The sequence below is a fragment of the Mobula hypostoma genome, chromosome 10 (assembly GCF_963921235.1).
Source record: "Mobula hypostoma chromosome 10, sMobHyp1.1, whole genome shotgun sequence".
NCBI lineage: Eukaryota > Metazoa > Chordata > Chondrichthyes > Myliobatiformes > Myliobatidae > Mobula > Mobula hypostoma.
The window spans coordinates 97,066,570-97,138,658 of NC_086106.1; the positions used below are offsets into that span (position 1 = coordinate 97,066,570).

Here is a 72,089-nt window from a genome sequence, read left to right on the forward strand (position 1 = left end):
ATGTTTTTCCTAGGGTGGAAGTGTCTAGAGAGCATAACTTTAAGATAAAAGGGGAAAGTTTGAAGGAAAAAAAAAGTTTGAAAGTTTAAAGGCTCAGGAGCTTGAAGACTCGTACGGCCAGATTTGGGAACAGCTTCTTTCCAACTGTGATAAGACTGCTGAACGGATCCTGACCCGGATCTGGGCCGTACCCTCCAAATATCCGGACCTGCTTCTCAGTTTTTTTGCACTACCTTACTTTCCATTTTCTATTTTCTATTTATGATTTATAATTTAAATTTTTAATATTTACTATCGATTTGTACTCAAGGGAGCGGGAAGCGCAGAATCAAATATCGCTGTGATGATTGAACGCTCTAGTATCAATTGTTTGGCGACAATAAAGTATAAAGTATAAATGAGCAAGGCAAGCCTGGTCAGACACAGAGTGTGGTAGGTGCCTGGAACATGCTGCCAAGGTGGTTGAGGGGTGGGGGGGAGGTGGAAGCAAATGTTTAAGAGGCATTTCAACAGGCACATGAAAATGCAGACAATGGAAGGAATTATAGAGTGCACAGAGAGGTGGGATTGGTTTAAATTGGCATCATGGATGACACAGACACTTTGGGCCAAAGGATAAATTTCAGTGCTGTACTGTTCCATCTTCTACTTACTAACGTTTGAATAGAAATTGGCCTTCATACTTATTGAGCACGCTCATCCATTTTGTGATGTATCCCCTCTTGTTTCTTTTATTTCCATTTTCAGCCTTTCCTCCACAATATGTTATAACCCAAATGAAAATACACTTCAATCAGACCTCCCAATGCCTGGTAGGTTACTTTTTATTCAAGCAAGTACTAATTTTAAGATTGTGTCAACCAAAGGTAAGGTTGATTTCCTGAGAACTCTGTCAATGTCTTTTAAAGTTCTTGATCAATTCACCCCTTACCCTTCTCAGAAATGGAACAAAGTCTGTTGTAGTTCAGGATGGGGTGTACCAGGACATACTCTGAAAGAAATTCCATGGGTCTGCTGTTAAATGATGGCTATGCTTGCAATGCATTTCTCGTTTCCTTTGAGAGGGTGGGGTGTGTGTACAATGCAGAACCACTATGGTTCATTTGCACAGACGTTCACTAAATATGGCACACCAAGATTTTGGCGCAACACCATTTCCATTTTGGTTGAGGGAATGCTCCACTATTGGAGATGCCAAACAAAGCAAACCAAAGATCTCTCCACTCTCTAAGAGGACAACTAAGTCATAACATTAATGTGAAGAACAGAGGAGCTGTTGTCAGTCCTGACCAATACTTATAACCCACACAAAATCACTGGATCAATTTATCTGGCCTTAAATAACTTGCTGTTTGTGGGATCCTGCATATAATACAATTGCTGGATTTCTAACCATCAGAAGTGACTAGACATATTATGTTCTCCGTCAGTTTTAAGATTCTTTGAAAGAGACTCCTGTTTGTGAGATGCTGCAAAAATGTTAGATCCACACAGAAAATCTAATAAAGAAAACTCAATAGTCAAGAAATTTATGTAGTATTACCTGATAAAGATTTTCAGGAAAACAAATTATCCAATGTAATTGAAGGCTTATTCCAGGATCCACAAAAGTAGAAATCCCAACACCTCTGGTACATCACTGGTCACAGACTTCCAATCACAAAAACAACACTTCTAATGTACTTTGTTATACCAAGCCAATGTTGTATCTAATTTTCCAACTTGTCTTGGATCCCATTGCTTCCAACCTCTTAGAGTAGTTTCACATGTGGATCCTTGTCAAAGACCTTACTGAAGACCAAGCAGATGACATCAACCGTATTTCTTTCATTGCTACATTTTATTACCTCTTCAACAAATTAAATCAAATCGACCAACGCTGACTTACTCCTAACAAAATTATGCTGACTATATTTGAGTAACTTCCCTGTCACTATCATTAAACTCACAGCTGTTTAATTACCTGCCTAATCCTGCTGCCCTTTTTGAATAAAGATACCATATGTGCTGTTCTCCAGTCATTTGGTATCTCACTTGTGGCCTGTAAAGATTTTAAAGTCTCGGTAAATGTTTCTGCAACCTCCACCTTGCTTCCTAATACACCCTAGATACAAAGTTCTGGGAATGTATCCAATTTTAAACCCACTAAGCCATCTAGTGCCTTCTCATTTTTAATAATGACCCGTCCTAGAATTTGCTAGCAAGTAATTGCTGCTAAAATGGATCTTACATAAAGCCACAGTTACATTATCATTGTGTATAACAGCCATACCAGAAAAGAGAAAAATGTGAATTTCCCTTGTTTGAGCAGAGTGGAGATCTATATTCTTTTGCAAGTATTTTTGAATTGGTCATCTTTTGACTCAGCATCTGACAGGAATGCCATTCCAATTAGCAGAGATACATGGCACTTGGAAGGGGGGAATACAGTACTGGAACAGGATGGAAATAAAATTTCACAATGGACTATGTTTATCCAATCAACAGGAATTCTGCAGATGCTGGAAATTCAAGCAACACACATAAAAGTTGCTGGTGAACACAGCAGGCCAGGCAGCACCTCTAGGAAGAGGTGCAGTCGACGTTTCAGGCCGAGATCCTTCGTCAGGACTAACTGAAGGAAGAGTGAGTAAGGGATTTGAAAGTTGGGGGGGGAGGGGGAGATCCAAAATGATAGGAGAAGACAGGAGGGGGAGGGATGGAGCCAAGAGTTGGATAGGTGATAGGCAAAAGGGATACGAGAGGATCGTGGGACAGGAGGTCCGGGAAGAAAGACAAAGGGGGGGGGTGGACCCAGAGGATGGGCAAGGGGTATATTCAGAGGGACAGAGGGAGAAAAAGGAGAGTGAGAGAAAGACTCTACTGTAAATATGAAGCCACACTCAGGTTGGAGGAACAACACCTTATATTCCGTCTGGGTAGCCTCCAACCTGATGGCATGAACATCGACTTCTCTAACTTCCGCTAATGCCCCACCTCCCCCTCGTACCCCATCTGTCACTTATTTTTATACACACATTCTTTCTCTCACTCTCCTTTTTTTCCCTCTGTCCCTCTGAATATACCCCTTGCCCGTCCTCTGGGTCCCCCCCGCCCCTTGACTTTCTTCCCGGACCTCCTGTCCCATGATCCTCTCGTATCCCTTTTGCCTATCACCTGTCCAGCTCTTGGCTCCATCCCCACCCCACCCCACCCCCGTCTTCTCCTATCATTTTGGATCTCCCCCTCCCCCTCCAACTTTCAAATCCCTTACTCACTCTTCCTTCAGTTAGTCCTGACGAAGAGTCTCAGCCTGAAACGTCGACTGCACCTCTTCCTCTTCCTAGAGATGCTGCCTGGCCTGCTGCGTTCACCAGCAACTTTTATGTTTATCCAATGTTTGAGTACTGGATCTGAAACTTAGGTGGTCCAAGCTATGTAGTACAATGACAACAAAAAATGCTGGAAATACCAGTGGATCAGACAGCATCTGCAGAAAGAGAAACAGACTCAACTTTGACTCAGCTTTTGTTTTAGATTTCCAGAATCTACAGTTTACGATTTTAAGATTGTGTATTACATTGCAGGTTCAGTCACCAGAGGGAGTGTCTGAGCTGCCAAAGGTCAGCAAAACAAGGGAAAATCAGTTGTGATTAGTATTCAAACTGGACCTCCTATGTGGAGGCCCAACTGTCTATTGTCATAGCAACCAGACTGTTCTATGCACCTAACAAAAAGGCACCACCATTTCAGCTTCAGTTTCATGTTTTTTGATTAGTATCATTTTCATGGTAATTTAAACAAATACAAATATATTCTAAGCGTCCATTCTTTTCATCCTGTGAGAGGCTGAGTGACATAAGCCAGGTTTGAACCCTGCTCTGAATTAAGTAACCTGCACTCATTTGGAGCCATCATACATATGAGCAGGGAAAGGGGAGACTGTCTGCTGATTGCTATCAAGCAGACCTTATTACAAAACGGTATGTGGACATGCGAGTAGTCGCCCCCTCCATATATCTTGGTACATGTGACAATCATAAAGCAATACCAATGCCCCTTTCCTTCTGGAATTAAAAATTGATCTAAACGCTCCTGTGAGCAATGCAAGAATAAAAGGTGCTTGTTTGAAATGGCATCTTTCCAGTTATACAAGGTTTCCAGTTATACAATGGAAAACATTCTTTGACTAAGTGGTTCAATTGAAGGTATAAGGTCATGTGACAAAGTGCCAAGTACCACCTGTAGACGGAGTGGATAGTTTTAGATGAGGGCTGGGTGTTAATGGAGATTATGTTAATGAAACCAGGATGAGGCTCAGGTGAAGTGATGGCTCCACACTATGAATACGTAACTCAACATCACCCCTCCAATCTCATATATCAATAATGGATAATTGGGCAATGTATTGGCTGGTGGATTGGCAGAAGGGGTGGGTGCAGGGACTGGTGTTCATTACCAGCCATGAAGTGATGAACAATGTCACTTTCAAATCTGCAGAACCGTAGTGCGAAAGTTGGCCAAGAAAAATGGCTGTAATATATTTTAACACACACAGTTCTTGTAGTCATGATCAAGATCACATTTTATATTTATGACTCTCCAGCAGTTGGTACAAGATATATGTCCTGCTATGGGTACAACACAACCAAGCTGGTCTTGTAATCAATTTGCAGAAAGTGATAAGGAAAATATTTTCTATTTATGGAAACATTGAATATTGAGTTCATGTGTCATTCGTGCTGCTACTTCATTTATTTCCTGTCAGTTCATATTTATGTTCTAGTTTCAGAGGTTCCTTTGTACTCAGTCAATTATACAGGGACTTCTAGTTTATTTTTGTTTTAATTTTTCAGATTAAGTCCCTGTCTTTTTTTTTTGTGTATGTAGGGGCTTTAATATTACCCACTGGAATGTGGCCAATAATGCTCTTCTGTTGCTTGCCGCCCAACTATTTTCGTCTCTGCATGTAGGAAAATCTACTTGGGATATATCCCATTTGAGAAGCTGATTCACAAAGCTGAATATTACCATCTAATGGCTCGGCCTACCTTATTCAGTTGCAGTCCAGTCCTTTCAGAAATTAGTTAGTAACAACGCAGAACATTTTTATAGATGAAAATCTTGGACTGAGTTCCACTACATGGTTGCGTTTGATACTAAGTCTAGAAAGCAAGGATATTTCAGCCAGGATAGCTGTAGGACTTTGGAGGTGAGCATTCAATATTTCCAGATTCAAGAGGGGAAAGTTAGCCAGGATCCCTTCTCCGCATCCTGACGCAAAATATGCATGTGAAAATTGACTGAATACAGAACCAAGTTCAAATGTGATTCTCCCTGTCTACAAACAAGAGGAATTCTGCAGATGCTGGAAATTCAAGCAACACACATCAAAGTTGCTGGTGAACGTAGCAGGCCAGGCAGCATCTCTAGGAAGAGGTACAGTCAACGTTTCGGGCCGAGACCCTTCGTCAGGACTAATTGAAAGAAGAGCTAGAAAGAGATTTGGAAGAGGGAGGGGGAGGGGGAGATCCGTAATGATAAGAGAAGACAGGAGGGGGAGGGATGGAGCCAAGAGCTGGACAATTGATTGGCAAAAGGGATATGAGAGGAGGCCTAGGAAGAAAGAAAAGGGTGGGGGGGAACCCAGAGGATGGGCAAGGGGTATAGTGAGAGAGACAGAGGGAGAAAAAGAATGTGTGTATATAAATAAATAACGGATGGGGTAGGAGGAGGAGGTGGGGCATTAGCAGAAGTTTGAGAAGTTAATGTTCATGCCATCAGGTTGGAGGCTACCCAGACGGAATATAAGGTGTTGTTCCTCCAACCTGAGTGTGGCTTCATCTTTACAGTAGAGGAGGCCGTGGATAGACATATCAGAATGGGAATGGGACGTGGAATTAAAATGTGTGGCCACTAGGAGATCCTGCTTTCTCTGGCGGACAGAGCGTAGGTGTTCAGCGAAACGATCCCCCAGTCTGCGTCGGGTCTCACCAATATATAAAAGGCCACATCGGGAGCACCGAACGCAGTATATCACCCCAGCCGACTCACAGGTGAAGTGTCACCTCACCTGGAAAGACTGTCTGGGGCCCTGAAAGGTGGTAAGGGAGGAAGTGTAAGGGCATGTGTAGCACTTGTTCGGCTTACATGAAGATATATTGGTGAAGGAGGACAAACCCCAAAACCTGCTTTGATGTATCCTAGGATCCTGAGGAAGATTATTGAGAAATTTGGAACAGTCCTCAAATGTAAAATAATTTTTAAAAGAATCTAAGACATGTTGGTTTTATTGCACTTTTTTCCTGTTTTCCTGAATACCAATAAACAGTTTTGAACTCTTTTCTTACTAATGCTACATATGCTCTATGAATGTCAACTATGGAGGCAGAGACTTACCTATTTTGTCGTGCAAAACAGATAAAGTAACATTGGTTGCCTGCTTTACTACGCTCCTGACAACATATTGCGAGAGGAGTACAATGACTGATGAATAATCTTTTCTCCTTCAAATAATTATCTAACTATCCACAAGCAAACCCAAACTTCTATCGACAGAAAAACTTTCTGCAAAGTAGAATGCCGGAAATTCCGCTATAAGAATTCAGAAAGGTCTCATGTTTACTAGGCGCAATCAGATTAAAGGACACATTGTTTTATTAAAGGAGTAATTCAGTAATATTTAATCGTATTCCACCCCCAGTACACATTAGGCAGTTCCTTTTTTCCCCAGTGAACATGAATAGCATGAATTGAATTCTAGCTGATTGAGCTTAAGCAAGTAGGCCAGCAGGTTCAACTTCTCATGTTTCTGTGCAATGGCTCTATCAATCACTCTGCAATTATCAGAAAGGGACACTGGATATTGATAACCCTCTCCCCCACAACTCCCTTCACACCCCCACAATGCCAGACCTGCAACTTTACCGCGGATCAGGATTACAATTAAATAACTGTGCAGATGGAGACAACAATGACTTAGTTGTACAGAGAAAATGCTTTTAAGAAGCACTCATGGAACCTTAGAAGGGTAACTCTTAAAAGATATGTGCAGGGACTTCAGCCATCAGAAATAAAAAGGAAAACACGTTTCTAACTGTTTTACATTTCTTGCATTTGTAGTTAAACAAAATCAAAACATCAAAACAGGCAATATTGTCCAAAGAATGTTATTTTATTTGAACAGTAGCGTGATATAGGATTGTCTCAGTGACACCAAACAAAAAATCCTACAGAAGTGTTCACTTCTGCCAAAACATAACATAAACAATAAAATTATTAAAATAGTGACATTAAAATAAATAAAGTTTTCAAAACTGTTGGCCGCTCAGGGCCCCACAGAACTCATAAAGATTTCCCTTGCTATTTACCCCATGAGCAAAAATGTCCTGATCACATTTATTTGCTTGTCAACCTCTTTTCCTCTTATCCAGTCTAATTTTTAGTGTTGATGCAATTACGTTCCTCAATCTCTAATCCCAGCAGAGTTCAAAAGCCTCTGCCTGCCTGATAGAAGTTCTTGAATAAGCTTTAATTTAATTAGCCAATGGAGCCACTGGAAACAGGCGGGACCTTTGCCATTCATTGCAAATAGAAAGCCCATGATGAATTTTGGAGTCTGGTTTCATTTCTCTCATCACCTGTAGTTAGACAAGCAGGGTGCTGTTGGGTGGTAATGAAAGTAGTAAAGAGGAAACTTATAACTTCAGCAGAAGTTAAAGTGATCAATGAAAACAGATGTGGCAACTTTAGTATTTGATTAATGTGATAGTTTTAGTTGTCAGCATTACTTAATACACTGCTTCTACAGTGTCCTCAGTCCTCCCATTTCCACCCAATCTCGGTCCTCCCCTCAAGCATACAGCATGTTCTTTTCCCAGTAACTGGCTTGCTAAATGAAGAGCTTTCCTGATAGCACTCAAATCAAGAGTGCAGCTCTCCAGTTACATATAATTGTGAACTCATTATTCATATAGGTTTAAGTATGTCATATACTGACCAGTATTGCAATCCATCAAGACATTCCACAACACTACGGAGCATTTTTGAAGTTTGATTAATGCTTAATGCTGGAAATATTTGAGTTATACCTAAGCTGTTCTTTCTGTTTCAGATCTCCATGGAAAACCCACTATGGGTTGTCCCTCATGCCCCTTACAGATTAAGAAATAGTAACAGAGGAATGAATTGATCAGCTTGGTTTACATAGTATATAGATGAGTAATTCATTTTGCAGATGTTCAGGGAAGGAGGTAAAAGGGAAGAGGGAGTTCCACTATTAATCATGGACAACAGTACAGCTGCACCCCAACGGGACATAATGGAGGGTTCATCTAATGAGCCTACGGGTGCATTCACTTTGATGGGATTGTACAACAGACACCCCCAATAGTCACTGTGACATTGAAGAAGAGATATGTAGGCAGAAAAGAAATATGTAAAAACAACAGAGGTGTGGTTGGCTTCAGTTTCCCTAACATAGACTTGGACCTCCTTAGTGCAAGAGGTTTAGGTGTGGCTGAATTGATTAGGGTTTCTTAAACCAAAATGTAGATAGTCTGACAAGAAAAGTAGCCATACTGGACCTGGCGCTGGGTAATGAGCCTAGGACTCAACTAAGGAATTGGAAGAACCAAGAGAGGCCATGAAAAGTCCTAGGCAAGTAAGATTAAAGAGAATCCCATGCCATTCTATTCATAGATCAAGAGCAAAAGAATAACTAGGGGGTAGGTATGACCTCTCAAGGATAAAGGAGAGAACAAGTGCTTAGAGGCAGATGATGCAGGTGAGGTCATAAATGAGTACTTTGCATCAATATTTATCGAGAAAGATGTGAAAGACAGAGTTGATTGATGAAAGTAGAGCTGTGGATGTTGTCGACATGGATTTTAGTGAGGCATTTGACAAGGACTCAATCCAGAAGAGGAAGCTCAGCTGGAAGATTAAGATGCACAGAATCCACTGTGAATTGGCTGTTTGGATTCAGAATTGGCTTGCCTGTGGAAGACAGAGGGTACTGGTTAATGGGACTTATCCTGGCATGTTCTTGATAGTTATTGCTCATTTGTTTATTATGATTATTTTTATTTTGTATTTGCACAGTTTGATGTCTTTTGTACATTGGTTGTGTGTCCCTCCTGTTGGATGCGATCTTTCATTGATTCTATGGTGTTTCTTGGATTTACTGAGTATGCCTGTGAAAGTGAATCTCAGGGTTGTATATAGTGATTTATGTGTACTTTGATAATACAAATGTACTTTGAACTTTTCACTTTGTTGTCTGAGACTAGCAGTGTTCCATACGTATCCGTACTGGAACCTCTTGCTGTTTGTGATATATATATGTATATAACTTGGATGAAAATGGATGGGTGAGTTAGTAAGTGTGCAGACATTGCAAAGATTGGTGGTGTTGAAGATTGTATAGAAGATTACCGAAGGATACAGTGGGATATAGAGCAGTTGCTGATATGAGTAGAGAAATGGCAGATGGAGTTTGGTGTTGCACTTTGGGAGGGTCAGTACACTGTTCATGATAAGAACATTGACAGTGCTGATGTGAGGATGTTCGTAGCTCTCTGAAAATGGCTACATAGGTTAGACTGGAGAAAATTCTAGACTATGAAAAAGAAATAACAGAAAAAAAAGTTCAGATCTTCTATTTTGGCACAAATCATTTATTCATAATGATAAATGGAAAATACAGATGTACACAATGATTTACACTTTCAGTGGTCTTCAGGGTAGACCACAAACTCTAGAATCCATTTGAGAAAACATGGTTGTTTATTGTGAATTGTAAATGTTTTCTGGATGGGTAAAATGGTTCTCTGCATCTGCATGCATTTTCTAATCTTCTGAAAAGCAAAGATCCCTGGTAAGAAAAGAAACTTCAAGTTTACATTGTGTATAAGGTCACCTTGTTGAACGGGCTTTTGACACAGACACTTAGGGTATCACATTAATGTCCCATTATATTGCACTTAAAAGTCAACAAAGAAAATAGTTAAAAATTTAGCAGTGCTATTCTTTGTCCATACTTATTTTATATTTGTCTTTGGCCCTGATTATAAGGACATTCAGGAGACAGATAAATTCTCAATGATGGTAATCATGTACTCCTTAAAGGTTTTTTTTGCTTTGTTTAATCTCCTGGGACCCTGGTCTGAAAGAACCTTTGTACTGTTTGAGCAGGAGTTGCCAAAGGAAAGGCAGAAGTATTTGAGCTAATCAATAAGTTTTTGTATTCTAAAAGCAAAATTTCATTTTAACCTAACCTAAAGGATGAATATATTATTTCTTCAGCAACTGACTGATTTTCTAAAATAGTAACTATCTTACTTCTGTTTGTTATGAATATATTTTAAGGACATCGTCCCTGAGCCTTTTCATAAATGGCACATTCCAGTTGCTTTTCCTTTAAGTGAAAACTGGAATTTGTGTTCCTCACTTCCTCACTTTCAAAACTTTATTTGAAAGGCAGTTTTGAACCAGATCAGGCAGGTGGGCAGGTAAAAAGAAAATGTGATTGAGATCTGAGTGGGTAGTTGCAAGGAGTCAATATTATCCTTCTTTTAATAAACAAATTAGCCTCTGGTTACATTCTTGCAGCTGCTCTGTGATTCTAATCTAGTCTCTATCTGCCATGGCTGCCAAGCACATGAACCTAGTGGCAAGCAGACATGGAACTCAGACAATACTGTAACTCAAAGTGATTTAAATCATCGCAAGCACGAGGAAATCTGCAGATACTGGAAATTCAAGCAACACACATCAAAGTTGCTGTTGAACGCAGCAGGCCAGGCGGCACCTATTGGAAGAGGTACAGTCGACGTTTCGGGCCGAGACCCTTCGTCAGGTCTAACTGAAAGAAGAGCTAGTAAGAGATTTGAAAGTGGGAGGGGGAGGGGGAGATCCTGCCTTCTCCTATCATTTTGGATCTCCCCCTCCCCCTCCCACTTTCAAATCTCTTACTAGCTTTTCTTTCAGTTAGTCCTGACGAAGGGTTTCGGTCCAAAACGTCGACTGTACCTCTTCCAATAGATTCTGCCTGGCCTGCTGCGTTCACCAGCAACTTTGATGTGTGTTGCGTGATTTAAATCATGTTACAGTAACAGGAACTAGTTTCATTTTCAGAGAACAGTCAAGAGGCATGCACCCATACTTGGACAACCTTGTCCATGGCTGGTGCAGGTCACTATTTTAGCTACCAGAGCTCTCGAGCCTATTCTTTTGTCCATTTTATGTCAAATGACATAGTGACTTCCAGCAGTGGAATTAGTCAGCAATCAACTCCTCTAAAGAAGCACAAACATGATGTTTATTTGTGAATTGTTGGATATATTCCTCTCTACAATTCTATGACTCTGAACTCTCCTCCAACCAAATCACCAAATGGGGTGAGATATCATTGCCCCGACATCTTTCAGCGCAACACTCTCAAACCACTATCCCTTCAACTTCTATTTCATATATCCCACCCCCACCAAAACAACATAATCCTCGATGGTAAAAAAAAAGTTTCAGTGTCAGCCAATAATCTTTCAACTCTAATTGTTGTTTTGCTCTCTCTTTTAGACATTTAACATGATACTAAGAAATAGAAATAAACTAAACAGACTTCAATCCACCATGCACTAGCTGGCTGACCCTTAATATCACTTGCTTGTCACCAAATCCTCATATCCCTTCATTTACATTCACTCCAAAACGCTATCAATCTCAGCCTTGAATATGCTCAAAGACCAAATATGCACAGAGGTCCTAAGCAAATAATTCCAAAGATACATTTATTCTTATGTCTGGCCCTTCGTTCCTGACCCTTCAGCATCCTTAAATTGTTTCCAATGGCCTGGTTCTTTCATCTTAAAGAATGAAAAAATACTGACTCAGACCACAAACAAGAGAAAATCTACAGATGCTGATTAGTGGGCAAAATTAGGGCACATGATATTGGGGGCAGAGTACTGACATGGATTGAAAATTGGCTGGCTGACAGAAAACAAAGAGTAGCGATTAACGGGTCTCTTTCGGAATGGCAGGCGGTGACCAGTGGGGTACCGCAGGGTTCAGTGCTGGGACCGCAGCTGTTTACAATATATATTAATGATTTAGATGAGGGAATTAAAAGTAACATTAGCAAATTTGCTGGTGACACAAAGCTGGGTGGCAGTATGAAATGTGAGGAGGATGTTATGAGAATGCAGGGTGACTTGGACAGGCTGGGTGAGTGGGCAGATGCATGGCAGATGCAGTTTAATGTGGATAAATGTGAGGTTATCCACTTTGGTGGTAAGAACAGGAAGGCAGATTATTATCTAAATGGAGTCAAGTTAGGAAAAGGGGAAGCACAACAAGATCTAGGTGTTCTTGTACATCAGTCACTGAAAGCAAGCATGCAAGTACAGCAGACAATGAAGAAAGCTATTGGCATGCTGGCCTTCATAACAAGAGGAATTGAGTATAAGAGCAAAGAGGTCCTTCTGCAGCTGTACAGGGCCCTGCTGAGGCCACACTGGAGTACTGTGTGCAGTTTTGGTCTCCAAATTTGAGGAAGGACATTCTTGCTATTGAGGGAGTGCAGCGTAGCTTCACAAGGTTAATTCCTGGGCTGGCGGGACTGTCATATGTCAAAAGATTGGAGCGACTGGGCTTGTATATTCTGGAATTCAGAAGGCTGAGAGGGGATCTTATTGAAACATATAAGATTATTAAGGGATTGGACACACTGCAGGCAGGAAGCATGTTCCCGCTGATGGGTGAGTCCAGAACCAGAGGCCACAGTTTAAGAATTAGGGGTAGGCCATTTAGAACGGAGTTGAGGAAAAACTTTTTCACCCAGAGAGTGGTGGATATATGGAATGCTCTGCCCCAGAAGGCTGTGGAGGCCAAGTCTCTGGATGCTTTCAAAAAAGAGATGGATAGAGCTCTTAAAGATAGTGGAATCAAAGGTTATGGGGATAAGACAGGAACTGGATACTGATAGTGGATGATCAGCCATGATCACAGTGAATGGCGGTGCTAGCTCGAAGGGTCGAATGGCCTACTCCTGCACCTATTGTCTATTATTTATTGTATATAACACACACAAAATGCTGGAGGAATTCAGCAGACCAGGCAGCATCTATGGAAGAAAGTACAATCAACGCTTCGGGCTGAAACCTTCGCCAGTCCTACCAAAGGATTTCAGCCCCAAACGTTGAATGCATTTTTTTCCATAGGTGCTGCCTGGCCTGCTGAGTTCCTGCAGCATTTTGTGCGTGAAATTCTGAATCTGAGTCAGATTTACTATCAATGACATAAACTGTGATCTTTGGTATGTCTTTTTTTCATCAGTGGCACAGCGAAGGCATAATAAATTGCTCTAAGTTACAATAAGAAGAAATAAATAAATGGTGCAAAAGAATAATGCTGAGGTAGTGTTCATGGACCATTGAGCAATCTGATAGCAAAGAAGAAGGAGCTGTTTCTAAAATGTTCAGTCAGGATACAGTGACTCCTGTACCTCTGCCTTGATGGTACGACAGTGGATTCCAGTTAACTGGGGTGCATCGGGACCCGTACATTTTGGCCCAATTAGCCGAAATTTCATGAAAATAGTTAAAAGGTATAAAAAGACAAACTACTAATTAATTGAGTAAGAAATTATGTACTTAAATAACATGCAGAACAAATTGAACACTATCAATATTACTACAGTAGTAAAACACTGTGTAATAGTTCCTAATAGTTGTTGATGGAGGAATTAATAATAAATACTTTATTGATCCCGAGTGGTAAGTTCTTTTGTTACAGCAGCAACATTTAAAAACACACTTAGCAGTGTGCAGACAACTAATAATAAAGTACAGAATAATAATATACACAATAATAATTTACCAATGTGCAATACTGTGCAATACTCTGCAATAATTATGTACGAAATAACAAAACAGAGACTATTGTACTATGATGCATGTTCTCCTGTTGCACAGAGATGAATTCATCCAGAGTATGCATTCATTTGCTTGACTGTAAATAAACAAAATCAGCGCAGACACCCAGTGAAGATATAGACTACCTATGTGACAATTGCACCCTCCAAATCTTTATTTTCATTGTAACATTCAAGATGACTGCCAATACCTTCAAATTCTTCATAGTTCCTAACTTGTTGAAGTCATGAAATCATTTCATTTTCGCTGCAGGCCATTTCTGTCATCTCCAGGCCTGAATACTTGAAATTGCAGTCAGCAAAACAGTCCTGAATTGTCTTACCACTATCCAACTTGCCAACTATCAGCGACAAAAATTACTACTTTTTGAACACAAGCACGCACAACTGATGTGATTTAAAAATTGTTCACTCTAAGCACAGTGTTGTGTCTTATGTCACACTAGTGCACACACCTGATGTTAGTTAGAAACTGTTTAGCAACAGTCTCCTGTCCCAATTAAGCAGCAGTGTCCCAAAAAAAAGTGAATCCTGGCTATTGTCTCGATAAGTTCTTTATATGTTGTCCAAAAAAGTGGCTACCCAATTAACTGCTGGCCCAACTAACCAGAATCCACTGTACTGAGAAAAGGGCGTATCCCAGATGGTAAGCTTCCTTTATGATGGATGTCATCTTTTGACATACTATCTTTTGAAGATGTCCTTGAAGGTGAGAAGGCTTGTGCCTGTAATGGAGCTGGCTAAGACTACAACTTTCTGAAGCCTCTTAATCTTTTGCATTGTCACTTCCATACCAGTTGTCGCTGCAGCCAGTCAGAATGCCCTCCACAGTACATCTGCAGAAACTTGCGAGAGTCTTTGATGCTCTGAAATGTTGACGACCAAGAACTTGAAATTGCTCACTCTTTCCATTGCTGACCCCTCAAAGAGGATTGGTGTGTGTTCTCCTGACTTTCCCTTCCTGAAGTCTACAATCAATTCCCCGTTCTGGCTGACATTGTGTGCCTGGTTGTTGTTGTGACACCACGCAACCAGCTGACCTGATTCACACCTGTGTGCCTCCTCTTTGTCATCAGAGATTCTGCCAACAACAATGTCATTGATAAATTTATTGATGGCATTTGAGCGGTTCCTAGCCAAGCAGTCAGGGGTGCAGAGAGAATAGAATAACGGACTAAGCTCGCATCCTTGAGGTATGCCTAAGTTGATTGTCAGTGAGGAGACATTATCACCAATCTGTACTGACTGGGGTCTCCAGATGAGGAAGTCCAGGATCCAATTATAGAGGGGGGTATTGAGGCCAAGTTTTGAAGCTTGATGGTTAGTACTAAGGAGGTGATGGTGTTGAATGCTCTGCTGTGACTAATAAACAGCAACCTTATGTGGCTATTGCTGTTATCCAGATAGTTCAAAGCACAGTGGAGAACCAATGAGATTGTGACCACTCTATCTTACGATCACATAAGTTGTATCCTTCCAATGGAAAATTCTGATTTTTTAAAAATATTTTCATTCCAAGCAGCAAACTAATGAATTCTCCACTCCATCCTGGAAATCAGGGCCATATATGCCAGAGTGTTCCAGCTCAGCTTTTTAATATGATCATCCCTCTGAGCTGGTGGGTAAACTGTCCTTGTTGGGTGTCTACACCTCTCTCTGTAATTGGACCTTGGACTTCCTGACAGAAAGACCACGGTCAGTCTGTGGTGACTGACAAGATTAACGAGATGATTGTGGACTTTAAGAAGATTCGGATTGACCACTCCTCACGACATAAATGTCTCCTCTGCGGAGTGAGATAAGAGTTACTAAATTCCTGGGAGTGCACATTACAGATAACCTCACCTGGCCCCTCTCCATTTCCTGAGGAGATTGAGGCAAGCAAGACCCTCCCTCGCCTCATCATTACCCCTAGGATTTGATATTCTACAGCTGATGATGAATTATAAAATTCTATTAGCCTTTTACAGCAGCTTTGAGTAGGGTTAACAACCCCTTTTGTTGCTGTTGTTCAAAATGACTCACAGCCAAGTTTCTATCTACTCTTTGATGTTTACACTGTTACCTGGATGGAAACTTGAAAATATTTATATTTTTGGAGAATGTGCAAGAGAAACAATCTAATTGGATAATCTTTCAAAGAGCCAGTTTCGATACAATGAGGTAAATTACTTCCTTCTGTACCACACTCATCTGCCATATACTAATAGGTACTTTATTTTACTCAATTTTTACAAGAGCACCATTGAGATGTCCTGACCAGCTGCATCACTGTCTGGTACAGGAATTGCAAGGCATCTGATCACAGACCCTACAAAGGATTGTGAGGATTGCTGAGAGGATCATCGGGGTAAATTCAAGATTCTTACCAGCAGCGTGCCTACTCAGGGCCCGTGACATTGTCAGTGATCCCTCCCACCCGCACAAAAATCTCTTTGATCTCCTACCATTAGGCAGGAGGTACCGTAGGAGAAGAACAAGGATTGTTAGGATGCGGAACAGCTTCTTCTCCCAGGCGTGAGATTACTGAACTCCCTGCCTCCACCCTGGTCTCACCACATATGAAGCACCAGTGGAGTTAAACTATGTTTAAGCTTGCAATGTAAATGTACCTTATTATTTGTTAATCTATTTGTGGTAGAATGACTTTATGTGTTGTGTGTGATTTATACATACTGAGTTGTGCACTTTGGTCTGGAGGAATGTTGTTTCTTTTGGCAGTATACATAAATTCAGTTGAAATGACAATAAACTTGAACTTTAACTAAATCTATCCCAAGTCCATTCTGATGTCTTAATGTTTTCAAACATGGAGTGCCTAAAACTGCAGACAGTATTCCATTAGGGTTCCTTCCAACACTTTAAGTAGCCTCATCATTACCCCTAGGATTTGATATTCTACAGCTGATGATGAATTATAAAATTCTATTAGCCTTTTACAGCAGCTTTGAGTAGGGTTAACAACCCCTTTTGTTGCTGTTGCTCAAAATGAATCACAGCCAAGTTTCTATCTCCTCTTTGATGTTTACACTGTTACCTGGATGGAAACTTGAAAATATTTATATTTTTGGAGAATGTACAAGAGAAACAATCTAATTGGATAATCTTTCAAAGAGCCGGTTTCAATATAATGAGGTAAATTACTTCCTTCTGTACCACACTCGTCTGCCATATACTAATAGATACTTTATTTTAAACTTATTTATGACTTGTAGGCATTATTGCCAATTCCAGTACGTATTGCACACTCGTTATTTGCTCTTAAAAATGTGGTGGTAAGTCGACACATTGATCCTATTGTTCCATGTGATGTGGTAGTTTTACATAGGTATTGAGTAGAGACCTGTGTTTAGACTCAAAGGTGTGATTTATTTCCTAAGCATTTAGGAGAGAATCTGAAAATGATGATAACCTCTGTGTTTGTTGCCCTTGTCTTCCCAACTGGTTGTAGCTTGGTTGATGCTTTAAACATGCCCTGGTAAGTAACTACACTACATGGATGATACACACTGCAGAAATGGAATGCCATTGGTGGAGGGTGTGAATATTTAGGGTGGTAAGAGAGGTGCCAGTCAATCAGGGTGCTTTATCCAGGATGGAGTTAAGCCATGAGTATTTTAGGATTCACTTGTCCTGACAAGTGGAGTGGATTCTATCACGATCCTCATGTAGATGATAGAATGTTTTGAAGAATCAATGTGAGGCAAGACATCTAGCTCTTGTAATTGTGTAATTTGATGGGTTTAATCATTCAAATGCAATAACTGCAGACAGCATAGTCTGTGACATTCTTTAGCCTTTGCTCTGAATGTGCTGGAGATCCCCAGTCCAATTAAGTGTATGAGCTAGTATAACGCTTTTGGAGAAACAACATCAGTGTTGGTAAGTACCCCCTTGTGCAGATTATATTCAACAGCTATGTTCCTGGCCAATAGCAAGGTCAAGATGTTGATGGTCTGGGATGGATACCAGGTGGTACAGGCTTTGGTGAAGATAATACAATTGAATATCAAGGAGGAAATGGTTAGATTCTGTTTTGTTGGAGATGTTGGAGAGGGAGTTAGATATAGCCCTTGTGGCTAAAGGGATCAGGGGGTATGGAGGGAAGGCAGGTACAGGGATCTGAGTTGGATGATCAACCATGATCATACTGAATGGCGGTGCAGGCTCGAAGGGCCGAATGGCCTACTCGTGCACCTATTTTCTATGTTTCTATATTTCTATGTGCAATGACTGGTACTGACCTACCACAAAAGTTACTCACCACTCATCACCTTTGCCTGAATGTTGGCAAGTTCTTGCTGCACAATTATGGATTTTTTTCATTATCTGATGAATTATGAATGGAATTATATCCCTCTCAAGCCTTATAATGTAAGGAAGTCTGCAAAGGTGCACTTTACACAGGAAATAAAATTTCCTAGTAGAAGGTCTGCAATAGGGCTTAGTTGTCTGCATTAAAACAGCTCCAAAGTAAGAGAGGCTAAACTTGCAGATGTTTTAAATCATTATGTTGTCTCAGTATGCTTTAGTCTAAACAGGAAAAAACATTAGAGATCATATAATTCACTTGTTTATTAAAACATTAAATTTATACAGCTCTGAAAGTCCATATCTGGACTCCCATACTAATGACTACTCACTTCTTTAAAAAGATTGGAGATCCTGAGAGGCTTGAAGGATTTCCTTTGTTTTGGGGGATGGAGTGCTGTGGATGAAGGGGAGCACTAAGGAAGATGGGTTGTTCAAGGGTCTCAACTACTAAGACATAGGAAAGCTGCTACCAACAACAGCTTCACAAAAATATTTCATTTCTCACTCTCTTGCAGCATCAACCAGAAAAAAATCATGAAACTTTCCAAGACATTCATTACATTGGAATTTGCACTTGAACTTCATTCCTCAATAAACAAGAAACAACATAATATCCTGGAGAACTCAGCAGGCAGGTCAGGCAGATTTTATGGAGGGGAATAAGCAGTCAATATGTCAGGTTGTGACCCCTTATCAGGACATTCATTTGGATAGAAACACTGACTGCTAATTTCCCTTCATTAATCCTGCATGACCTACTGAGTTCCCCTCGCATTTTGTGTGCTTTGTTCCGGATTTCCAGCATCAACAGAATCTCTTGTGTTTATCCTGGACAATCTCACCTCCACCTTCCTTCCCCTAGCCTGGATAATTACCAACATGAAGTGAAAGAAAAGTTCAGTTGATGCAAACTGCAGCCCGCACTCCGAGCTAACTGCAACACTCTATCACTCCCATTCCCTGCAGTAGATCAGGGAATTAGTAAATAAACCAGAGGCAAGTACACATCTTTGTGACAGAGTGAAAGTAGGTAAACTCAAACTTGAGGTGTGAAATAATGCTGTCTGCAAAGTTAAATGAAGTCTTGGAAAATATATCGACATAATCTTTAAAATGATTAGTGATTTATTTGATATTTAGATATTATTGGGGAAAATATCAAGCAGAACCTTAGGAAGAAATTCCACTTATTCATCATGGAAAACTAGGATTTCAATGATTAGTTTGAACCTTTGAACTAGTTGAAATAGCAAATACAGTAAAAACAGGATCTGGTTGATATGAGGGAATCTGCTCAAGGCAGAATTTACCACAATTGACATTGTTTCTGTAGAAGTGTTAGACTAGCTCTGACATTTAATTGGGCTGAGGAGCTTCAGTACATTCTGAGAGATGTCTGAAGAATGACAGAGACTGTGCTATCTGCATTTAGGTGATTAAGTTCTACTTCCCCCATTAAAACCTGTTTATCATGCTGATTTATAATTTACATGTTAAGTATTAGTGTGAACGTTTTAAGGTTTCTCGTTTTGTTTTACTTGATATGCCTAAGCAGCTTTTGTCCCCATAGCTCCACCCTCCCCATTGACACAGCTGGTGTTGACTATCCAATGTCTATTCATGCCATTGTTATGCAACCTGTACAAATCCCAGTTTACTTTTCTCTTGGGCCCACAGCTTTAGGACAATAAGAAAGCATAATGCATTTAATTTCTTAGCTCAAATTATACAACAGTTTCTCACCCTGCAGGGGATTTATAATTGCAACTTCTTTAGTGCAGACCATTGAGCTCAGATTTTGAGAAAATATCACTTAGTATAAACAAGTAGAATTCTCCTTATCCCAGCACCAATCTTGCAGACCCATTTTTTGTTGGGTTTTAAAAAGTGCCAATTCAGCAGAGAACATAGCACAAGCCCTTCAGCCCACCGTGTTGTGCTGAACCTCCAACCTACTCCAAGATCAGTCCCCCACAGCCCACCATTCTTCTTTCATCCATCTGCGTATCGAAGAGTCTCTGATTCTGCGGATGCTGGAAATCCAGTGAAACACATACAAAATGCTGGAGGAACTCAACGGGTCAGGCACAGCGTATGGAAAGGAATTCAGCAGTCAACTACCCGGGCCAAGACCCCTCATTAGTCCCGACCTGCTGAGTTCCTCTAGCATTTTTTATTGATGAAGGGTTTCTGCCTGAAATGACGACTGTTTATTCCTTTCCCCAGATGCTGCCTGACCTGCTAAATTCTTTCATTATTTTGTATGTGTTACTCTGAGTCTCTTAAATGTCCCTAATGTACTGTATCTGCCACTACCATCACCCCTGACAACACATTCCATACAACTCACTCTGTGTAAAAAAAAACCACCTGACATACTACACTTCCAACAATCACCTTAAAATTATGCACCCTTGCATTAGACATTTCTGTACTAGGAAAAGTGGCTAATACAAGGGGGATTTTCCCTGGGATAATGTCTCTGCCTCCATTTTAGCTATGCCTCTTGTCATCTTGTACACCTCTATCAAGTCACTTCTATCCTCTTTCACTCCAAAGAAAAAAGTCCTAGCTTGCTTAAGCTTAAAGTTTAAAGTAATTCTTTTTATCAAAATACATATACTGTATATCACCAGATACAACCCTGAGATTCATTTACTTGTGGGCATTCACAGAAAATCAGAATCAAAATCAAGGTTTATTATCACCGGCATGTGATGTGAAACTTGTTAACTTAGCAGCAGTAGTTCAATGCAATACGTAATCTAGCAGAGACAGAAAAAACAGTAATAATAAATAAAATAAAACATAATAATAAATAAACAAGTAAATTACGTATATTGAATAAATTATTTAAAAATGTGCAAAAACAGAAATACTGTACATTAAAAAAGTGAGATAGTGTCCAAAGCTTCAAAGTCCATTTAGGAATCAGATGGCAGAGGGGAAGAAGGTGTTCCTGAATCGCTGAGTGTGTGCCTTCAGGCTTCTGTATCTCCTACCTGATGGTAACAGAGAGAAAAGGGCATGCCCAGGGTGCTGGAGGTCCTTAATAATGGACGCTGCCTTTCTGAGTCACCACTCCCTAAAGATGTCCTGGGTACTTTGTAGGCTAGTGCCCAAGATGGAGCTGATTAGTTTTACAACCTTCTGCAGCTTCTTTCGGTCCTGCGCAGTAGCCCCCCACCCCCATACCAGACAGTGATGCAGCCTGTCAGAATGCTCTCCACAGCCAAATACAAAGAAACGTGATCGAATCAATGAAAGACTGCACATAACAAGACACAAAACTGTAAATGCAAAACCAAAATAATAATAATAATTAGTATTATTATTAATAAATAAACAATAAATATTGAGAACATGAGATGAAGAGTCCTTGAAAGTGAGTCCATAGGTTGTGGGAACAGTTCAGTATTGCAGCAAGTGAAGTTGAGTGAAGTTATCCCTTTGGTTCAAGAGCATGATGTTTGAGGGGTAACCTATACTCATGAGACATGCTCTCTAATCCAGACAGTATTCTCTTTTATAGGATCATAGAATTAAGTATCACAGGAAGCCCATTAAGCCTGTGACAATTCTATTTCCAAATCTCTTGGATTTTCCCCCCTCCAGTATTTATCTAATTCCTTTTGAAAGAACAGAAGAGTACAAAACAGAAATAGGACCTTCGGCCTGTAATGACGACAATTTAAACCAAGCAACATACATCAAAGTTGCTGGTGAACGCAGCAGGCCAAGCAGCATCTATAGGAAGAGGTGCAGTCGACGTTTCAGGCCGAGACCCTTCGTCAGGACTAACTGAAGGAAGAGTGAGTAAGGGATTTGAAAGCTGGAGGGGGAGGGGGAGATGCAAAATGATAGGAGAAGACAGGAGGGGGAGGGATGGAGCCGAGAGCTGGACAGGTAATAGGCAAAAGGGGATACGAGAGGATCATGGGACAGGAGGCCTAGGGAGAAAGACGGGGGGGGGTGACCCAGAGGATGGGCAAGAGGTATATTCAGAGGGACAGAGGGAGAAAAAGGAGAGTGAGAGAAAGAATGTGTGCATAAAAATGAGTAACAGCTGGGGTACGAGGGGGAGGTGGGGCCTAGCGGAAGTTAGAGAAGTCAATGTTCATGCCATCAGGTTGGAGGCTACCCAGACGGAATATAAGGTGTTGTTCCTCCAACCTGAGTGTGGCTTCATCTTTACAGTAGAGGAGGCCGTGGATAGACATGTCAGAATGGGAATGGGATGTGGAATTAAAATGTGTGGCCACTGGGAGATCCTGCTTTCTCTGGCGGACAGAGCGTAGATGTTCAGCAAAGCGGTCTCCCAGTCTGCGTCGGGTCTCACCAATATATAAAAGGCCACATCGGGAGCACCGGACGCAGTATATCACCCCAGTCGACTCACAGGTGAAGTGATGCCTCACCTGGAAGGACTGTTTGGGGCCCTGAATGGTGGAAAGGGAGGAAGTGTAAGGGCATGTGTAGCACTTGTTCCGCTTACACGGATAAGTGCCGGGAGGGAGATCAGTGGGGAGGGATGGGGGGGACGAATGGACAAGGGAGTTGTGTAGGGAGCGATCCCTGCGGAATGCAGAGAGAGGGGGGGTGGGAAAGATGTGCTTAGTGGTGGGATCCCGTTGGAGGTGGCGGAAGTTACGGAGAATAATATGTTGGACCCGGAGGCTGGTGGGGTGGTAGATGAGGACCAGGGGAACCCTATTCCTAGTGGGGTGGTGGGAGGATGGAGTGAGAGCAGATGTACGTGAAATGGGGGAGATGTGTTTAAGAGCAGAGTTGATAGTGGAGGAAGGGAAGCCCCTTTCTTTAAAAAATGAAGACATCTCCCTCGTCCTAGAATGAAAAGCCTCATCCTGAGAGCAGATGCGGCGGAGACGGAGGAATTGCGAGAAGGGGATGGCGTTTTTGCAAGAGACAGGGTGAGAAGAGGAATAGTCCAGATAGCTGTGAGAGTCAGTAGGCTTATAGTAGATATCAGTGGGTAAAGATGAAGCCACACTCAGGTTGGAGGAACAACACCTTATATTCCGTCTGGGTAGCCTCCAACCTGATGGCATGAACATTGACTTCTCTAACTTCCGCTAGGCCCCACCTCCCCCTCGTACCCCAGCTGTTACTCATTTTTATGCACACATTCTTTCTCTCACTCTCCTTTTTCTCCCTCTGTCCCTCTGAATATACCTCTTGCCCATCCTCTGGGACACCCCCCCCCGTCTTTCTCCCTAGGCCTCCTGTCCCATGATCCTCTCGTATCCCCTTTTGCCTATCACCTGTCCAGCTCTCGGCTCTATCCCTCCCCCTCCTGTCTTCTCCCATCATTTTGCATCTCCCCCTCCCCCTCCAGCTTTCAAATCCCTTACTCACTCTTCCTTCAGTTAGTCCTGACGAAGGGTCTCGGCCTGAAACGTCGACTGCGCCTCTTCCTATAGATGCTGCTTGGCCTGCTGCGTTCACCAGCAACTTTGATGTATGTTGCTTGAATTTCCAGCATCTGCAGAATTCCTGTTGTTTGCGTTTAAATTCACTACTGCGAAGCCTCTTCCGGTGATGCCTACACCGAAGAAGTTTAGATCCTCTCTTCGACGGGAGTTCAGTGAAACCATCTCTCACTGCTCCCCATCTGTAATTTCTTCGGCTCTTCAACTTTTCGACCACATTTTGACTCAGACTCGCTATCACAGCCATGTATCCTTTCTTGGAACGTGCCTCCGTCGCCAACTTACTCCAGTTGGCTTTAGGATTCGTTTCCAAGCCTCTCAATTTGGACCTTCTGAGGATCCCAGGTACTCACATTTTATTGACTCTGCCTCTCGCCGCTTCTCCCGTCAAGCTCTGAAGGCGACGCTCTCCGCCATGAGGAGGTACTTGGTGTCCCTATCCCAGACCCTTCCACACCTTCGGGACACTTTCTTCACCGTCTGTAATGGTCCTACCCGCTATTTCATCCTCCGTCGGATCCACGTCTGCAATCGCCGTTTTTTTGACTTTGTCATGTTAGGCAAAGATCGTAAGATCTTACATCTACGGACTCCAGAGCCTGCCGGCCCCGACGCTAGCAGGCATGAACTTTCAATTGCGGCGCCTGCCATTGATCTCGGCGGCTCCAACACCTCAGGACATATTCAAAACCCGGACTCCAGCAACGACCATGGACACATTCGTAATGATTACGCAACCACCAACTGCGACTCCAGCCTTGAACTCCAGGCCGGGTCTTTATGTGCTGCTGTTGTGACTCCTGTCTCCCCTTCCCCCACCACCACTCCGCAGCCCCGTCTTCCTCAGATCCCACCGTCAGCTCCTGGGCCCTCAGAGGCTCCATCTTCCTCTCACCCCAACCCTCCCCTCTCCATTGACACCCCCAGCCTCCCCCCTCCCCCCTCTGATCCCAGCTCTCATCCGTGCCGGGTCTTTACCATCCCCTCCGACCTTCAACTGTCGGAGGCAGAACGCTCTGTTCTCAGTAAGGGCCTCACGTTTGTCCCCCTTCGCCCACACCTCAGCGAGTTCCGTGTTCGCCACGATGCGGAACTTTTCTTCCGCCGTCTCCGTCTCCGAGCCTACTTCTTCGGCAAGGACTCTTCCACCCCCACCGATGACCCCTTCTCCCGTCTTCAACCCTCCTCTTCTTCATGGACACCCCGCTCTGGTCTTCTGCCTGCTCTGGATCTCTTTATTGCCAACTGCCGACGGGACATCAACCGTCTCGACTTCACCGCACCTTGTCCCCATTCCAACCTCACTCCTTCGGAACGCTCTGCTCTCCACTCCCTCCGCACTAATCCTAACCTTATTATTAAACCCGCTGATAAAGGGGGTGCTGTTGTAGTCTGGCGTACTGACCTCTACCTTGCCGAGGCACAGCGACAACTCGCGGATACCTCCTCTTATTTACCCCTCGATCGTGACCCCACTAAGGAGCACCAGGCCATTGTCTCCCACACTATCAACGACTTTATCCGCTCAGGGGATCTCCCATCCACTGCTACCAACCTTATAGTTCCCACACCCCGCACTTCCCGTTTCTACCTCCTACCCAAGATCCACAAACCTGCCTGTCCTGGCCGACCTATTGTCTCAGCTTGCTCCTGCCCCACCGAACTCGTTTCTGCATACCTCGACACTGTCTTATCACCCCTTGTTCAATCCCTTCCGACCTATGTTCGTGACACTTCTCACGCTCTTAAACTTTTCGATGATTTTAAGTTCCCTGGCCCCCACCGCTTTATTTTCACCATGGATGTCCAGTCCTTATATACTTCCATCCCCCATCAGGAAGGTCTCAAAGCTCTACACTTCTTTTTGGATTCCAGACCTAATCAGTTCCCCTCTACCACCACTCTGCTCCGTCTAGCGGAATTAGTCCTTACTCTTAATAATTTCTCCTTTTGCTCCTCCCATTTCCTCCAAACTAAAGGTGTAGCTATGGGCACCCGTATGGGTCCTAGCTATGCCTGCCTTTTTGTTGGGTTTGTGGAACAATCTATGTTCCGTGCCTATTCTGGTATCTGTCCCCCACTTTTCCTTCGCTATATCGACGACTGCATTGGCGCTGCTTCCTGCACGCATGCAGAACTCGTTGACTTTATTAACTTTGCCTCCAACTTTCACCCTGCCCTCAAGTTTACCTGGTCTATTTCCGACACCTCCCTCCCCTTTCTAGATCTTTCTGTCTCTGTCTCTGGAGACAGCTTATCCACTGATATCTACTATAGGCCTACTGACTCTCACAGCTATCTGGACTATTCCTCTTCTCACCCTGTCTCTTGCAAAAACGCCATCCCCTTCTCGCAATTCCTCCGTCTCCGCCGCATCTGCTCTCAGGATGAGGCTTTTCATTCTAGGACGAGGGAGATGTCTTCATTTTTTAAAGAAAGGGGCTTCCCTTCCTCCACTATCAACTCTGCTCTTAAACGCATCTCCTCCATTTCACGTACATCTGCTCTCACTCCATCCTCCCACCACCCCACTAGGAATAGGGTTCCCCTGGTCCTCACCTACCACCCCACCAGCCTCCGGGTCCAACATATTATTCTCCGTAACTTCCGCCACCTCCAACGGGATCCCACCACTAAGCACATCTTTCCCACCCCCCCCCCTCTGCATTCCGCAGGGATCGCTCCCTACACAACTCCCTTGTCCATTAGTCCCCCCCATCCCTCCCCACTGATCTCCCTCCCGGCACTTATCCGTGTAAGCGGAACAAGTGCTACACATGCCCTTACACTTCCTCCCTTTCCACCATTCAGGGCCCCAAACAGTCCTTCCAGGTGAGGCATCACTTCACCTGTGAGTCGACTGGGGTGATATACTGCGTCCGGTGCTCCCGATGTGGCCTTTTATATATTGGTGAGACCCGACGCAGACTGGGAGACCGCTTTGCTGAACATCTACGCTCTGTCCGCCAGAGAAAGCAGGATCTCCCAGTGGCCACACATTTTAATTCCACATCCCATTCCCATTCTGACATGTCTATCCACGGCCTCCTCTACTGTAAAGATGAAGCCACACTCAGGTTGGAGGAACAACACCTTATATTCCGTCTGGGTAGCCTCCAACCTGATGGCATGAACATTGACTTCTCTAACTTCCGCTAGGCCCCACCTCCCCCTCGTACCCCAGCTGTTACTCATTTTTATGCACACATTCTTTCTCTCACTCTCCTTTTTCTCCCTCTGTCCCTCTGAATATACCTCTTGCCCATCCTCTGGGTCACCCCCCCCCCCGTCTTTCTCCCTAGGCCTCCTGTCCCATGATCCTCTCGTATCCCCTTTTGCCTATTACCTGTCCAGCTCTCGGCTCTATCCCTCCCCCTCCTGTCTTCTCCTATCATTTTGCATCTCCCCCTCCCCCTCCAGCTTTCAAATCCCTTACTCACTCTTCCTTCAGTTAGTCCTGACGAAGGGTCTCGGCCTGAAACGTCGACTGCGCCTCTTCCTATAGATGCTGCTTGGCCTGCTGTGTTCACCAGCAACTTTGATGTATGTTGCTTGAATTTCCAGCATCTGCAGAATTCCTGTTGTTTACAATTTAAACCAATACCATCTGCCTGTGAAAAGTTCATATCCAGCTATTCCCCCCCTCCCTTTCACAGGACTGTCAAAGCTTACTGTCATGTGCACAGGTACACACGTGAACAGATGCAATGAAAAGTGTACTTCCAGCAGCAACACAGGCACCTGGCATCATAAGCGTCATTCACAAGGAAAACAGATTATACTCAATTTTTACAAGAAAATGAACAATTAGAGCAAGTCCATTTTAGTGCAGAATGATCAGAGTGGTCACACAGTAGCATTGCTAAAGTGCGGTGATTAAGGTTTTGTCAGTTGGTTCAAGAATTGAACGGTTGACGAGAAGTAGCCCTTCTTGAACCTCTTGGTGTGGAACTTCAGGCTTCTGTACTGCTTGCCCAGTGGTAGGTGTGAGAAAATGGAATGGCCTGGATGGTGGGGATAATAGATACAGTCAGTGCCCACTGTACATGCTACCAGTAATGAGGAGGGATGTGCCCATCAGGCATTGGCCAGAGTCTACTGTTCTCTGCAGCTTCTTACGTTCTTGTGTATTCAGATTGCCATACCAGACCAGGATGCTTTCAACAGTATACCTATAGAGGTTTGTGTATTAAGTATTCAGTTTTGAGCTGAACCTCCTTAACTTCCTAAGTAAGCAAAGATGCTGGTGTGGTTTCCTTATGACTGCATGCATGTGCTGCACCCAGGACAGGTCATCTGACGTTGACACCCAGGAATTTTAAAGCTGCTGACTTCCTCCAGTGCTGATGTCACAATGAAAATTGGTGCAGATTCATCCTCATTCTCCTTCCTGAAGTCAGCAATCAGCTCTTGTCCTGTGAGAGTTTGATTCTTGCAGCACCACTCAACCAGATGTCCTATTTCAGAAAGCAGAGCAGGGAACCAAGCACGCAGGCTTGAGGTGAACCTGTACTGATAATCAGCAAGGAGGGGATATTGTTACCGATCCTCACTAATTGAGGTTTCCAGGTACAGACGGAGGTACAGAGGTCCAGGTCTGGAAGCTGGTGATTTACAATGCATGCTTATGTTGAATGCTGAGCTGCAGTCGATGAACAGCAGCCTGACGTACGAGTTCCTGTTGTCCATATGGTCCCGAGCTGAGTAAAAAGCCAAAGAAATCACTTTTTGTGTTGGTAGGCAAAATGGAGTGGATCTGGTTCAACTGACGCAAAAGTCAATTCACGCCATACCAGCATCTCAAAGCATTTCATTTTTAAGTGCGACAGGATGATATAACAGGTCAGCATGCCCCTCTTGTGCACCATTCAATAGACGCCTTCGAAGCAGTTGGGAGAGAAAAAAAAACGACCATCTACTTCATCTAGTCCTCTCACTTTTAGGCCATTCTGTGAGGTCTCCCTTTAATCTCCAATGTTCCATCAAAAACAATACACGTTTGTTCAACCTCTCCTTATAGTAAATACTCTCCAATCTAGACTACACCTTAGTGAACCTCTTCTGCACCCTCGCCAAAGCTTTTGTCTTTCCTGCAATACAGCAGGTATAACTTCAATTATGTGAAGAAAAAAAGGATGACAGGAGTGAAGCTAGGACCGATTAGAGATAAAGGTGGGAAGATGTGCCTGAAGGCTGTGGAAGTGAGCAAGGTCCTCCATGAATACTTCTCTTCGGTATTCACCAATGAGAGGGAACTTGATGATGGTGAGGACAATATGAGTGAGGTTGATGTTCTGGAGCATGCTGATACTAAGGGAGAGGAGGTGTTGGAGTTGTTAAAATACATTAGGACAGATAAGTCCCCGGGGCCTGACGGAATATTCCCCAGGCTGCTCCACGAGGCGAGAGAAGAGATTGCTGAGCCTCTGGCTAGGATCTTTATGTCCTCGTTGTCCACGGGAATGGTACCAGAGGATTGGAGGGAGGCGAATGTTGTTCCCTTGTTCAAAAAAGGTAGTAGGGATAGTCCGGGTAATTATAGACCAGTGAGCCTTACGTCTGTGGTGGGAAAGCTGTTGGAAAAGATTCTTAGAGATAGGATCTATAGGCATTTAGAGAATCATGGTCTGATCAGGGACAGTCAGCATGGCTTTGTGAAGGGCAGATCATGTCTAACAAGCCTGATAGAGTTCTTTGAGGAGGTGACCAGGCATATAGATGAGGGTAGTGCAGTGGGTGTGATCTATATGGATTTTAGTAAGGCATTTGACAAGGTTCCACACGGTAGGCTTATTCAGAAAGTTAGAAGGCATGGGATCCAGGGAAGTTTGGCCAGGTGGATTCAGAATTGGCTTGCCTGCAGAAGGCAGAGGGTGGTGGTGGAGGGAGTACATTCAGATTGGAGGATTGTGACTAGTGGTGTCCCACAAGGATCTGTTCTGGGACCTCTACTTTTCGTGATTTTTATTAAAGACCTGGATGTGGGGGTAGAAGGGTGGGTTGGCAAGTTTGCAGATGACACAAAGGTTGGTGGTGTTGTAGATAGTGTAGAGGATTGTCAAAGATTGCAGAGAGACATTGATAGGATGCAGAAGTGGTCTGAGAAGTGGCAGATGGAGTTCAACCCGGAGAAGTGTGAGGTGGTACACTTTGGAAGGACAAACTCCAAGGCAGAGTACAAAGTAAATGGCAGGATACTTGGTAGTGTGGAGGAGCAGAGGGATCTCGGGGTACATGTCCACAGATCCCTGAAAGTTGCCTCACAGGTGGATAGGGTAGTTAAGAAAGCTTATGGGGTGTTAGCTTTCATAAGTCGAGGGATAGAGTTTAAGAGTCGCGACGTAATGATGCAGCTCTATAAAACTCTGGTTAGGCCACACTTGGAGTACTGTGTCCAGTTCTGGTCACCTCACTATAAGAAGGATGTGGAAGCATTGGAAAGGGTACAGAGGAGATTTACCAGGATGCTGCCTGGTTTAGAGAGTATGCATTATGATCAGAGGTTAAGGGAGCTAGGGCTTTACTCTTTGGAGAGAAGGAGGATGAGAGGAGATATGATAGAGGTGTACAAGATAATAAGAGGAATAGATAGAGTGGATAGCCAGCGCCTCTTCCCCAGGGCACCACTGCTCAATACAAGAGGACATGGCTTTAAGGTAAGGGGTGGGAATTTCAAGGGGGATATTAGAGGAAGGTTTTTTACTCAGAGAGTGGTTGGTGCGTGGAATGCACTGCCTGAGTCAGTGGTGGAGGCAGATACACTAGTGAAGTTTAAGAGACTACTAGACAGGTATATGGAGGAATCTAAGGTGGGGGCTTATATGGGAGGCAGGGTTTGAGGGTCAGCACAACATTGTGGGCCGAAGGGCCTGTACTGTGCTGTACTATTCTATGTTCTATGTTAACTGCACACAATACTCCAAAAGAGGCTTAACCAAAGTTGAATATAGTTGCAACATGACTTGTCATCTTTTATACTCAATGCCTTGATTGATGAAGGTATGCATACCATATGCCTTTATGACCCCATCCATTTGTGTTGTCAGTTTCAGGGAATTATGGAATTGCACCCCAAATTCCACCTATACCTCAATGCTCCTAAGGGAGCTGAAATTTACTGCATATTTTCCTCTTGCATTTTTCTAAAATGCATCACCTTGCACTTACCAAGATTAAATCCATCTCCCTTTCTCTCATATCTTCAACTCCTTTATATCCTACTGTATCCTTTGACAACTTTCCTCCCTATCAGCAAGTTTAGTGGTCAGACCAGCTAAAGATTAAAGATAAAAAAAAGCTTTATTTGTTCTACATTAGCACTCCCCAACCACCTGGCCACGGACCGGTACCAAGCCGCAAAGCATGTGCTACCAGGCTGTGAGGAAACAATATGTTTTGGTGATATGATTCAGCTGCACCTTTCCTCATTCCCTGTCACGCCCACTGTTGAACTTGGACGCACGCGAGGTCATTACCCACGCGTCATCCATGTCAGCGCGGGAAGGAGATCAACTCCTCGAGCTTGCAAATGACGGCAGGCTGAAAAGTATGTTTGACATAACATCTCTGCTGGCATTCTGGATCAAAGTCAAAGCTGAATATCCTGTGATAGCCATGAAAGCACTGAAAACGTTGCTTCCATTTCCAACATATCTCTGCAATGAATGCAACGAAAACTAAATTGCGGAATAGACTGGACATAAGGAACCCCCTTCGAGTATCGCTGTCTCCCATCACCCCTCGATGGGACCGTCTTGTTGCAGGGAAACAAGCCCAGGGCTCCCACTGATTCCACAATATTGGTGTGTTGCAATGATTTTATATGTTCATACGGGGAAAATATGTGCTGTGTGTTTAATATCCTAACGTTACTTAAAATGTTATGATGCTAGTGACTTATAAGTGACTTATATAACCATATAACCATATAACAATTACAGCATGGAAACAGGCAATCTTGGCCCTTCTAGTCTGTGCCGAATGCTCACTCTCACTAAGTGCCCACGCAAGGTTTCATGGTCATGGTAGTCTTTCTCGGGGTAAACACAACGTATTTGACTGCTACTCTTGTCCGTTGGCAACCCTACCACACCCCCTCCCACCCCACCCCCGGTTGGCCGGTCCGTAAGAATATTGTCAATATTAAACCGGTCCGCAGTGCAAAAAAGTTTGGGGACCCCTGTGCTACATACATTGAAACATAGAGTGAAATGCTTTGTTTGCATGAATGATCAACACAGTCCAAGGATGAGTTGTGGGTATCCCACAAGTGTCACCATGCTCCCAGAGCCAGCATAACATGCCCACAGCTTAATACCCCGTACGTCTTTGGAATGTGGAAGCAGACCAGAGTTCCTGCAGGAAACCTACACGGTCACAGGGAAAACGTACAAACTCTTTACAGGTAGTAGTGGGAATGAACCCTGATCACTGATAATAATAAAGCGCTACTTTAGCTGCGACACTACTCTGCTTAAATTTTTGTCAAAGTAATTTACGTAACACAAAGAGATTCAAGCACCAATCCTTGCAGAACACTATTGCTCACAGACTTCCAGTCAGAAGACACTTTTCCATTGCTGTAAAGATGGTGCCTTCAGTTGACCTCTTCTGGATAGATCATGAAACCATAAATTTCACTTTTTAATGTTTTTTACCTTTGCTTTTTTGCCTTGAACATGATTCTGGAACTGTTGGATCCTGTGATTTGCAGTTTGGAGATAGTTTGGGTGTTTCAGCGCTCTGTTGTCTCCGTGAGGGTGCCAGGAGGCAGAAGCAGCCCGAGTGAACCTCATGATGAGAAGCCTGCAGGACGGGATGCAAGTCGATGTTCAACTCTGTTTTGCCGATTAAAGCTTCCATTACTTGGCAATTAAAGCAACAAGGGAGATTGAAACATTCAGGCTAATGAGGAAGGTGAGCGCTGGCTGCGTGTCTTTTTATCACTGAGGAGATTGCTCTGCTACAGAAGGGGAGACCGCCTTTTTATTGCTGTGAGATCACTCTCTACGGAGAGGGGAGACTGCCTTTTTACTGCTGGTGAGATTGCGCTACTACGGAGAGGGGAGACTGCCTTCTTACTGCTGGTGAGATTGCGCTACTACGGAGAGGGGAGACTGCCTTTTTACCACTGTTGAGACTGCACCGCTGTAGAGAGAAGCTTGTGTTGCCTGCTGCTGGGCCCAGAGAATGTTACCCAGGCTTTTCTGTGTTTTGGATATGGACTTGGACTATAGATTTTTTTATTGTCTTTTTTTTGTACTCTGTGTTTTTGACCAATCTTTCTAGTTTTTTTTGTGTATGGGGAGGGAATGATTATCATGCTGCCATTTTATTATTTCCTTTTCTTTCTTGGTTTCATGGCTATCTGGAGAAGAATAATTTCAGAGTTGTATACTTTGATAATACATGAAAGTTCGAACCAATTTTGAATCCAACTTACTAAGTAACCCTGGATCTCACATGATTTAATCTTCTGCACTTATCTACCATGAGGGACCTTGTTAAATGACTTACTGAAGTCCATGTGGATGAATTTCACTGCCCGACCTTCAAATAAGGAGAATTTTCTCTCTCCGTCCTTTCAAACACTGCATCCTGTACCACTTCCTCCCCACCTCTTTTGTACTGGCTATCTCCCCTCTTTCTTTTCAGCCCTGAGGAAGGATCTCAAACAAAAACATCAACAGTCCATTTCCCTCCATAGATGCTGCCTGACTTTCAGAGTTCCTCCAGCACTTTGTGTTATCTGCGTTCATGGCTCACTATTTTTCCCCTTTAATTACTTTTTTCAAGCCAACTACTTTAGGCTAGTGCCCAAGATGGAGCTGACTAGATTTACAATCCTCTGCAGCTTCTTTCGGTTCTGTGCAGTAGCCCCTCCATACCAGACAGTGATGCAGCCTGCCAGAATGCTCTCCACGGTACAATTATAGAAGTTTTTGAATGTATTTGTTGACATTCCAAATCTCTTCAAACTCCTAATAAACTATAGCCGCTGTCTTGCATTCATTATAACTACATCGATATGCTGGGACCAGGTTAGATCCTCAGAGATTTTGACACCCAGGAACTTGAAACTGCTCACTCTCTCCACTTCTGATCCCTCCATGATGATCACTATGTGTTCCTTCGTCTTACCCTTCCTGAAGTCCACAATCAGCTCTTTCATCTTACTGACGTTGAGTGCCAGGTTGTTGCTGTAGCACCATTCCACTAGTTGGCATATCTCACTCCTGTATGCCCTCTCGTCACCACCTGAGATTCTACCAACAATGGTTGTATCATCAGCAAATTTGCAGATGGTGTTTGAGCTATGCCTAACCACACAGTCATGTGTATACAGAGAGTAGAGCAGTGGGCTAACCACACACCCCTGAGGTGCACCAGTGTTGATTGTCAGTGAGGAGGATATGTTATCACCAATCTGTACAGACAGTGGAGTGTTCTTCCGGTTAGAAAGTCAGGATCCAATTGCAGAGGAAGGTACAACGACCCAGGTTATGCAACTTCTCGATCAGGATTGTGGGAATTAAATGCTGAGCTGTAATCAATGAACAGCATCCTGACGTAGGTGCTTGTGTTGTCCAGGTGATCTAAAGCCATGTCGAGTGCCATTGAGATTGCATCTGCTGTTGACCTATTGTGGTGATAGGCAAATTGCAATGGGTCCAGGTCCTTGCTGAGGCAAGAGTTCAGTCTAGTCATGACCAACCTCTCAAAACATTTCATTACTGTCGATATGAGTGCTAAGGCAGTCCACATTATTCTTAGGCACTGGTATAATCGTTTTATAATCTTTTTGAAGCAAGTGGGAACTTCTGCCCGTACCAGTTAATCTGACCTCAATGGCTGGGAAGACGTTGAAGTTAATTGTTAAGGATGAGGTCTCAGGGTACTTGAAGGCAAACGATAAAATAAGCTGTAGTCAGCATGGTTTCCTCAAGGGAAAATCTAGCCTGACAAATATGTTGGAATTCTTTGAAGAAATAACAAGCAGGATAGACAAAGGAGAATTAATTGATGTTGTTCACTTGGATTTTCAGAAGGCCTTTGACAAGATACCCCACATGAACTAAACAAGCTATAAGCCCATGGTATTACAGGAAAGATTCTAGCATGGATAAACCAGTGGCTGATTGGCAGGAGGCAAAAAGTGGGAATAAAGGGAGCTTTCTGTTTGGCTACCAGTGACTAGTGGTGTTCCACAGGGGTCTGTGTTGGAACTGAATCCTTTTATGTTATTATGCCAATGATTTGGATGATGAAATTGATGACTTTGTTGCAAAGTTTGCAGATGATATGAAAATAAGTGAAGGGTCAAGTAGTTTTGAGAAAGTAGAGAGGCTACAGAAGGACTTAGGCAGATTAGGAGAATGGGCAAAAATCTAGCAGATAGAATAGTGTCAGGAAGTGTATGGTCATGCACCTTGGTAGAAAAAATTGAAAGGCTTGACTATTTTCTAAATGGAGAGAAAATACAAAAAATTGAGTTGCAAAGGGACTTGGAAGTCTTTATGCAAGATTCTGTAAAGGTTAATTTTCAGGTTGAGTCTGTGGTGAGGAAGGCAACTACAATGTTAGCATTCATTTCAAGAGGACTAGAATTTAAAAGCAAGGATGCAATGTTGAGACTTTATAAAGCACTGGTGAGGCCTCACTTGGAATATTGTGTGCAGTTTTGGGCCCCTTATCTTGGAAAGGATGTGCTGAAATTGGGGAGGGTTCAAAGGAGGTTCACGAAAATGATTGCTGGATTGAATGTCTTATCGAATGAAAAACATTTGATGGCTCTGGGCCTGTATTCACTAGAATTTATTAGAATGAGGGCTGACCTCATTGAAACTTATCAAATGGTGAAAGGCCTTGACAGAGTGGATGTAGAGAGGATGTTTCCTATGGTGGGAGAGTCTAAGACCAGAGGACACAGCCTCAGAACAGAGGGGCATCCTTTTAGAATGGAGATGAGGAGGAATTTCTTTAGCCAGGGAGTGGCAAATCTGTGGTATTCTTTGCCACAGGCAGCTCTGGAGGCCAAGTCTTTATGTACTGTATATTTAAGTCAGAGGTTGATAGGTTCTTGATTGGTCAGGTCATGAAGGGATACAGGGGGAAGGCAGGAAATTGGATCAGCCGGGATGAAATGGTAGAGCAGATTTGATGGGACAAATGTCCAAATTCTGCTCCTATATCTTATGGCTTTCAGTTTCAAAAATATTTCTCATGATGAGTTTGAAGAGATTTGGGCTGTCAACAAAGAGTAACTGGTTCTCTCACCATCTGGTACGGAGGCATCAATGCTCAGTTGGAGAAAGCTGCAGAGCTGTAGACACAGCCAACTTCATCATCAAGGACATCTTCAAAAGGCGAAATCTCAAAAAAGTGGCATCCATCACGAATGACCCACACCATCCAGGAAATGGCCTCTTTTGATTGCTATCATCAGGAAGGAGGTACAGGAGCCTGCAGGCTCACACTCAAGAAACTTTAGAAGCTTATTCTCCTCCATCATATTTCTGAACGGTTCAGGAACACTGCCTCATTATTTTGCTCTCTTCTTGCACTCATTTTTTTTTCACATATTCCTATTTTAGGTTTTATTTATTGCACTATACTGCTGCTGCAAAACAACAAATATCATGACGTAAATGACGTCAATATTAACAAACCTGATTATGATTCATTGCCCTCTGCACCAGCCCGGTCTTCAATATCACACAATTTCTCCCTCCCTCGCTTCAATTCAAACTGTGGGTCTCTTTTTGCAGAAATCTGAAGTGAGCCTAAACATTGCCCTTACTTTAATTATTTTTAGGATTCTCAGCTAAGCAATGCGACATCTAAGTCAGATTAAGTTTTAGATAGCAGTGAGGTACAGATTACTGTGTTTGATATTGATCTAGTACTGAATGAGCAATTGCACATTTGTCATACAATCTACACTTTTTTGACGTCAACCAGACTCATTAGAAACCTAAATTTCAAAGCACTTTAAAAATTTCATCTATGCCAGTCAATAAAAGTAAAAGGAAACAATATTTAATAACCCAGAATTCTATAGTTAATTATTCTCTCATTTGGAAACTGGCATTTTTCCAAGTGATAGCTCATTTCTGACTTTTGCAGTTTTCCCACCATTGACCATAGAATAACTGACCTGCAGTCATTGGTTTACCGTGCCCCCCCCCCCCCATCGCATCTTGGAATACGTGTGCTGTGCGTAAAAATATTCAGTTCTCTGGCACCACTCCTTTGTACAAGGTCAGTTAAAAGATTGTTGAAGCTATCTCAACAACCGAGCACACATTCCATTTAAGCAACATACATCAAAGTTGCTGGTGAACGCAGCAGGCCAAGCAGCATCTATAGGAAGAGGCGCAGTCGACGTTTCAGGCCAAGACCCTTCGTCAGGACTAACTGAAGGAAGAGTGAGTAAGGGATTTGAAAACTGGAGGGGGAGGGGGAGATGCAAAATGATAGAAGACAGGAGGGGGAGGGATAGAGCCGAGAGCTGGACAGGTGATAGGCAAAAGGGGATACGATAGGATCATGGGACAGGATTCCATTTAGGTGGGCAGAACATTCCATTTTGAATTTTTATTCCTCGCTTTCCTCATTTCCCTGTCTTTGTTGCCTTTTTAACCATGTGAAAAAGATGCTCTGACAATTTTATATCTCTATTATGTCACTCCACATCCTACCTCACTACAGGGAAAACAAACCCAAACTATCTAATCTCTCCTCATAACTAAAGCCCTCCAATACAGCAAGATACTGGAAAACTTTCTCTACACCCTCTCCAGGAAAACTACAGAGTGTGGCAACCAGACCCACCCAGTTTGCAAAGTTGCAATACAACACAAATCATTGATATTTGTCACAAATATGGATCACAGCACCAGCCTTTGAGGTAAACTGTTGTCACAGACTTCCAACCTTCCTTCCACCACTTTAATTTTAGATTTGCTTTGAATCCCATGTTCATTAACCTTCTGAACCAGCCTACCACGTGAAGTCCATATAAACAAGACAGCTATCACTGTCTTCATTAGTCTTGTTGGCAACCTCCTCAAAAAGCTCAATCAAGTTAATAAGGCAGGATTTCCCTCGCACAAGGTCAAGCTATCCTGATCAGCTCTTGCCTGTCCAAATATAAAAATCCTGTTCCTTAGGACTCTCAAACAACTTCCCTACCACTGATGTAAGGCTCATTGGCCTGCTGTTACCTGGCTTCTCAAAGAAAAAACAATATTAGTGTTGTGAGGGAAAGAATAGTGAGGGCTAATAACCAGTAAATAGGGATGTGGTTTATAGTAACAGGGAACCACAGACTAAAGTAGGGATATGGAAGGCAGCAGTGATGATACCCAAGTCTCAGGAAATCATGATATAGAGTGTACCCGTTGTAAAAGAAAACTGGATTTTCTGCTAGGCTTGTGGATCATCATTTTATGCTGTAATCAGGACCTAGTCTGTAACTTAATTAAGTATTCATATCACCACATTTCTGTTACCAAAATGTGGTTTTACTATAAATCTCGCCAACAGAGAATGTAAAAGCTCTACCATGTTCAGCTAGATCAGCTTTAGCTGGTCTCTTGGAGCATACCAGTTTTTAGAATAAATCACCCGTTATTTCAAACACCAACCAGACATAAATTATCCCTTTGATTCCTAAGGAAACCCACTATTTTCCTTGCTAACTAACTCTTGCTCCTGATGTACATTTAGTTCAAGTCATCATTATTGTTACCATTCTCCTGTTTGCTTCCATTCCATACCTGCCCCTTCCTTCACTCTTTACTTCCTTTTTCTTCATCCCACACAAAGGTCAAAATGGACATTGAACCCATGAACACCACACACACACTTACTGTAATTCAGTCTCCCCCCCCCATATTTATTATGTATTTCATTGTACTGCTACTGTAAAGTCAACAAATTTTATGACATATGATTCTGATCCTGAAGTTGACTTAGAACCTTTTAATCTATTTTACTGGATAATGGCATCCAGTTAAAATAGATTAGAAGCACACAAGACCATTAGACATAGGAACAATATTAGACAATTCAGCCCACCGAGTCTGAAAATTGAAACTTCGGTTGAAAACTCATACTGAAATCTATCTCCTCTCAGAATGTATTCATATCTAAGTGGCATGACAATTCACCCACAAATGTCAGCCTCAGGAGTTTCAGTAGTTAGGCACATGCCCTATAATGTTACAGGAATTTTAAAGCAAATCCACAATTGTAAAGAAAGCAGCAGATTGGGTATTGTATTAGCAAACTATCCCTTTCCAAACCAGATGCCAGTAGTTTTTGTAATCGTCTGGAAGTCCAATTCTCCAAATTTATTCAAACAACGCAGCACCATTCAACAATTGAAATTCAACATCTGTGACATGTATTCCTGTCATTCTACACCAGGCAATTTGACAAAGGTAGAACAGATGTATTCATCCAAATAATTAAACTCCCAGCTACTTTCTACCTTTAGTCAGTCAAGCACTAACACTTCACCTACTCTTGATCTTTTAGATGTTACCATCCTCCACATTTTTCCTTCCCCACCACTCTTTACTGCAATCCTCCATTCACATTGGAACTTTCAGCATCTTACAAATTCATTTTAAATCTTTCCTGCTTAACCTATTCCCTTGCCGCTTCATTGTCTTTCCCAGATAGCCTCTGAAGATCCATTCAGTGAAGTGCTCTTCAGACTATCACTGAACACTCCCTGCCTTTCATGTTTGTGACATTTTGTGACCTGAGGAAATAACAATGCCAGTTGTTCACTTTTTATTTACAACCTGAGAAAATGTACAAACAAAACTGTCCTTCACAAAAATTGTATAATACTTTAAGAACAAAGGAACCCGATGAGCAATTAAAAGCATTTGTGCTTAGAAGCAAATATATAAGGGTTATCTTCCAGAAAAATATTTTTCCACACAATATACACAAATGTATTTACAAATATTCTGCATATATGCAAACCTATAGTTCTGTAGTGGTATGTCAGAGCTCTGAAAATACCAATTGTTAAACTCCAACTCAGTTCAATGACCTAAAATTGGAATCTTTCTGTACAGTTTTGTACCTTGCAGTTTGCATTCAGTCTGAGAAGTCTACAGATGCTCCTCTTTAATATCTTTACAGAAGAGGTCACTTCCATAAAACAAAAGGAAGGATGTTGATTAACTAAGATTTTGCATTCCAAGAGATATTGCACTGATCAAACATACTAGGTCATTCACAAAATTGTGGGTCCAAAGTTCATCCTTAGTTGGTTCAGGCACTGGCTTTCATTTCCAAAATTTGGCTCCATTGATTTCAATGCTACCAAATTTCAGAAGCAGCGTTCATTGCACACTTGTTATGATGCATGCATGTTTAGCACAAGCAATCGATGGGAAACTTCTACCTGCTGGTTTAATGAATTGACAGCATCACTGAAAGATGCAAATTTCTTCTAATCACTAATATTAGTAACAATCATGATGGCAATAACATTTAATTTTTTACTTTATATTCCTAACTTTTCTTGTCAAATCAATGAATTTCAATGGACAGGTTTGGAGCAAATCACACTGTAGTGATTCACTTACTCCAGTGAGAGGGGAACAGCAGACCAGTACCAAAAGTTCACATGTTACAGCAAGGTTATAATGAAGAAATATTACATTTTAAAAATTATTGTCTTTGACTAAATTTTTCAATATCTATTAACACAAAATATGATGTTTAAGGTTCCATGAAGACAAGTCAAGTTCCTTTGGTTGATGAATGTTACAGAGTCACAGCAGGGTATATTATCTGGTCAGCATTTAATGGCCCATGTGAATAAGGATTATTAGGTTGTTGTCCATATGCTTGTCTATCCACATATGCGGGAGCCATTACCAGTGTATGATCTGGTGGAATGCCATAGCTGAGGTATTGTGCTGGTAGAAAAGGATTTCCTGTGGATTGGGAAGGCAGGAATTGTTGAGCCTGATGACATCCCACAACTGGGAAATTAGTAGGCATGTTCATGTAGAGGTTGATACCATCTGTGCCCATGGAACAGATGTTGTTCTGTCGTCCCATAGAACTTCTAGTTGACGTTGTTGTGGTGCTGGAGGTAGAGTGGCGGGAAGGTGTTCTGATACCAGTTGGAGGAATGGGCTCCAGTAACCGGCTCTGGGTGGGGGCATCCTGCTGGTTCTCTTCTGGCTTAGGCTTTAAGCATCTGCAGCAGCAAATTGCAATGAATGAACCAACTATGACGAAGGCTACAAAAATGGAACCAACGATGAGGAACGGCAAGTACATAGGAACTGCAAAGGAAACATTAAAAATAAGTTACCATGGAGCACAAGACATTTTGCTATAGTAAGAAAGAGGGTAGAATTGCAACCTTAGTAACAGCTGTTAAACATATGAAATACCAGCAAATGTACATTCTCCGCAATAACATTCCACTAACCTCACTTGAATCACTGGAATACCGCGCAGGCAGTGATTACTGCATTTGCATCTAACGCAACAGGGGCAGAAATTGTGGGAAGACCTTAAAGTTCTTTAAAAACAAAATTACAAAATTACTCGCTACCTGATTTGTACCATTGTGGAGAAACTGTGTTACCATTTCAGGTCAATGTCACCTAGGGATTTAATAACAAAAAGGAAGCACTATTGTGCTAATGCAGAACAAAAGGAGTGCCTGCAACCCGATGGACTGCGCCAAGACGCAATTCAAACAGCAAGTTACACATGTAAAGCAAAAAAGAACAATAACCAAATCTGAAATAAAAAGGAGAAAACAATGTCAGTTTTATAAATCATTTGCAAGCATACGTAACAAACAAGGACAAGCATTATGTATCATAAAAATTCCCTAAGTTTCACTTAAGTTTTATTAACTGACAACTGATAACTTGGGTATGGCATAGACACAATTATAGAAATTCCTGCCTCATAGCACGAGTAACCTGGTTTTAATCCTAATGTACCAGTCCAAAGTTTCTCTGTGACGATGCAAGTTTTCTCCAATTTCCTCCCACATCTAAAGAGGTATTGGTTATTAGATTAATCAGCTACTTAAATCACCTTTAACATTCTCTAACGTTCTATGATTCCATCACTTTCTGACACTTAATTGCAAATGAAATGAAAAAAATCAGCACACGGGATCAGAGTACTGGTAAAACAGTCTTTAAAAAGTCAGATATAGGGACTGTGAAACAAATAACACAAGGAAATGGAAAGGATTGGATGGAGGAGGTGAAAGAAATAAAGAAAAAGAAAAAACATTGAAAAATCGTATTTAATAAAAATATTCTAATAATTAAATTCTGATAAAGAAAAACTAAACTTTCAACATTTGATTTTTTGTATCAGAGATTAAAAGAGTATTCTTCACATATGACAGTTAAAAGTTGTGGGAGTGAAATGGATAAGGGTGTAGTGTGTTTAATTAGTTTCGATTCATGGAAAGAGGGCAACTATATCGCCTTCAATAATGCGCCAACTTCCTAGAACTGGTTATGCAAAGTTAATGATAGAAGTGCATTTCTTAAAGAAAAAATGCTGAATTTATTCATATAATCCACAATTCATATATTGGTAAACAGCATGAGCCTGTTGGTCTTATTAATTTTGTTGCCAGCCCTTGCCACATGTTCAAAACAATTGCTCAAACTTCCGGTAAAGCCCCCCCACCTTCACCATTCCTCATTCCTATTTCCCTCTCTCACCTTACCTCCTTACCTGCCCATCACCTCACTCTTCTTTCTTTCATGGATCTGTCCTCTCCAATCAGATTTCCCCTTCTCCAGCCCTGTAGCTCTTTCACTAATCAACTTCCCAGCTCTTTCCTTCACCCCTCCCCTCCCCTCTCCTTGTTTCACCCATCACCTTGTGTTTCTTCCTCCTCTCTCACCACTTTCTTATTCTGACTCCTCATCTTTTTCTCCCTCAAGTCCTGATGAACGGTCTTGGCCCAAAACGTCGACTGTACTCTTTTCCATAGATGCTGCCTGGCCTGCTGAGTTCCTCTAGCATTTTGTGTGTGTTGTTCAATTATCTTCATTTAGACGAAGAAGGCAATGATCATTCAGAATTTCAAATTCCAATACTCTATCCGCACCATTTTTGTCACTCAAACATGATCCCATGAAATTGAAGATTTATTCCTTTTTAAAAATACAGCTGTCACATGAATATGAATACAAGAACATTACACACAGGAGTATAATAGACCATTCAGCCCATCAAGTCTGCTCTGCCATTCAATCGGATTTATTTTCCCTTTCAACTCCATTCCCCCATTCTCTTGCTTTCTCCCCATAGTCTTTGACACCCTTGCCTATCAAGGACATATCAACTTCCACTTTAAATATACCATTTAACTTGGCCTCCAAAGCAATATGTCACAATGAATTCCACAGATTCACCATCTTCTGGCTAAAACATTTCTCCCCTCATCTCTGGAGGGAAATGAAGAGTCAACATTACAGGCCAAGATCCTTCATCAGGACCTGTAAATCGCAGCAGTCCTGATGAAGGGTCAAGGCCCATAGCATCAACTATTCATTTCCCTGCATAGATGCTGCCTGACCTGCTGTGTTCCTGCAGCATTTTGTATGTAGTACTCAAGATTTTTGGCATCCACTCTTGCCTCTTTGGTATCCCCTTTTATATTATTGGCTAGCTTACATCCATATTTCATGTTATCTCACTTTATAGCTTTTTATAGTTGCCTTCTGTTGGTTTTTAAAAACGTTCCAATCTCTTAGCTTCTCACTAATTTTTGCAATATTGTCTGCCTTCTCTTTTGCTTCTACACTTTCCTTGACTTCTGTTGTCAGCGATAGTTGCCTCATCCTCCCTTTAGAATGTTTCTTCTCCCTTGGGATGAAATGATCCTGCATCTTCCAGATTACTCCTAGAGACTCCAGCCATCATTGCTCCACTATGGTCCCCTTCCATCAATTTTGGAAAACCTCTTTCTCACGCCTCACTCAAATGTAATACCAATACATTACGGGGTGAAGTCTTGACGGAGCTGAACAGCGACTCCTTCAAGCTCATCTGCAGAACCAGCTTAATATCTACCCTTAATGCCTCTCTTTTTCCTTTGCAAGTTGGATGGGGTTCTGTAGGAGACCCTGAACTAGAGTTACACTCAGACTTTGGATCTTTGCAGTGGTGGGACATGGCAGTGGGGGGTCATGACCAGCTGCTTTTCGATCTCCCAAGGATGCAGCCGAGAAGAAGAGAGCACCTTCAGGGTTCCGAGACTTTGCAGTCCTGTCGATGAATTGACTCTGCTGGTGCCACTGACACAAGTGTCACGGGGGAAAGCAGAACATCAGCAACAGTGGATTGGCTGTTGGGGGAGTCTGTACTCGGCAAATCACGCGCTCTCTTTCTCTCGTTGGTGGGGGAAGAGTTGGTTGCCGATTCTCAACTCAGAGAACTCGGGGGAAAAAAAAGGTGACATGGTAGATTTTATCATCACAAATCAGCCGGTTGTTCTGTTATGTCTCTCATCTCGCTGTGGAAGTGTGACACCTCTCTGTCCCTTTATTGGGGAGAGAGGGAGAGAGCCTGTGATGTTGAATTCTGGGCTGAATGATGATTTTCTTGTACTGCAGGTCATGGTCTTTCTTGGGGGCTTTGCTATTAGTTGCTTGGTGGGTGGAGGGGGCTGATGCTTTTTGTTTGCTGAAGCAATTGGCGCAGGGGGAGGTTCATTGCTTTGCTGCTGCTTGTGTGTGTGGGGTGTGGGGGAGGGAAGAAAGTAGGTGGGATTTGGGATTCTAACATTTTTCACTCATTCTTTGGTGTACTCCCGCTTTCATGGATGTCTGCAAAGAACCGGAATTTAAGGTTGTATATTGCATACATTTCTCTGATATTAAATGGAACTATTGAACTACATGTGATCTTAGCTTCTCCTTATCAAATTGCATGGAGACTAGTTGTGATAACTGACTCCGAAGAGTTCCTTTATCTTAAGCTCCTTAATCAAACCTAGTTCACCACAGGATCTTCTAAAAGCCAACTCAGACATTCTATAAATTCTTTCTCTGGAGATCCAGTTACCAGCTAATTTTTTTCCTTTGATCTGTGTACAGAAGTCCCCCGTAATCACTGTAAATTGCTTTTCATACATCTTTTCTATAGTCTGTTGTAACTTGTACCCCACACACTGGGTACAAACCAGATGACTGAATCGAAAGATAGGGTATTTTTATCCTTGTAGTTTCTTTACTTCACCCACAAGAAATCTACAACTGATCCTATGTTACACATTGCTAAGGATTTGATTTCACTTTTTAACCAACACAGCCACCCCAACCCCACTGCCCAATAGCCTGTCTTTTTGATAGGATGTGTATGTTTGGATGTTCTGCTCCCAACTGTGATCTTCTTTCAGCTGTGACTCTGTGATATTTACAATGTCACACTTACCAATTTCTAACAGTGCTATAAGCTCACCTATCTTGTTTTACATACTCTTTGCATTCAAATGCTGTACAACACTTTTAGTCCTCTATACACCATCTCTCTCCTTAAGTTTGTCTGCACATTACTTGAAGTTAAAATCCGATGTCATTCTAAGCTTTCCATCCTTTTTTCATTCTGGAGACTTCAGGATCCTCTCCTATGCTCTCCCTCCCTTTTACTTTAGTCAAGTCACTTTTTATTGTCATTTCAACCATAACTGCTGGTACAGTACACAGTAAAAACGAGACAATGTTTTTCAGGACCATGGTGCTACATGAAACAATACAAAAACTACACTCCATATTTTTCCCAATGTGTTGAATCCATCTCCGTATTATTTACTTCAAAGCAGTATCCACAGCTCTGGTTAGCCCTCGTTTTGATTGGCACGGTGGCATAGCAGTTCATGTAACATTTTTACTACGCCAGTGAACTTGGTTCAGTTCTGTCACTGTCTGTAAGGAGTTTATACGTTTCCCTGTGACTGTGTGGGTTTGCACCGGATTCTCCAGTTTCCACACTCTGAAGACGTACAGGTTAATCGGTCATGTGGATGTAATTAGTGGCACGAGCTCATGAGCAGGAAGGGCCTGTTACCATGCTGTATCTCTAAGTAAATAGTAAATTAACATAAAGTTCAAAGTAAAAATTATTATCAGTGTATCTACATGCCACCACTGAAAACCTCAAGATTCTTTTTCAACAGGCACTTAGCAAATCTATAGAACAGTAATTGTAAACAGGAACTGTAAACAAATTGTGCAAATGCAGATAATAAATAGCAATAAATAACGAGCATGAAACAACAAGATAAAGAGTCAAATAGGTGCAGCTGTCCCCTTTTGTTCAAAAACCTGATGGTTGAGGGGTAGGAACTGTTCTTGAACTTGGTGGTGCGAGTCCTGAGGCACCTGTACCTTCTACCTGAAGGGAGCAGCAAGAAGAGAGCACGGCCTGGGTGGTGAGGATCTTTCATGATGCACGCTTCTTTTCTACACCAAAGTTTCATGTAGATGTGCTCAATGGTTCGTAGGGTTTTACCCATGCTGTACTGGGCCGAATCCACTACCTTTTGTAGATTTTCTGCTCAAAGGCTTTAGTGCTCCCATACCAGACCATAATAATGCCTGTCAGCACACTTTCCACCACACATCCATAGACTTTTGCCAAGGTTTTTGATGACATGCCGAATCTTTGCAAACTCCTGAGGAAGTAGAGACATTGCTGTCCTTTCTTCACAATTATTATTAACATGATGAGTCCAGCACACGTCCTCTGAGTTAGTGATGTCCATGAATTTAAAGTTTCTGACCTTCTGATGATTACCCGCTCATGGACTTCTGGTTTCCCTCGACAATCAGTTCCTTGGTTTTGTTGACATTCAGTGAGAGGTTGTTATTATTACACCCTCAGCCAAACAGGAGGTATGATTAGTAACCATATGGAATACACAAATATTCATGGCATGTGGATAGCGACAAAGGTTGTATAAGGCTACAGCAGGATATAGCAGTGCGAAGTGATAATTCTGGGAAGTCAACTATGTGTAAGTCATATACAGTAATGGTAGAGCACTAAAGAATGGTGATGAACAAAGGGACCTTACAGATAATGTCCATAGTTTCTTTAGACTAGCAACAAAGGTACGTAGACAGTGAAGGCATGTGGCCTGCTTTTCTTTATTGGTCCAGATATAGAATGTGAAAATTGGGATTTTATGATACAAAAACTCTCATCAAACTACACTTGGGAGTATTATGTGCACCATACTGTGTGGAGGATATGTGCTAAGGGGATTCACCAGTACATGAATTTGATTGGAAGACTTGAGTTATGGAAGTGAGTCATGGCTGGGTTTGTTTTCCCTGGAGAGAAAGACGCTGAGGGGTAACCTGATAGAGGGATATAAAATTGCTGGAGCTATTGATATGGTACATAGCAAAACAAAAGCAGCATCCATCATCAAAGACCCTCACCACCTAGGGCCATATTCTTTTTTTAATGCTGCCATCAGGAAGAAGGTACAAGCATCTCAGGACTCAAGTTCAGGAACAGTTGCTACCCCTCAATCATTAGGCTCTTGAACAAAAGGAGATAACTACACTCATTCTATTTCTGGTGTTCCCAAAACTGATGGCCTTACTTTTAAGGTCTTTTATCTTGGTATTTCATTCTCCTTTTATATCTGCATTTGCACAGGTTGCTGTCCACTAATCCTGCATAGTTACTGTTCTACAGAATTGCTAAGTATGCCCACAAAAATATAATCTCAGGGTTTATGTGGTGACATGCATGTACTCTTGATAATAAATTTGACTTTGAATTTTGATAGTAAGAACCCTTTCCCCCACAGTAGCAGTAGTATCAAAAGCAAGTTGCCTAAGTGTGCTGTTCAATTCAATGACTGAGAGCAAGGTCAGCATATGTTGGCAAGCTTAACATCTGCTTAACGGAAAATGTCAGAAATTATTATTAAAGTTATGATTGCAGGACACAGAAAAATACAAGGTGATCAGGCAATGTAAAGATGGTGCAAATAACAAAGTGCTGGAGGAATTCATCAGGTCAGCCAGCATCTGTGGAGGGAACAGGACATGCAGATCCAGGATCGGCAGTGGGGGTTTAAAGGGGAGAGCCAGTATAGGTGCAGCATTTGGAGGGACTAATGGGCAGAATGAGGCAGGGGGGGGTGGGTGGGAAGGGTGGAGACAGTGACAGAAGCCCAGAGGTGACAAGTGGAGAGAACAAAGGGCTGCAGATTATGAAATTTAATAAGGACAGTTGTGAATGGAATCGGATAAGAGAGATGCTGGGCAGATGAAAACCATGGGGAGGGGAGGGGAGGGAATGTCGACTCAGACCATGAGAGGCCTGCGTCGGGCATTTTCATGCCTTACAAGGCGTGATTGGAAGTCTGTGTGGGGCACCACTTCAGCAACCTTGTTGCACAGACTAGAGCAATGTGATTAAGTACCTTGTTCAAGAACACAAACATGCTACCACAGCTGAGGCTCGAACCAGCGACCTTCAGATCGCTAGACGAACGCCTTAACCACTTGGCCACGTGCCCAACCAGTGGGGGGGGGGGTGGAAGACGACCATCTGGATGATAAGCAGACAGAACCAGGTGGGGGAGGAGAATGAAACGGGCTACAGAGGATCTGAATGAGAAAGGAATACCTTGATCACAAGGAGAAAGGAATAGAGAATAGAAACAGAAATTGGAGAATTCGATGATTGGACTGTGGACTACCAGGAGGAATATGCAGTGCTGTTACTCTAGTTTCTGTGGTTGCACCCTGGCAGCAGGGAAGGCCGAGGACAGGTAGTCAGGATGGGAATGGGGAGGAAGCTTGCAACTAGGTGCTCAACATCCTAAAAGATATTTGACCACTTTATTGGAGATCTTTGAAGAACTAACATGTGCTGTGGACAAGGGGAACCATGCACATACCATAGTTAGACTTTGATAAGGAACTTGATAACCATCTCATATGAGCTTCACCTGACCAAGTTATCTCATTACACTCTGGGGTAAATGAACAAAAAATGAATCTGAATTGGTGCAAGCTTATCATTATATTCATCTTTCTGCATCGAGTGACACCTACTGGAACATGTTTAGTTATAGATGTCAGTGATAAAGGTACATATTTGTGAAGCCAGCCCACCCACCAGCACTGACAAATGGCTCATCAGTAAATATCCTGTGAAATTAAGCACAAAATGTCAAAAAGTGGGTAAGAAAGAATGGTAACTGACACCTATGGAATGAATCCTGCAGCAGTTCTACAAAGGGAAAAGATTAGTGGGCAATTCTTTTTAATACAGTCATTTCAATAATTAGGTTAAAAACTACTCCATGGAGTCCAATTGTTATTGAACTTTATAACTAATATCCACAAGCAACTATAAACATACTTTTGGAGGGTCCAAGAACCTAGTTTCATTTTCTTCTAATGTAATCTCCACTTGGCAGAAAGAGAGTTTGTTTTGGGTCTAGGGGAGTGTCCTGTTAGCCACTTGGTCAATGGAAGTTATTCATATAAAGATATATATACACAGGCACAAATATACTCTGTATACTTTCTCCAGCACTTGTTGAATATCTTGGCAAAACCAAAAACAGGCTGCTATATACTTTTTGTCACTTTAAGATATTAAATATTTTTTTTAATATCAATAACAGTAGAAAAATAACACTAAGTCATTATATTTGAGCTATAGAAATGATTCATTTTAGAGTCAGCAGGATCATATGATGTGAATGAATTAGTTTTTTCACTGTAAAGGCTACGAGAAAAATCAGAAATTTTTTCAAAGTTCTGAAAATTTTTTTAAGGGGGATACGTAGTACGAGATAGTTTCCACTGGTTGGTGCCTTGAGAACAAAGAAGCATAGATGGAGGGTTCTCAATGGAGATGTTTAGTTTCCTCTCAAAGAGGGGCATTCTTCCACATAGATGGCAGATGCAACATGAAAAGCTTTATTAAAAATGTCAATGGAGCCACAGATTATAACAGTACAGAGTGGAAGTTCATAGCAAAGAAGAAAATAACACAATATAGGGAGTAGGATTGTAGGAGGCAACACCAGTCAGATAACACCATGAGATTGATTGATCGTATTATACTTGCACATGATACTATACTTGTAAGAAAGATAATTAGCAAAGAATGGGGAACAAATTAAATTGAAAATTATCTTACCCCTATCTAAATTTCAGGTATTCACTATGTCTGAACCATAGCTATCAATTGGTCTTGTGATTAATCAAAGATTGGAACAAATTAACTGATCATTTCTTGGACAAAAGCTGGAATTTCAACATGGCCAGATTCAACTAGATAAGAGAAAACCTTCCAGATAAGAGAAAACCTTCCAACATTTCCAATCCTAAATGCTACTTGCACATGGTTGTCAGATGGTAATAGAATCTTATTCTATAAACTATTCCAACTGGTCAAGAACTGGAGGATATATAGAAAGTGAATGACAAAAGAATTAAAGCCAACATGGGGAATTTTTTTTCAAATTGATGAGGGATTACGCATTGCCAGGTGTAGTGATAAAGCCATATTCAATTGGGAATTCAAAAGAGCTGCATTAGCAACTGAAAGGAAAAATGAAATCATGACTATATGGAGAAGGTAGGGAAGTGGAAGTATCTGGAGTGCATTTCCATTAAGGTAGTGCATGTGGCTTCCACACTGTAACCAGTCGGAGATTGGGCACTGCAGTTCCTTCACCGCCAACACTCACACGTGACCAATGACCAATTGAAAGTACTTACAATAAAGCGATGCCCCAGGATGGATTTTAACATCTTCGGGAAAGGATATATGCACACAAGCATATCCAAGATACTTAAAATATATATATACACGATGCTGCTTTTAGAGTCCATAGTCTCCTAAGCAGCTAGACAAGTACTTGAATCACCACGATCAGCTCAGATCAGAGTTAAATTAACCATACCTGAACCGCAGCCATCAAATGGTCCTATAATTGATTCGTGGGATAATGCTGGAAAATGGGTCTAGTGTTGATGGGTTGGCATGGCCATAGCAAAGACCATGCATTGTGTCATTTAACTCTATTATGACTCCCAGAAGCAATACTTCAAACAAACTCTCCTTAAAGCGAGTACGTTAAAGTGGCGTAATCTGAGAGAAAAGCAGAGATTGAGAAAAAATGGATAGGTGGACCTACTACCTAACAGAAACACAGTGGGCCTAATGGTCTCCAATGCAGCAAAGAGAGGCTGATTTATTTCCCACTTGCAACAAAGGCATATGGTAATGAACAACTGTAATCGGCTAGCCAACCGTATCATATAGACCAAATCGGAGGCTGTAGGACCCTGGCCGATTATCGTGATGTTAGCCCACGTACTCCGAGGATTCGACTTTTACTGCAGTTAAGTTGGTGTGGATTCTGTGTCGCGTTAGTAAAGCATCTCTAAAGATGCTCTAATTCATTCGTGGAGAGGGTTGCAAGAGAAGATGCTATCAGCAGAAAGTGCTCTTACCTGATACCGACTTTCCCTGGGAGCCCGGTTCTTGGTGCGCACTGTTGTCGTTGCTGCAAACGCCCTGGTCCAGTCGGTTGTCCAGGAGAGAGCAGCAATACCTGAGACCACAGGATCCGCAACACAAGGTGGCTTCCTGACCGTCGTATCTCTCCGGACACTGGAACCCCGCATGCCAGCTACCGTTACTGTCCGACCAGCCGTGGCAATATTCCCCCGAACCGGCGCAAGCACCGAGTAGACTGTTCGCAAGGAAGAAAAGCAATGTTCCAAACCGAACAGCCCCCATTACCGAAACTTGCGCAAGGAGAACCACACGGTTCACAAAGTGAATTGCAAAAGTAGTTTTACAGACGAAGAAAACGATAAAAGTTTGATTAAAGTATCAGTTCACTTGACGAGTTCCCTACTGGCACGTAACTTTCTTTTTCATTCGTTCCCCTTTTTCTGGTGTCCTGAACCTCAAACTCCGGACAATGAGGGACGGAGGGCAGGAGTCTTCATTTCTCGGTGTAAAATAGCCCGATTCATGGCGCTCGGTTACTAAACTTCAGGCTGAGGGTTGCAACCAGTTTTCCATCTGCAAGCACGTCTTTCAGTCGGAAACAATGGCACAATTGCAAAAAAATCCACCCCGGTAAAATGTCTGGGACGTGCAGTTTTCAAATACTAAAGCACTCCAGAAACGTTGCCCACCTCCCATTCGTCTTTGGCTCGCTGTTTTCTGAGCGGAAAAAAAAATCTTTCGCTTAAACTCTGGTAGGTGGATCCTTATAGGCTCGACCCGCTATATTCCTTCACCAATCCTGTTTACAAATCCCAGCGAGGTGCCGCCTTCAAGGGTTTGCGCTCCGCCTCTTGGCCATAGTCCCCAGCTTGATCCCCACATGGCACGGGACACTGTTCAAACAGACAATTAGAGGATCTCTATATCGCAATATATCAATAAAATGAAAGCAAAGTGTAGCGTGGTTCATTGCAGACAGAGTGAGACGGTTCCTGGGAGGTGCCAGGACTGATATTTGCAAGCATCATGGTAATCTGTGAACTGATGTGCTTTAAGTAAAACTTGGTATTTAAAATGGAAGATGGGGAAATTAGCAGTATACAGCGCATAGGGAAATAAGTTAGATGCGACAAAACCTTTGGCAAACACATCGCCTGATTTCACTGACAACAGAAGGATGGAATGCGAATTAATAATTTATGAATGCAAATTAATTCCGTTCTTTGCTATTTTTAACAGGGGAAACCAGTCATTCAAACTAAAATGGTCGAAGTGCGTTGGATCCACGTTACCAGAAATTGTCGGCATGGTTCCAGGTGCTTTACCTTAGAGGGGTATCGTTTCATCGGTGCCAGACACTCTCCTCACCTGGATCTTTTTTATGGGAAATCACAGGGAAATGCGATGAGAGTGGGTCAATCTATTTGAAAAGCTGGAGATAAAATGAAACAATTGTACAGATTTCTTTGCCTTGTTTTATTTGATCCCAAAGGACTTTTAGTCTCGGGATCAAAGAAACTACAACAAATCTCGCTGTCTGGTTTACTCACGTGGAATCCGAGATCTCGAGGATGTAAAATACAAATCTGCCCTGAATCTGACTTAGAAAGACGTTTTTAGTTTGCGTATTAAAATGTTGATTTTTAAAAAAAATTCGGGATGGTGAAATCCGATATGAAGATATAATTTGTTTTACACGTCTATATTTACAAACCCGCATGAATGAAGTATTTCAACGTCAACTTTGTTGTTGGGAGACGGAGCTATACAGAATGAAAAGTTCCCGAGCTGAGCTGAGTGATCTCGTTGGTGGTGTGTTGGTACTGGGCTAGGAAACCCAAATACAGTAGCTACAGGATTCCGCCTCTTGTAATTCCTGTTGGAAAATGGAATTGAATGTGGAGTCAGGCCAGAATAGCCCCAGTTCCTTACAGTCCCCTATTTCACAATAAGACCAACAATTCACATGACTGTGAAGGTTACAGTTCTTTGTTTCTTTTGCAACAAACACAAAATGCTGGAGGACTCGACTGGTCAGGCAGCATCTATGGAAACAAATAAATAGTCGACGATTCAGGACTGGAAAAGAAAGGAGAAGACGCCAGGATAAAAAGTGGGTGGGGGGGGGGAACGGTGAGGGTGTGGGATGAGGATCGCTAGAATGTGAAGCCAGGTGTGTGGGAAAGGTAGAATGCTGGAGATGAAGTCATGAAGAAGGGAATCAGCCTGAAATATCGTCTGTACTTTTTCCATAGATGCTGCCTGGCCTGCTGAGGTCTCCAGCATTTGTGTGTTTTGCTTGGATTTCCAGCATCTGCAGACTTTCTCTTGTTTGTGAGAGGAAGGAATCTGATAGGAGAGGAGAGTAGACAATGGGAGATAGGAACCCAGGGGAGGTGATAGTCAGGTGAGAAGAGTTAAGAGGACCGAGTAGGGAATATGAGGAGGGGAGGGGGTAATTTTTTTTACTGGAAGGAGAAATTGATATTCATGTCATCAGTTTGGATGCTACCCAGACGGACTATAAATTATTGCTCCTCCATCCTGAGGGTGGCCTCATCTTGGCACACGACCAGGTCACGGACTGACATAGCGGAACTTGAATGGAAAATCGAATGAAAATGTTTGGCTACCTGGAAGTTCCACTTTATTGGATGGAGTGGAGGCGCTCAACAGAACTCTTTGGATTTACAATGGTCTCCCTTTGTAGAGGACGCTGCATCGGGAGCACCGGACACTATAAACGACCCCAGGTCCCTCGCAGGTGAAGTGTTGCCACACCTGGAAGGATTGTTTGGGTCTCCGAATGGAGATGGGGGAGGAGGTGAATGGGCAGGTGTAGCACTTGGGCCACTTGTAGGGATGTGCCAGCAGGGAGATTAGTGAAGAGGGAAGAATGAACAAGGGAGTCATGGAGGCAACGATCCCTGCGGAAAGCGGAAGGTGTTGGAGGTGGGGGTTGGAGAGAGGTAAATGTATGCTCAGTGGTAGGATCCCTTTGGAAATGGCCGAGTTGCGGAGGATGATGTGTTGGATGCGGAGGCTCATGGGGTGGTAGGTAAGGACAAGAGGAACCCTATCCTGGTTAAGGCGGCGGGAAAATGGGGTGAGCGCAGATGTTGCTGAAATAGAGGAGACGCGGACAAGAGCGGCTTCAATGGTGGAGGAAGAGAAAACCTGTTCTTCGAAAAAGGAGGACATTTCTGATATTCTTTGAAGAAGGACATCCCTGATGTTCTATTGGTGTGTCCAGTCATTGAGTACTGCAGATTTCAGTTCAATAGAATAGAAACTTCTTTAAAAAACTTAAATCAGAAATGTACTATATTAACGTTAATGCATCTGAAATCTCAGACTGATGGAAACTCAGAATCCCAGTTATCAGAAAGGGTAATCAAAACCCTAAAACTAACTATGTTAGGGAAAATTTTTTAAATAAAACTAACAGGAAATGTATTATTAAGTGGTCTAGACTACCTCTCAAATGGAGCTGTTTTGCATCTTCTGATTCACATATATTTGGCTAATCCAGTATTGTGTGGAAAAGTAGTAGCTTTCAATAAATGACTCCTTGGCCCAAGTCATGTTGGTTCTTAAATACTTTGATCTACACTCAGTGGCCACATTATTAGGTACCTCCTGTACCTAGAAAAGTTGACACTTGAGTTCATGTTGGTGGCCTTCTGTGCTGTAGCCCATCCACTTCAAAGTTCATTGTGCTGTGCATTCAGAGATGCTCTTCTGCATACTATTGTTGTCATGCGTGGTTATTTGAGTTACTGTAGTCTTCCTGTAAGCTTAAAGTAGACTGACCATTCTGCTCTGATCTATCTTATTAACAATGCATTTTTACCCACAGACTGTCGCTCACTGGATTTTTTTTGATTCTCGCACAATTCTCTATAAAATAGTATCCCCCTCCAGATCAGATGCAAACCATGCCTTCTGTACAGGTCCCACTTTCCTTGGAAAAGAGCGCAATGATCCAAAAATCTTATGCCCTCCCTCCTACACTTAGTCACATGTTAAACTGTATAATCTTTCCAGTTCTGGCCTCACTAGTACATGGCACGGGTAGGAAACCTGTGATCACAACCCGGGTTTACAGATCCTGTTTACAATTACCATTCCATAAGTTTGTTAAGTATGCCCGCAGAAAAGAATCTCAGGGCTGTATGTGGTGACATGTATGTACTCTGATCATAAATTTTACTTTGAACTCTGAACTTTAATTTAGCACCTAACTCCCTGAACTCCCTATGCAGAACCTCAACACCCGTCCTACCCATGTCATTGGTACCTACATGGACCACAACCTCTGGCTTTTCACCCTTCCACTTTAGCTCCAGCAATTTCCGTAGAAATGCTTTTCAAAATTATTTGAGGAGTAGCTGTAGATTCATTAAAATCTTTATACTTGTTCAATTAATCTTGAGTAATTTTGTTTCAGCGAGTGGGAGAATTCTGATGATATACTTCCCTGAGAGATTAACTGCTTTTTCCCCTTACTTATTGCTTCTTGACGCAGTCACTAAAGCATTTTCTATTTGTATTTCGGATTTCATAAACCACAATATTTTAATTTTGTCTTATGGAAAGGGGAACACTATTGAATTGTGAAAAAATACTTTGTTGATTTCATTTGCTGCTAAGACAGTTGTATATAATAGTTTAATTGTTAACAGTCATTAGATGCAAAAAATGCTGAAAGTCACATGAAGCATTTAATTCCTCATTTAAATGAGTTCTTAACGAGAGTCCATAAGTTGTCCTGGGTTGTGGAGTTAGTTCAGTGTTGGGGTGAGTGACATTAGACCCTTTGGTTCAAGAAACTGATGGTTGAGGGGTAATAATTGTTCTTGAACCCAGTCATGTGGGACATGAGGCTCCTGTACCTCCTTCCTGATGGCAGCAGTGAGACCTGGGTGGCAGAGCTCAGTGATGACGGATGCTGCTTTCCTGCGACAGTGCCGCTTGTAAATGCGCTCACTAATGGGGAGGGCTTTACCTGTGATGGACTGGTCTGTATCCACTACCTTTTGTTGGCCTTTCCCTTCAAGGGCATTGGTGTTTGCACGCTAGACAATGATGCAACCAGTCAGTATACTCTCGACTGCTCATCAATAGAAGTTTGTCAAAGTTTTAGATGACTTGCCAATCCTCACAAACTTCTAAAAAAGTAGAGACTAGGCATGCCTTCTCTGTAATGGTATTTCAGTGCTGAATCCAGGACTGATCCTCTGAAATGATAATATCAAGGAACTTAAAGTTACTGACCCTCTCCACCTCTGATCCCCTGATGAGGACTGAGTCACGGACTTCCATTTTCCCCTCTCGAAGTCAATAATCAGCTCTTTAATTGCTGTGGTACCATTCAGCTAGAACGCTTATCTCCCTCCTATAAGCTAATTTATCAGCATCTTTGATTCAGCCAACAACAGTGATGTCATCAGGAAACTTAAGTATGTTATCGGAGCTGTACTTAAGGCTGATTTATACTTGTGCATCAAATGTACGCCGTAGGTACGGCATAGCCGCGTACCCTACACTCTACTCTACGTGAACCCTACACTGTAGCCTAACGTGCACCTTTCCCAAAACGTAACTACGTGTCGCGGCGACGCAGACCAAATAACTGTGATTGGTCCGCTTGGTAGCATCGCATTTCCTCCTACGTTGCAATAGCTTCCCATTGGGCGACTGAAGGGCAGGGAAGGAACTCTGGCTGCAATGCTTTCCAAAAGGCTTTACAGACCTCCGAAATTATGGAGGACCCTGTCCTTGATGTCAGTTTGTAGCTAGCTGCTACAGCCTGTTGACTTCCACCTGAAGCTAAAACTCAAATGGTGATTGCCAGTCTCTGAGTATACTGTGCGTACAGTGATGCAAAATAAGTGGTTGGAGACGATGAACCAAATCGTCAAATCTACCTGCCGATATCCAAAAATATTTGAAATGCATTTCCTTGTCCATGTCTCTCAATGGCCGGACAAACACAGAAAATTCACCCTCTTTCAGTTTCAGTTGCCATTGTTTGAAGTTTGAGTCTCTTCCTGTTGAGTTTCAACATGGTGGCATAGAAACCCCAACACCAACTAGCGTTTTGGCGGTGAATTGCAGAGAGATGCAGACACACCAACGCACAAGTATAAATGCTCACAACAGCGTAGCCCACTTGTGTAGGCTACGGCGCAAGCTAGTACGCACAAGTGTAAATCAGCCTTTAGACTCACAGCGGTAGGTGTAAAGTGAGTAGAGTAGTGGGCTAAGCACACAACCTTGTGGTGCAGCCATGCTGATGGTGATTGTGGAGGAGATTTTGATGCCAATCTAAACTAACCGAGGTATGCAAGTGAGGAAATCGAGGGTCCAGCTGCACAAGGAGGTATTGAGGCCTAGGTCTTGGAGTGTAGTAATTAGCTTTGAGAGAACAATAGTATTGATTGCAGAGCTATAATCAATGAAGAGCATCCTGATATATGCATTTTCACTATGCAGATATACCGGGGTTCAGTGAAGAGACAATGAAATGGCATCTACTGTTGCACTATTATGACGATAGGCAGACTGGAGAGGATCCAAGTCATTCCTTAAGCAGGCAGCAGCAGAAGATCACTTACATATACTCAGTGGCTACTTGATTCTGAGGTACCTTATAAAGGTGCCATTAAATGTGTGTTCATGGTCTTCTGTTGCTGTAGCCTATCTCCTTGAAGGTTCAATGTGTTGTGCTTTCAGAGATGCTCTTTTCACACCACTGTTGTAATGAGTGGTTATTTAAGTTACTGTCGCCTTCCAGTCAGCTTGTTTGGCCATTCTCCTCTGATCTCTCTCATTCACAAGCTATTTTTGCCCACAGAACTGCTGCTTCCTAGATTGTTTTTTTTTTGTTTTTGGCACCATTCTCCGTAAACTCTAGAGACTGTTGTGTGTGAAAATCTCAAGAGATCAGCAATTTCTGAGGTAATCAAACCACCAACAATCATTCAAAGGTCAAAGTCACTTTAATCACAATTCTTCCCTATTCTAATGTTTGGTCTGAACAACAACTCAACCTCTTGACCATGTCTGCATGCTTTTCTGCATTGAGTTGCTGCCGTATGACTGGCTGATTAGGTACTTACATTAATGAGCAGATGTACTGGTGTACGTAATAAAGTGGCCACTGAATGTACTTCTATGATGGAAGATAAGTGAGTCGCACACTCAAGCCAATATGCCACCAGAGACAAATCACATTTGAACACATATACTGTACAGGAAAGCCAACATCCTAGACAAGGAAGATTTTAATTGATAATTTGTGGGGGTTGTCCATCATGTCCAACGATGACAGGAAACCAGTCACAACCACGGATTTGGCAGCACAGTAGATATGGCAATTGCGCTTGTGAATTTGCACGTGTCAGGTAATTATTATTCGATCGTGATAGTATTTAGCTCCATACTCGTCGTCGTAGTGTTTGTCGAGACTTGGACAGAGCACAGCGATGCTTCGCTGCTGTTTTGCGTTTGGCCTTCCCTGAGATATTGGACTTTCAAGTCAACTGACTCTGAAGACTAGCGGTATTTGTTTAACGTTTAGATGTTCTTTTCAGCTGCACCGTAGGCTTTGTTTTCCTTTTGAGAGTTTTAGTTAACGGCCCTGTTTGGCCTAGCATTTATTGTTTTATTTTCCCTTTAACATTGTTCATCTTAAATTCTGTGAACTATCAACCTGCTTCAGTGTCTCTCACTCCGCACTTGGGCCAAATCCGAACCCGGTAACAGAAACCTATACAATAGCGTTTTTAAAGTGAAAAAGTCATTGCATTGGGGCAGTTCCACTCTTGAACTCAGAAGTCTAGATCTGGTGGCATGAACACGGTCACAAAATGGGGTCTCCCTTGGTTGCAGTGGGTGACCATGATGTCTTCTGTGCCTTGTCATGTCTTTCGCTCTCCACGGAGCGTTGCAGTACCACCATCCTAGCCGTTGGATCTCACTGTAAATCTCATCCATCTAGTCCACCAGAGCTGACTTCACGAGCCAGGACAAGCATGTCCCTATCTCACCAGGGTATGAGGCCGTTGGCTATTCTTGACTAGTTTAACCAGCGTGTGGAAGCATTGTATTCGGGTGTGGCCACTGTTGCATGCAAACAGCTACTTGGAGCCACAAGAGACAGCTGGATGTCTGGTGGGGACCAAAGGTGAGTGAGTTGCCCCAAAATGGACATGACAAGCCCTTTCATCAGAGATGCTATCCTCCCTGGACACCCAATACACACCTGGTAATTAGTAATTGTTTCGTCACACATACTTCTTTACATGCTAGGTCATTTCATATGTTGGTACATCAAGGTAGCACAGAAGGAAAAACAATAACAGAATGCAGAATATAGTCTTACAGAGAAAATGCAGTTCTTGTAGGCAATCAAGTTGCAAGGGCCATGCTGAGGTAGACCGAGAGATCAAGAGGTCATCTTAATTGTACAAGAGATCCATTCAAGAGACAACAGTGGGATAGAAGATGACTTTGAGCCTGGTGTTATGTGTCCTCAAGTTTTTGTATCTTCTTTCTAATGGAAGGGGGAGAAGAGAGGATGACTGGGGTGGAAGGGATCTTTTATTATTGGGCTTCTTTTCTGAGGCAACAGGAAGTGTGGGGAGGCTGCTTCTCATGATAAACCAGGATGTATTTACAACTCTGCGATTTATTGGTGTCTTTATATCAAGCTATTGATGGTATTTATGCATAGGAACTTGAAACTCTCAACACCTCCACCTCAACACCATTAATACAGAAAAGAGTGTGTATCCACTCTGCTTCTTGAAGTCAATGACCAACTCTTTTGTTTTGCTGAAATTGAGGTAAAGGTTTTTGCCTTGTCACTATCTCTTTCTTCTACTCTATCTTGTCACTCTTTGAAATCCAGCCCTCTATGGCGATGTTATCTGTTAACTTGCAGATGGAGTTAGAGCAGAATCTGGCCCCACAGTCATGAGCGTAGAGGAAGTAGATCAAGGAGCATACAGCACAGTCTTTTTGGGCATCATTGTTGAGGATAATCATGGCAGGGTGTTGCTGCCGATCCAATAAAGATTTCTGAAAATTGCAGTTTTAAAAATCTGCAGTTGCCTTTTAAAACATGGAATGTTTAAAAGCAAAGGGAAAAAAAACAAGAGAGAAGTGTTGCTGTATTTGTGAATCTCGCAGTTTCGCATTGTTTAAGTTGTGGTAACTGATGAGATCTTCCTGGTCAACTATGGGCACAGGACTTGGCTACCTTTCTTCCCAAGCTATCAGGAAACCACCGGTGAATCAAGTCACACGCATAACTGGCTTTGAGTAAAACTCAGTTCTGCCTTCTATACTTCTGTAAAATCCAGCATCCTCCTCCACTCAGATTCCTCTAATATTTAATCATTACATTCAACAATGTCATACTCCAAAACCACAAAACCACAGGGTAATTCCTAAATGCAAACAATGTCCAAGAAGCTCACATACTACTAAAACATGAAACATCTGCTACTGTTAATGAAGTAGCAACTTGTTTTTCAAGTATAGCTGAACCCCTCTAATAGATATGTTATTAATAATATGTCACTGTGTATTCTCAATATCTTAAGCAAAATATGTAGGGACTTAAAGCTAAGTGTGCCGATTCACAAAACAACAAGAACATATTTTAAAAAATTAGATATTGAATAACTGCAAATCAGTGACCAAGATGTCATCTATCACAAGGCACAAAATTCCTATTGTTAGAAATAAAAAATATCCTGTTTCACTGAGATTTACTAATGTATTAAAAATATTTTACTAATACATTAGAAATCAACTTGCACTTTGTATCCACTTATTAAATAAATTGCCTTGACTGCACTTCTATTTAAACTGCCTTACATAACCATGAGATGTTGTAAGTACACTCAACGCTGGCATCCAGTGAAGGAATGTAATCATAGCAGAAATGCCACCTCAATTAATATGCAAGCTTCCCTGCATATATGTGGCTCAAGGAACTTGTACCTGATGTAGACTTTAAGATAAAATAATGGTTCTAGTTAGTTGATAGAGGGTGACATTTAGAAGTAAACACGGAAAAAGGTGATCTTATGCTGAGGATAGTTTCCTTGCCAGTTTTATCTACCTACTCGATGCATTACAGTAAACATTTGGTTTGTCATGTACAAAACTCGAACAAGAAAACGCAGGAAATATTCAGTTTTTTTAGAAGGTATTTACCAAGAGAGTAAAAGCACCTCTGTACAAATGATGACATGCTAAATATTTCCAGTGTTTTCTCTTTTTAATTCATATCAGAAAATGTTTGCTTTTTCAATCCTTGTTCACTCACCCTGAATTGTTTTCAGTTGCCAAATTTTCAGCAGAAAGTAATTGAAGTTGTTCCCTCCCTCTAGTGTTAAGTTAAGGCAGGCTTTTCATACCTAGCTGCCAATTCTTTTCCGGTACCTCAGTCAAAGGAAATATACTTAACATTTGAGCCTGATGTCGATCAACTTTTCTATACATAACATTTCTACCTGGAAAGTTGTATTACAGTTTTTCTCAGCGTTATAGAATTGAAAATGCAATGTTTTTCTGCAGTGAAATATGATGCAGAGCTTTTACCTGCATGCCATTTCAACACCCATTCCCATTCCCACACCAACCTGTGTGTCCTTGGCTATGTCCACTGCCAGGGTGAGGCATAACACAAACTAGAAGAACAGCACCTCATACTCCACCTGGATAGTCAGTAACCGATGGTACAAACTTTGAATTTTCCAGTTTCAGGGAACTTTTGCCTTTGTGTTGCTTCCTCTTTCCTTTTGATCCACCAAGGTTCTTTCCACTTCTTCCAAATCCAACACCCTGTCATCTAGATTTGTTCCCCTCCCCCACCTGCTTCCACTGCCTATTCCTCCTCTATCACATTCCTCCTCCCTCCTCCCTCCTCTCACAACATGCCGGTACCACTTCCAATGCCCTTCCTATAATAGGAGGATCTTGATTCCCATCCCTAACAAGACGACCCTCATTCCAATGTTTTCCTCATCTGCAGCCTCTCCTCTTGATCTGCTACTCCACCACCCCACCAAAGATGCTGTCCTCTCTGAACAGTATGGTGGTCTTTATCCTGAGCCCCCTTTCCGTCAACACTCTATACGTATGAACGCTGGCTGACTATATCACCCTAATTCATATAGAAAGGACCAAGAATTAAAACTTAAGTCATCCAATCAGCACAGCAGAGGTCCACACCAGTTGTCCTGTTTACCACAGCAGTAATCTCGAAAAACTCTTCCATTATCATTAATTCTTTCATTTATAAAATGGCTGGTTTAGCTATAAGCAAAAGTTTTAATAGTAGATAAATTCCTACTTTTCCATAGCAGGAAAAGTATATTAAAGTATTGCTGAGCATGGATGGGAAGTGAGAGAATGGTGATGGTGTAATGGAGAATGGGAGCACATTATTAGATTGTGAAATTCCTTGGCGACCATTGCAAATAATCTGATGTATTATAGTTTAGCCCTTTGCAAAGCCTTTCTCCCCCACCAACTCTGGAATGAGCACAGAAGTCTAATGTGATGGATGGATAATCAAGGAGTGGTGCAAGACAAAAGATAATGCGAATTGTGATAGATATCAAATCAGGCAAGGATCTAGAGGTAATATTAAGAGTGAAGCAGGAGGTGTGATGGGATGTGAACACCAAGGATTGTGCTTAAAGAGATTAATGGAAGCCTGTAACTGTAGGGTAGTGGAAGAAGAAACTTCGGCCCGTCCAGTTAAAATCTGCTTTTATGCATGCATTCAATATTCGAAGGTCTTGAATGTCCAAAAGAGTTTTGTTTAAACAAGATTAAAATATGAGTTGCATGCCTTTGACACAACTGCACATACCAGGCAGCACCCATGCACATCACATACTCCAAAGATCTGAATCAGCCTTCTGGACTGAAGAGTGTTAGCGATCAGGATGTGGATACAATTCATCACGCCGTCCACAAAAATGTAGCACACACAGGTTATTTCTAGCCGTGTCTTCTACAACTTCAGGGTATTGCAAAATATTCTGCAGCCGTCAAAGTATTGTTTCTTAATGTATTCAGTCTTGGAATGTAATTCAAGTTGCAACCACTTGGCATGTAATAAGCATTCAAATACGAAAAGGTAATTTTTTTTTAGGGTGATGATTTAGGGACTAAACATCAGCCAGTGCACTGTGAAGAGTTCTCCTGCTCTTCTTCTGGTAATGTGGTAAAGCTTTATATTCACCCAAAAGTCCCAATGAGCCCGCAGTTTAAAACTGTGTTTTAAATATGGAATCTTTGAAGCACTTCCTGAGTACTGTACTGGAGTGCCAGTACGGTTTATGTGCTCCTGCGTCTGGTACACATTTGACTTTGCTAACTAAGAGCATGAGTGTTGTCAACATATCCAAGTGAAAGGAAATTAAAGGAACTATAGCCATAAGGAGCTGGGAAAATTAAACCATGTTAAGAAAATATGGAATCTTCTAGAACATAGCTACTTAAAAGTAACATTTTCATTATTTTGCTTCCTTTTTTTTCTTCAAATATTTTCAAACAACAGTTGGTAGACTTTTGCTGAAAAGATATTCTGGTGACAGCTGGTACAGATCCGACTTGTTTTGTGAAATCCCATTGCACAACAGCCATCAAGGTGTTGAGGTGTTAGCCATGTGAAACTCTTCTCTCTCTTGTGCTGGATGAGTGCTTCATCAATACACCAGCTTCATCAATGTCAGTAACGCTTGAGAACAAATACTCCATGAAGCTGAAACATCATGTGCAGATTTTCAGTTCGTGCTACAGTGGTTAATAATGAATGTAAATGGTTAGCAGCTACAGCATGTTTAGATAGGATTATAAAATTTTAGCTCAATGCATCAAATAGAAAGCATATGAACTCACATACAAATTCCTTATAAAGTAATATTTTTATGTTTGTGTGTGTGTGAGAGAGAAGGTATTTATTATGGGAGAGGTCTTGTCACTAATGTATATTCAGCATGCTTTATAATGTCACAAGTTTCTCTTTATATAAGCAATATATATGATTCTCTTCATATAGGCAATAGAGAAGTGAAAATATTACTGCAAACATTAAGCAAGCTGTCATTGGAAAAGAGAAAGTTAAAAGCATTTAACTTAAATTCGAACTGTAACTTTACTGAAACAATATTCCAGAATGTCATTGATTGCACAATGGATTTCCCAGTTAAAATAAAACTGAGATACAGCACCAAAGACACCATCTAGTGACCAGAAGAGGAACAGACAATATGTGATAAGGCAAGATGAAGAATTCTTTTTTTCTTTATTTTCTTGATTGTATTGTTTCTTTTTAGGGAAGTTAGCATTACAGTCCTGACTTAATAAGGTTCTTCAGATACCATTGTAGATGGCATCACATGTCTAATTTACAAGTTGCTTGATGTTATCACATCTCACCTTGTTGAGCCTTTGGCAGGGCAAGCTAAACCTATGGAAAGGTAAACAAAGTTAATCTTACAGGTTGAAGACATTTTGTCAGAACTGTGTCTTCAACCTGAAGAAGTTTCTCTTTCCACAATCTTCCGAGTATTTCCAATATTTTCTGCAATGCACACAGAAGTGCTGGAAGATCTCAGCAAGTCAGGCAGTTTCTATGCAGAGGAATAAACAGTCAATGTATTGGGACAAGACCCTTCATGAGGACTGGAAAGGAAGGGGGCAGAGCCAGAATAAGAAGGTGGGCGGAGTGGATGGTGTACTGTACAAGGTGGCAGGTGACTGGTGAAACCAGGTGAGGAGCAATGTGGGTGGGAGGGGGGAGAATATGAAGTAAGCAGCTGGGAAGTGATAGGTGGAAGAGGTGAAGAGTTGAAGAAGAAGGAAACTGATATGAGAGCACAGTGGATCATAGAAAAAAGGGAAGGAGAAGGGAAAGGTAAGGAGAAGAAAAGAGTGAGAGTGTAACCAGAATGGGGAATGGAGAAAGAGAGAAGAGAGTGGGTGGAGAAAATACTAGAAGTTAGATAAATCGATATTCATGCCATCTGGTTGGAGCCTACCCAGACAGAATATGAGATATTGCTCCTCTGTCCCAAGTGTAGCCTCATCATGGTTGTAGAGGAGACGATGGACTGGCATGTCCATCACTTCCCTCTGGTGCTCCTCCTCCTTCCCTTTCTTCCATGGTCTATTGTCCTCTCTTATAAAATTCTTTCTTCTTCAACCCTTTGCCTCACCTCCCAGCTTCTTACTTCATTACCCCTCCCCTCACCTGGTTTCATCTATCACATGCCAGCCTGTACTCCATCCTCTCTCCCCCACGTTGGTTTATTCTGGCTCCTGTTCCTTACTTTCCAGTCCCGATGAAGGTTCATGGCCCGAAATGTCAACTGTTTATTCCTCTGCACTGATGCTGCGTGACTTGCTGAGTTTCTCCAGCACTTCGTGTGTGTTGCTCAAGATTTTCAGCATCGACCGAATCCCTTGTGTTTCCAATATTTTCTGCTTTCCTTTCAGATTTCCAGCAGCTGCTGTTTTTCAATTTACATGTTGCCGGGCCAAGTGAGGCAATGCAATGTGCATCTAAAAATCCTGTTTAAATAATATGCTGTAGTTAATTAAATAAAGTTCCAAGCTGAAGTTTGTATTTTTTGGCATACCTTCACCTCCATCCTGTACATACCAGTGCTCCAGGTCTGGCTAGGTTTAACACTATTCTTAAAGGCAAGTTGCTACTGTTAGAAATGGTGGTGAAACATTTTTTTTTGTCACCAAACATTTATTTCCCTTGTTCAACCTTTACTTTCCAATGCATTTAATGAGATTTTTAAATTTCATTAACTAATATACAGGAGTCTGAGTTGAGATAATTAATAAAAATAGAAGAATTCGTGAAGCAGTAGCCACATCAGCAGAGAATTTTCATACTTGTTATACTTAAAGTACAAGAGATCCATGATACTAATTGTTTGGATTTTGCCCCCTACACAATAATTATTTCATGGAATTTGTGGTTGTCTTTTTTTCTCAGTATAGTGCAGATTGCATGGAATAATGTATCGTTCACTGTCAAAGCAAAGGGGTTTAATACATGACCTCCTGAGCCACTGATGAATGTCAAACTTTTACTGAAATGCTAGTAATTCCAAATGTAAACTACTCTAAAGCCAGGGTCTGAAAGGCAAGAAGCTTCCTGACTGTTTTGGCAGATTCCCAGATCTCACAAAAGGTTTGCATCTGTCAAGAAGACAGAAATTTCATGCAATGTTATTGACACTTAAGAGTAAGGGTACACCTATAAATAAACCAAGGACTAGTATTTACTGTGTAATCATTCCAGTGGAAATTATTTTTGGTTTTAACTTGATCAAGTGTAAAACTGGAAAATGTTCTTAGGAGAGTGCCTTCTCAACTTCCCGGGATTGAAATCGTACCTTCACAACTCATTTCAAACTTCTAAACATTTACCATCAAAACTTTCTTTTTCAATATTTTTATTACGTTTCAAAATTAAACATAACAAATAATAGTAATGATACATAGGGATTTGGATTACAATAGTAACAATTAACATGAACAAGCACAGATACCAAGTAACAAATACAGTTTAGCCTCCCAATCTCATAGTAACTGACCATGAAAAATATATTTTATAAAGAGAGAGAGAAAAAAAATCCCTAAACTAAAAAAAAACAAACAAAGCTTGGGCTGTCATCAGCTAAAATTATTATTTGTCGTTAACTCTGCTCCTCTATACATGAACAAAAAAAATTACTACAAAGGATTCAGAAAAGGTCAGTTTACATCATATGAAAATTTTGAATAAATGGCCTCCAGGTTTCTTCAAACTTAACTGAAGGATCCATAGTACCACTCCTAATTTTTTCCAAGTTTAGGCATGCTATCATTTGGGAAAACCATTGAAATGTAGTGGGGGGGATTAGAATCTTTCCATTTAAATAAAATGGATCTTCTGGCTATTAATGTAACAAATGCAATTAGACGACAAGCTGACGAGGATAAACGACTAGAGTCCATCACTGGTAGTCCAAAAATTGCAGTAATAGGATGAGGTTGTAAATCAATACACAGAACTACTGAAATAATATCAAAAATATCTTTCCAATATTTTTCCAGAAGAGGACAAGACCAGAACATATGTGTCAAGGAAGCTACCTCAGAATTACATCTATCACAAACAGGATTTATATGGCAGTAAAAACGAGCTAACTTATCCTTGGACATGTGAGCCTTATGAACCTCCTTAAATTGTATCAAGGTGCGTCTGGCACACATTGAGGAAGTATTGGCTAATTGAAGAATTTTTTCCCATTTCTCTGTAGATAAAGATATTTGAAGTTCTCTTTCTCACTTATACTTAATTTTATCAGATGTACCTAGACGTATTTTTGTAATCAGATCATGAATAATTGCTATTAAACTCTTCTGATAAGGGTTTAAACCTAAAAAATTTTCTGTAACTTCAATTTGATGCGATATCGGAAAGGTAGATAAAGTAATGTTCAAAAAGTTTCTAATCCGTAAATATCTGAAAAAATGTAATCTAGGCAAATTATATTTATTAGACAACTATTCAAAAGACATAAAAGAATCAGTTCAGTTCAGTTTCCGTTTATTGTCATTTAGAAATGCATGCATTAAAAAATGGTACAACATTCCTCCAGAATGATATCACAAGAAAACACAGGACAAACCAAGACTAAAACTGACAAAGCCACATAATTATATCATATAGTTACAACAATGCAAACCAATACCATAATTTGATAAAGAGCAGACCATGGGCACAGTAAAAAAAAAGTCTCAAAGTCCCAATAGACTCATCATCCCACGCAGGCGGCAGAAGGGAGGAACTCTCCCCGCCATGAACCTCCAAGCGCCGCTAACTCACCGATGCAGCACCATTGGAAGCACCCGACCGCAGCGGACTCTGAGTCCGTCGGAAAACTTCGAGCCTCCGACCAGCCCCTCCGACGCAGCCTCTCCGAGCACCATCCTCTGCCGAGTGCTTCGACCTTCCCCGGCTGCCAAGCAACAAGCAAAGTCGAGGACTCGGGGCCTTCTCCATGGGAAATTCTGGACCACACAGTAGCAGCAGCAGCAAAGCAGACATTTCAGAAGTTTCACCAGATGTTCCTCCGTACTCTCACGTCCGTCTCCATCAAATCAGGATTGTGCACGGCACCCTACTTGACAAATAACAGACATCACCACCGGAGTGGCCGCTGCGAGCTGCGTCGCGCCACCATCCAGGGTCGTCCATGAATAAATCACGAAAACATGTTATTCCCTTTGTTTTCCATAGAAGAAAAGCTTGATCAATTCTAGACGGTTGAAAGAAAAAATTAGATATAATAGAACCTGACAGGATAAATTTGTTCAATCCAAAGAATTTACAAAATTGAAACCATGTTCGTATTGTATGTTTAATTATTGGATTTATCATTTGTTTATTCAATTTAGTCAGTGCAAAGGGAAGCGCAGCTCCTAGAATAGAAGCCCGCGTAAAACCCTGTACAGACTCCCACTCAAGGTTCATCCATCACGGACATTGAGTTTCATCCAATTCTTTTGTCCGAAATGTTAAATATCAAAATGTTAATTGCTCAGTAGTAAAATCTAAGGGTATGTCCTCACTTTGTCGGATAATTTTGAAAACAAATTTTTTTCTCTTCGTTTTGACCCTCCGTCCACACTGAACTGGCGTTTTCATCCCCCAAAAACGGAGATTTTCGAAAACACTCTCCAAAGTGTGTAAATTTGAAAACAATTGTTTCGCGTTGTAGTGTGTACGGGGTAAACGGAGAGATTTAAAAACATTGTCATGGCAACACCACAACAGCAATGCTTTTTTCTGCTTCAGTTTGGTGCTACGTAAGCATTGCCGGACGGCTGTTCTTGGTTCCTGGTTCTTGGTTCTTGATCCTCCAAAATATTCTGCATGGAATTTAAACTGGAGGTGGCTTTCAAGCTGGTCTCCTCGGTATCCTCTGTTCTTCTGCCCGTACCCTCTGGTCTCCCAGTCTGCGGTGGTCGTACCCTCGATCTCCTGTACCCCGGGGTCTCCAAGCCGGCACTGTCACTGACTGACCACCGCTGTTCTAACGTGCAGTCGGTGTGAATGGCATGAGAGTTAAATTGTAAAGTGAGCTTTTTTAACTAGATCCCCTAAATTGATTTGATTGAGTCTATCTTTAAAAATATTAATGTCAGAAATACTGTGCAGGTCTGGCGGCAGAAGATTCCACTCACTTGTTGATCTTGGGTAGAGGACGGCTTCATGCGTGTGTTGTTTACTTTATTGTCTACGTCAATAGTTTGTCTGGAATTAAACATCCCTACTGCTTTACTGACTTTGTAGTCGTTTGTAACTCGTAGAAACAGCTCGACTTCATTGTCTGTCTAAACGGAGAAGTCCGGTCTGATTTTTCCAGCGGAGGTTTTCTTTGTATTCCTCGAAGACATTGTTGAAAACTTCCTTTCGCTGTTGTTGGTACTCTAGTTTTATTCTATGGAAATAGCACAACGCCGCCGCGGAAATGTAAATATTATACTGTTTCCTCTTCGCTTGTTTTCTGTAGATGTGTCTGCGTATGCCCAGTAGGAGTAGATTTGCCCAAATATCCGTTCTGGTGTGGACAGAGATATTTTGAAAAACGCGTAGTGTGGACGCCTGTCATTTTTACTCAAAACCGGCGTTTTCAAAATTATCCGGCGGAGTGTGGACGTAGCCTAAGATTCGGCAAAGCCAAACTGCCTTCTTTTTTTGATTTCTGTAAATATTTCTTACTTACTAGCCTGGGAGTCACTGGTTCAGCCAGCTTGTGTGATTCCGAGATACACCCTGCGGATGCACTGGGACACATCATCAGTGATGTAACCTGGGGTCGTCGGGTGTTTCGGGTCTTTCAACATCATACACCCTCAGCCAGGTGACCCAGCCGGGGCTGATCAGACCCCAGCTTGTGTCCCAGCAGCATTGACCCACGGGTCACCCCTCCTGATCCACAACCATCTGGAGGCTCTCTCAGCGGCCTCTGTGATGGTCCTGATAGCTTTCCTCTTGCCAGCCCCAGTGATGCCAAGTAGGGTGTAGACTCTGCAGAGTGAGTGACTGGCAAAACCCCTGCACCCGAACTCGATGGGCTCACAGCGAGTCCTCCAGCCTTGCCTCCAGCACTGCTCCACCAGCTCCTGGTACCTGGCCCACTTCCGCTCATTCGCCTCCTCAATGCGGTTCTCCCAGGGGACTGTCAACACGATGAGGACAACCTACTTCGAGGACGCTGAAGAAAGGACCACATCCGGCCTCAGTGAAGTTGTTGCTATTTGGTCGGGAAACTTCAGCTGCCTCCCCAGGTCAACTTGAAGCAGCCAGTCTGCTGCGGTGCTAAGCAGGCCTGATGATGATGCTGGTCTGGGCTGACGTAGGGGCTGTGCTCTGGCTCTGACAAAGGAGATGTTCTTCCTCTGACCACTCTGTTTGCTGGTGGTCATGGCCATCGCAATGCTCTCTGCCACTACCTTCAGCACCTGGTTATGACACCACCGGTAGCGATCTTCCCCCAAGGCTTCAGTGCAGCTGCTAAGGACGTGTTCCAGTGATCTTCTTCCTGGACAGAGAGGACACGCTGGTGTATCGTTCTTGCCCCAGACATGGAGGTTAGCAGGGCTTGGCAAGACATCATAGACAGCCTGGATCATAAATTTAATGCACTGGGTTCTGCCTGCCAGATGTCAGACCAGGAGATTTTTCGCTCCAGCGCACCTTCCTGTTGTAATGTGAGCATTATTAAAAGTAAGTTAATACTAATTAGGATAATGGGGGGTTTTACTTCCGTTTCTTTTACTTCCGGTGTGCTTTGTATATAGTGTCCCTGCCATGCCGTACGGGTTGTGAAAGCCTCTGTATATACACAACGGTTTTGAAGTTCGAGATAAAGTTGTTTCTTGGGCATGAAGTTGTCGAGTGTGCCTTTTTCAAGGTAGAAGTTACCACACTTCCCACCTTGTCCATGCTCCCTGCTGCCACATGCCCACCATCCTGCTGTTCCTCTTCTCTTCAACGCCAGCCCGCACTTCCTCCAGGACTAATTGGAGTCTGTCCTTGCCTTTGGCCCTGTCATAGCGAGGTTGTGAACCGGAGCCCAGCCCCACTCGCCCAGTTGACACTGTTCCCATCAGAGCCCTGTGTCTCAGCCGGAACTCTGCTACCACCAGCCCTTCCTATGCCTTCCACTTCCTGCCCGTCCGTACCTGGATGCCTGCTGCTGCCACTTTAGGGTCCTTGGAATCTCTGTACTGCAGCACTTCTCTTGTGTGGGAAACTCTGAACTCCTCGTCCAGGCTGCTGAAGAGAAGTCGCAGCTTATTGCACCTTCCGTACAATGATGCGTCGCTCAGACTACGAGGTAGGCCCAGCCACCTTCGAAGGTAGTTACTGACCCTTCTCTCCAGCAACTCCACAGTTGTCACAGGCACCTCGTATACCAGTAGTGGCCACAGGATTTGGGGTAGGATGCTGTGCTGGTAAATCCAGGCTTTGAACCTTCCAGGTAGGCCTGACTTGTCCACCGTGGTGACCCAACTCTGAAGCTCCTTGGAAGTTGATCGGATAGCAGCTGCATCTCTGATGCTGCAGTCGAAGACCTTCCCCAAGCTCTTGACTGGCTCCTCAGTGATAGATGGAATTGTAGTGCCATCCAAGGTAAAACGAAACTTGTCCACCACTTTGCCCTTCCTCAACACCATAGAGCTGGATTTAGCTGGTTTGAAGCTCATCCTTGCCCAAGCGCTGAGCTTTTCCAGGCCCTGGAGGATCCAGCTGCTGCCAGGAA

General features: G+C 42.3%; 1 protein-coding gene and 1 pseudogene across 1 annotated transcript; both read right to left on the reverse strand.

Moving 5' to 3' along the window:
- Nucleotides 1-39,469: 39,469 nt before the first annotated feature.
- On the reverse strand, nucleotides 39,470-51,911 carry shisa2a (shisa family member 2a). Its single transcript, XM_063061412.1, has 2 exons — nucleotides 51,210-51,911; nucleotides 39,470-41,000 (listed from the first exon to the last, which is right to left on the reverse strand). The coding sequence occupies exons 1-2, from the start codon at nucleotides 51,496-51,498 to the stop codon at nucleotides 40,471-40,473; spliced, it is 819 nt and encodes a 272-aa protein (XP_062917482.1). The 5' UTR covers nucleotides 51,499-51,911; the 3' UTR covers nucleotides 39,470-40,470.
- A 14,476-nt stretch (nucleotides 51,912-66,387) lies between these two features.
- Nucleotides 66,388-72,089, reverse strand: part of LOC134352567 (uncharacterized) — a 9,417-nt pseudogene continuing 3,715 nt past the window's right edge.

Coding starts and splice junctions, on each gene's coding strand:
- shisa2a (XM_063061412.1), bottom strand. CDS start 51,498: ATGGGGGCTGTTCGGTTTGGAACATTGCTTTTCTTCCTTGCGAACAGT. Junction 41,001..51,209: donor CCAGGGAAAGTCGGTATCAG/GTAAGAGCACTT, acceptor TTTCCTTTGCAG/TTCCTATGTACTTGCCGTTC.